This window comes from Cuculus canorus, chromosome 9, assembly GCF_017976375.1.
Source record: "Cuculus canorus isolate bCucCan1 chromosome 9, bCucCan1.pri, whole genome shotgun sequence".
In the NCBI taxonomy this organism is placed as follows: domain Eukaryota; kingdom Metazoa; phylum Chordata; class Aves; order Cuculiformes; family Cuculidae; genus Cuculus; species Cuculus canorus.
Window position 1 is genome coordinate 6,519,965 of NC_071409.1, and position 61,533 is coordinate 6,581,497.

Below are 61,533 nucleotides of genomic sequence, written 5' to 3' on the forward strand. Positions count from 1 at the left end.
TAGATACAACACGATTTTTACTGACTGGTTCTGTGATGTGGATCCAGACTAATGCTCCTGAAACCAGTGGAGTTTCCCCACATTTGTGTAAGGAGAGAGAAGGCTTTGGCTTTTGGTCAGACTGTCCATTTTAATTTGGCTCTGAAATATTTTCAAATACATGGGTAGGAACTTGATATGTAATACGATTGTTCAGTTGTGAATAAACCTGAAAATCCTGTTTAGGCCTGTGATTTTCAACTTTTTGTAATGTGCCAGCCTCTAAACATTTTAAAGTTGCCCCTCACGTAACAAATTAAAGCTTCTGATGATCTATTTTCTTACTTACCCTTTGCAGATCTTTTAGTAGCCCACGGATCCCAGCTGAAACCATTGGTTTAGTCAAAATGGCAAATACTGTTTACAGAGAAAAGGCAAAAATAAAACTGACGTGGAAAGAAAATAGGAAGATGCAGTACACATTTCTTCCTGTAATCAGTATTTCAGGGCATAGCTAGGTAATAGGTTCTGTTGTGACTGCAGCTCCTGCAAACGCATCCACGCTGGTGCGAGCTCGCTCGCTCAAACAGTGCTGGCAGCGCAGCTGAGATATCCAAACAACTCACTGCCGCCAGAAAGCCCTCAGGAGCAGAGCAAAGTACGAGCTATGTGGTGAGCCCCAGCTGAGCTTCACGAGCACCCGGAGCTTGCTTCAGCTCATCTACGTCAGATGGAATCAGAGCAGCGACTGCTGAGTGGGCTCCTCTGAACTGCAAGGGGCTGGACCTTACCTGATGGAATAGAGATGCTGACAGGCATGCTGTGTTTGCAGTAGAAGCACAGACAGGCAAATGATATATTGGTGCATATGATGTACACATGTACATATCTTATATATTTATTTTTCTTAGAAAACATTGCTGCTGTTTATGTCCATTAATTTACATATATTTAGTCTTACTACAGTATCATTTGTAACAATACTTTCACTTCTGTAGCACCTCCTCTTCAAGGATCTCCAATTGCTTAAAAACTTTAATAAATAAAGCCTCACATCTTGCCTGTGAGGTAGGTCAATGCTATTATAAACTTTACAGATACGTTAACTGAAGAACAGAGAGGTTAAGGCCAAAATTTTCAAGCGTTTGTACCTGAAGTCAACCATCTAAATTCTCATTTAGATGCTTAAATAAAAGTCTCATGATTTTCTTTGGTGCAGAACATCCACAACTACTGCTGAAGTCAACAGGGGCTAATGGTCAGGCCTGATTTTAGGAGGCATATACCTTTTACACAGCTAACAAGCACCTCCAAGTTTGAAAAGACTGGTCTAAATACACTAACCACAGCCACAGTTGATGCCAGTAATTTATCACCTCAGGGCCTTTATACTACGATATATGACTTTAAAAGGCTGGTGTGGATCTTCTTAAATAGACGTAAGTGACACAAAACTCACATGCTGTTTCCAGAAACTGTGTCCATTGTAACAGTATAAATACCGTGTGGGTTTGTGGGAGTTTACGGGCATCAGGGGTTTGGTTTTTTCACAGATTTGTGATAATCAAGACAATGCACAGCACATATCACTTGTGTGGTCATACAACACATCACACATCTTCACCTGCTGTCTTTACATTTCTACACAGTAAATTCTTTTGCACTTGTGATAAATAGAAGTGGTCAGGTAAAGGTCTATTGAGAGGATACTTGTCAGAATTTCATGCAGACAGCTTGCAAAACACACATACTGAAAGATCACTTTTAAAATTCTTGAGTTGTTAAGCACGAAAATAATTACCTCATTCCATTACAGTACTGTGTAGAAACATGGAATAAGCAGCATTATCTTATTCCCTATATGATAGATTATAACAACTAATCAAGTTAAAAAAATTCAGGCACCAAATGAATTATCCTGCAACACAGAACTGTATCTATATAGAGTGCTCGTCTTAATATACTACAAAACCAGCTGTACGGTAATGTTCTTCCATTTCATATTATAACCATCTCTTCACATTTCAAACACATTTTTGACGTTCCAGCCTCACAGAAGAAAACATTTTGTACTGGCCTTCGCAGAAACACAGAAGAGAAAACCAACATCTTATTACAGGTACATTGACCAAAGGTAAATGTTCAATACATGAACCATGCTGCCCCACTTCACTTTTACAGCGACGTTGAAAGTCTGCATTTTAACGTGAGCTTCTCTCACTGTGTAAAAATTGAAATCGACGGCCAATGAAATATTATGCTCTACCACAGGAGTCTCGCAGCTCTGTTTAAGAACTCCATTAAATAAATCATCTTCCATAAATTAAAGTATGCAACGTAGTTTTTCAGTCTCCCACATTACATGAGAACTTCAAATAGTTAAATAATAAAGCTTATTTTAAGCAACCAACAGAGGGCCCGATGGCCTTCTAATAAAATTATAACAAAACCGTACTCGATGCATCCGTAGGGAAACTTTGGCTCAGTCTCTTTAGGTCAAGGCATTCCTGTTACAGCTCCTTCTACGCGAGCTGGACAAGAGGGAAACAAACGCATGTCCCGCCGCGCTCCAGTCCTGCTCCTACCCACAGCGCATCCCTCCAGTTCTCTTCCAGCTGGGGGCAACCGCACGCCAGTTTCCTTTGACGGAGCCCGCAGACAGCGGGGCGGGGGCTCCCGGGGGGGAGGCCGTGCAGGACAGCCGTGCCCGGGCACCCGCGGGGCATGTCCCGTTACACCTGAGCGGGGCAGACCGGGGACGGGGCCGCCCCCCCCCCCCTCCAAGCCCCAGTCCCGCGTCTCTTCACGGCCCCGGTCCCCCTCCACGGCTCCCCCCCCCCCATCACGGCCCCATCGTCCCCTCACAGCCGCACTCCCCCCCGCCTTCACGGCCTCGCTCCCCCCCTCACGTCCCCGTTCGCCTCCCACAGCGGCCTCGCCCCCCTCTCAAGCCCCTCTCTTTCCCCCCTCCTCACGCCTCGGCCCCCCCCAAACGCCGCTCTTCCCCTTCCCCTGTTCTCTCCACGACCCTCTTCCCCCCTCGCGGCCCCGCTCGCCTCTCACAGCGGCCTCGCTCTCCCGTCACGGTGTCCGCCCCGCTCCCCCCCCCGCCCCGGCTCCGCTCTCAGCCCGGCCCGGCCGCACTGGCTGTTCCCGCTCCTCACAGTGCCCCCTCTCCCCCCCGCACTGGCTGTTCCCTCCGCTGTTCCCTCCGCCGTTCCCTCCCCCCGCTAGTTGCGGCTGGCGCGCCCGGGCCCCCGCGCGCTGGCGCTGCCGTTGGCCGCCGCGGGCCGGTACTTGATCCAGCAGACGAGCCACGTGACCACGACGGAGAAGAGCGCGAGGACGCTGGCGGCCGAGAGGCAGATGGGCCCCACGGGCGAGGGCGCGCCGGGCCCCCCCCCGCCAGCGCTCCCGCCGTACTGGTTGACGAAGATGAGGCCGGTGAAAAGCAGCACCACCATGGAGAGGAAGGACACCACGACGCACACGCAGCCCGCGCTTAGCGCCGCCCGCTTGCAGCTCTGGCAGCTCTCGCAGCGGCCGCTCCCGGGGGCGGCGGGGCTGGCGGGGGGCGGAGGAGGCGGCTCGCGGGGATGCCGGGGCGGCGGCAGTGGCGGCAGCCGGTCCTGAGGCACCGGGTCTCGGGCCCGCAGCTGCGGAGGGCAGGCGGCCGCCAGCTTGGTGTTGACGGGCAGGCGGTGCACGCGGTGGTCGGGGAGCGGCGTGCGGTGCCGGCACAGCGGGCAGGCGAGGGAGCCGGGCTCCGAGGAGGAGGGCTGCAGCGCTGCCCGCAGGTGCAGCTGGCTCAGGCACTCCTGGCAGAAGGTGTGCAGGCACTCGAGCAGCTTGGGCGCCCGCCGCTCCAGGTCGAAGTAGTTGTAGCAGATCTTGCACTCGTAGTCCTCGCAGCTGGGAACCGCCGCATCCTCCCGCCGCACGCCCTGCGCCGGCTCGGCCATAACATCGCGCCGGAGGGGAGGCCCGCGGCGGGGAGCCGGCAGCCCGGGGATGGAGGAGGGAGCGGAGGGAGGGGAGGGCCGGCTGGGTGCGCCGCCAGCGCTGGCGGCTGCCGGGGGCTGCGGCGGCTGCCGCGGGCGGGGGGCGGGATCGGCGCCGCCCGCCCCCGGGAGCGGCCGCCGGGGCGCGGCGGGGAGCGGCGGCGGGCTCTGATCCTCATCCTGCTCCCTGCCCCCCGGCTTCTACCCCTGGACCTGCTCCCAGCCCCCCGCTCCTGCCGCCCCGGCTTCTGCCCCTGGATATGCTTCCAGCCTCCCTGCTCCCCTGGACCTGCTCCCCTGCCCCCCGGCTTCTGCCCTTGCCGCTATCCCTCCTGCCCCCCGCTCCTGCCCTGGACTTCTTCCCAGCCCCCCTGTTCCTGCCCCCCCGGCTTCTGCCCCTGGACATGCCTCCAGCCTCCCTGCTCCCCTGGATCTGCTCCCAGTCCCTCCTGCTCCTGGACCTGTACCCAGTGCCCCCTGCTCCTGCCCCTGGACCTGCTCTGCTCCTGCTTCCAGCCCCACTCCCAGTCCTCTCCCGATGGACTGGGATGGGGCTGGCGGGGCCGGGTGCTCTTCAGCAGCCCCTTCCTGGCAGTGGGGCTGGGAATTCTGCAGGGATGGGAAATGCCGGTGCCTTTGTAGTCTGAGCTGCATTTCTTTTTAACCGTGGTATTGATTTTTGCAGTTTTGCAGGTTCCCCAGTGTGACAGCGTTGGGAGCAGCAGCTACAATTAACGGAGCGGACACTGGTAATGCGCGGTCAGTGTGGGATGATGGGTGCGGTGGCAGCAGGTTCACCTCTGTTTGACACATCCCAGCTCCCAGCCCAGTGCCTGTTCTGCTTCTCTTTGGCAAGGACCTTTCGTGCACCGTGATTTCCTTTCATAAGAATAAAAGCTATTTTGCTCTGGAAGCCGGAGGTGGAAGGTGCAACTGATGGTTTTGTATAGAATCATAGAATGGGTTGAGTTGGAAGGGACCTTAAAGCCCATCCAGTTCCAACCCCCCTGCCATGGGCAGGGACTGCCCCGACTGGACCAGGTTATGCTAAGCCTTATCCAACCTGGCCTTGAACACCTCCAGGGATGGGGCAGCCACAGCTTCCCTGGGCAGCCTGTGCCAGTGCCTCCCCACCCTCACAAAGAAACATTTCTTCATAATGTTTAATCTGAATCTTCCCTCTTTCAGCTTAAAACTGTCTCCCCTCATTCTATCCCTGCACTCCCTGATAATGAGCTCCTGCCCATCCTGCAGGCCCTCTCTCCTCTGCCGTCACATGTGGCATCAGGCCTGCTTCACTGCAGATGCCACAGGAAGCTCCCTCTTCTTCACGATTAGACCCTTATTCTATGTGTTTGTGGTAGGGCTTCCCTTGTTCTTGAGCCTTGAATGTTCTTTAAGACCTGAGCAAAACGGGAGAACTTGTTTCCAAAGACTGACTTATTGGAAAGATGCAAAGGCCCATAGTGGTAACTTGTAGTGACAGACCTGAAGATTGTCTGTGAGCCCTTGAACAATAAAACTGGCAACAGAGGGAACTTCCTTTAAGCTTAGCATAACCCAAAATAATGAAATAAAGTCAAGCAGAGAAAGAGTAACATTATCTGTATAGGGAGCCAGATCCTTTTGTCATTTTTTTCCTAGGAGGTGATTTAAAGTTTATTAAAAGTCTAGGCTCAGCTTCTGTAAAGAAGAAAGAAAACAACTTCTGCTGTCACTGTCCACAGCGCACAGCTACTTTGGCATGTGGAGTTAAAAATCACTCCTTTTTAAAAGCTGACACTGGTTTGCACCCTCAGAAGTAATCTGGAGGACTTTTATCAGCATTACTATTCTCCTGGTTCTGCCTATCGTCTCTGATCAATTTGGACTATTTTCATCTAACCATCATATCTTCCATTTTTTACACTAAATCTCATCTTATTTACTCAAGTCTTCTTAAATTCTTCAAATACCAGAATATGTTTCTGGTGTTTGTTTTGTCTTTCCCCCCTCCCCCTTCCCCCCACTTTTTTTTTTTACTTGCTATTGTTTCCCAGTTTAGCATTGTCTTCCCATTTAATTAATTTATCATTAAAAGAGGTATGTCAAATTATACCAGGCACTGCCCTTTCACTTAATATTGTTGCCACTTTAATAACCCTATGACTTCCAATTAATTTTCAAAACACCTGGAAGATCTTAGATCCAAGCAAATCTGAATTAATTTTTCAAGTAACATTTCTCAAGGCGCTGTATGAAATGCTTTAATGAAGTCCAGATACATCAGCTGTGTTTCTGCTTTAAACTGCTTTGCTCCATCTTTTGTGTTCTGAGTTTTCTTATCTGCTGTGGATCTGCCTTGAGGTCAACTGAAAATCCACCTAATCAGCGTATGAAAGTCAGCATTGGGAAAGCGTCTTGTAATTCCAGCATGAAAGCTACACCAAACAGACAACAAAGCTGAGTGTAACAGAAAAATGATAATAAAAAATAAAAGCGCAAACTTAGGAAGAAATTTATATTTTTTGATAAAACTAGGAGTAAGAAAAAATAGTGTATAGTCACAGAAACGTTTTTCTTATAGTTTGCCCTGTGAACACAATGCTGTATGCCAGATCCCACACAAGCAAGGTGATCTTGTGCTGTGAAGTCCCTAGAGAACGTTATTTAGCAGAACACGTTAACTGCATGGAGAACTGCAGCAGAGGTGGATGTCCCTGTCTCCACGCCTGCTGAGGTGATGCTTTTTGCTATCATAGAATCATAGAATATTTTGGGTCGGAAGAGACCTTAAAGATCATCCAACCCCCTTGCCCATGACAACTTCCACTTGATCAGGTTGCTCCAAGCTCCAGCCAACCTGGCCTTGAACACTTGATGGAGCATCCACAACTTCTCTGGGCGACCTGTGCCAGTGCCTCACCTCTGGAAGGGTGTAACTCCTCTTTGCCTCCTTGTGTATAGAATGGCACTCGCAGGTTCTGTCCTTACCCTTTTGCCAGCACAGGAAATCATGTGATGACACAGCAAGTCAGTTCATGGAGATGATCCAGCTGAACGCCATTTACTACTTTTTTCACAATTTTTTTTGCTGGCACAACTCAGTGAAGCGGTCCCTTCCTGCGTGCGTGAGGTCTGCAGCCAGCACAAGGGAAAATGCTGGTGGCTGTGTGGTCAGGAGAGGAAATGAGGCTGAGACCACAGTGCCAATGATTTATGTACAATTATCTTACTATGGAACAAAGCTACTAATGATTTCAGCCCTTTTGTCTTAATCCAGCACGTGTCACCTATAGAATGGGATATTATAGCCCAGAGCAAGGCTTGAAAGCCTGCTGTGACAACCTGAAGAGTTAGGTGTCTTCTTGCATCCCCTGGCAGCCTTGTCCACGTAGGATGGGGTTCAGCTGTAGCTCTTTGAGGGTGCAGAGATTCGCCGGGCAGGGTGTCTGTGCAAGACAAACTTCTGTCCCCTGCTACGTGGCGCTAATCCTGGCTCCTCAGCCCCTGGGGCTGGCAGAGTGGCTTCTTGGCTGCATTCCTTTGGGCAATTCTGCACTAGTGGAAGAACTGGACCGTGAGCACTGGAAAACATCTTCATGTTGAACTTAAAAGGCTTCCTAGGCTGGGATTGAAGAGAAGAGAAATTTCTTCAGATTTTCAAATAGTAACTGCATTTCTGAAAATCCAGATGTATTCTCTCTTTGAGTAATTTTAACTGCAATGGGCATTTTTCCTTTGTATTCTAAGTTAGTAGGCACTGTGCTTTATTGGGAAAGATGTATTAGTTACTGTAAAAAACCCTGAAATGCAACCGAACTGATTCTGAGGGCTGACTTTTGGCCAAACCACAGCCTGAGACTTTGGATGTTACTCAGCAGAAGTTGTCTTCAAAATTCTGAGCAAAAGTGGCAAACAACCCTTACAAAATACACATTTTTCCACTTAAAATCATCATCCTGGTTGGAGGTAAGAATTGATTTTTAGCGTTTTAAATATTGGTCCTGATTTACCCAGTGCAGCGTGCCAGGTTTGCGCTAGTGCAAGACCAGCAGCTGTTACAGCTGTAACAATGTAAAATCATGGAATCATTAAAGTTGGAAAAGACCTCTAAAATCATCAAGTCTAGCCATCAACACAACACCACTGTGCCTGCTAGACCATGTCCTGAAGTGCCACATCTGCAGTTTTTGAACGACTCCAGGGATGGAGACTCCACCACTGCCCTGGGCAGCCTCTTCCAATGCTTCACCAGTCTTTCAGTAAAGATTTTTTTTCCTGGTATCCAATCTAAGCCTCCCCTGGCACAACTTGAGGTTATTTCCTCTCATCTTGTCCCTTCTTACTTGAGAGAAGAGACCAGCACCCACCTTGCTTGATGACCACCCAGAACTCGGCCATGAGCCAAGCCCCAAAGTCTCAAAGATGAATCCTCCTCCTTTTCACGAGGGACATGCTGGCATCACCCCTAAAGTAATAATGTCTTGTTTAGCTGGTTTAATTATTCAGAATCTCTGTGTTGCCATACAATAGATATGTTTAATGAACTTAAGACATCTTACTTTTAATTTACAGGCAGGAAGAAAGGTCTCTCTGATGGACGTGCAGGATTCGTTTCAATGATTAAGTAACTTGTTCAGGACTGATGCAAAGGTCATCGAAGTCCAAAGATGATCAGAGGGCTGGAGCACCTCTGCTGTGAGGACAGGCTGAGAGGGTTAGAGTTGGGGTGGTTCGGCCTGGAGAAGAGAAGGCTCTGAGGAGATCTTAGAGCAGCTTCCAGTGCTGAAAGGGGCTCCATGAAAGCTGGGGAGGGACTTGCTACAAGGATGTGGAGCAAAGGATGAGGGGGAACAGCTTTAAATTGGAAGGGGCAAGATTTAGATTAGACATTAGAAAGAAATTCTTCACAATGAGAGTGGTGTGGCCCTGGCCCAGGTTGCCCAAAGAATCTGTGACTGCTGATCTGTGACCTCCATCCCTGGAGGTGTTCAAGGCCAGGTTGGATGGGCCTTGAGCAGCCTGGTCTGGTGGGAGGTGTCCCTGCCCGTGAAAGGGGGGTTGGAACTGGGTGGGCTTTGAGGTCCAGTCCAACCCAAACCATTCTATGATTCTATGATTAAGTAACTAAGCCTAGAACTCATTTGGTAAATATTTAGAAAAAGAGAACTCTCTTCCTTTTCATCATTCACTCAACTTCATTTACATTAATTTTCTCCTCCAACCCCATTTCGACTCACTTTTGAAGGGTGGCAAAAGCTGTGAGTTATTTTTATGCCCTAATATTGTTTTGTAGGATGCTGCAACATCATCTTCTACTTGCTTCACTTTAACTTTTTATTTCATAGAATGTATTTCTGAATAATTTATAATTAAAGTGCTTTTTTACCTTTTCTGCCTTGCAACTGCTGTAAAAGCTATTGCGTGCACAGTCTATTGCATTCAGTACAGAAAGGAATGTTAATTTTCAATAATATTTGCTGAAACAAAGGTGTTTGACACCCCTTTCCTCTCAAATACTCTTTATCGCATTGTAGATGCTAGATATGGTCCTATTCCATTGCCTTACGCAGTGAGGAATGTGTGAAAGACGGTGCTTTCACTGACCAGAGGTGAATACCAGTGGATACCTCTGCTGGTGAGGAATACCTCTGCTGGTGAGGTCTCTGCTTTCTCTTTCTTTTAGCTTAAGCTTTAAGCTTCTCTTCCTTACCCAGTGTTGACCCACAGTCCCTAGCATAGACACAGCCCTTCTTGGCGTCAGGCTGATACCAAATAGGGTTTATTTGTAATAAAAGGGGGAGGGATGCAGGCTTTCAGCTGGGCATGACTACATCATTTCTGATGGGAATAATTTCTGATGATTCACATCCATTTATTTTCCATAATCCTGTGTTTTCAGCGCATCCCAACCAGGTGGCTGCATTACGAGCTTTGGTTATAAAAAGATGAGGAACCTTTTACAATGGTGAGGGTATGTCCCTTACTGCAATATCCTTTTCAAGCAGCTAATATTTAACGGCAATGAACGGCGTTGCCACAGATTCGCTACCCATCTCAGAGTGTTATTTAAGCCGATGGTAGACGTGGGCCAACTCTGCGGTTGAGGCAGAGGTGACTCCAGTGTGACCCATGCAGACCTACGTTTAACTGGCTAATGGGAGTACCAAGATCCATCGTTTGGGGTCCAGAGCCTTGCACCCCTCGGCTCCCTCAGCCTGTGAGGTACAGCCCGCATCAATCTCATGTACGGCGCTTTATTAGCAGCTCCCTGAAGTGTGTTTCTCTGTTAGGGCAGATCTGCACTCAGTGTTTGCAAGGATTTCATTAATCTCATAGAAAACAGTATTTAAATTGGTACAGGTTGGTTGCAGCTTTAGGAACACATGTATTTTTATAATATTTACCTTCTACTAAGCAAACTGCGCTGCTTCAAACCCTTTGCTGATGATATAACAGATAAAAGAACCCAATAATCGCACAGATTTAACTGTTGCTTTTTCAAAAAAGGACCAAGAGAAGAGAGAAAACCTCCACAAAGTCCTTTGTTGTGGCCGGCGCTGTGGTTTTGCACGTCACGGTGATAGGAAAAATGGAACTTAATGTTGGATTCTGACTGAAGTGGCAATGTGGGGCTGGCAGAGCCTGTTTGGGCTTGCTTGGTGCAGGACGGTGCCTCGGCAGCCTCGGCAGAGCATTTCGGGATGTGGGACTGCTGCGCCTCAGACGGCACCTTGGGGCTTAACATTAGCTCGGTGTTATGGCTATGCTGGACACACTAAAGCAGCCCTGTGGGAAAATACAGCTAGTATTAATAAGTACTAATAATGGTGATTAGAGTAATTAGTGAATACCAGTAGGGCTTTTTGCTTTTGGGCAGTTAACTTTCTGCTACCCAAATCATCCTTTCATTGTATTGAGAAAGTAATCTTCCTATATGGAATCACTTTAAAAGATTATTTAGTGATTTGGGAGCTCTGTTTAAAATACAGAGTACACATTTCAGTTACTGCTTTTATTACAGCATTATCATGGGTAACATTGAGCTAAAATAGGGCTGGTTATCTCTGAGGTAAAATCCCAATCCAGTGAAATTGGTAAGATTTTTTTTCATCAGCCTCAAAGTGGGCATTTTTTTATCCTTGGTAATCATAGAGTCATAGAATGGTTTGGGTTGGAAGGGACATTAAAAATCATCCAGTTCCAACCTGGGGACACCTCCCACTGGACCAGGCTGCTCAAAGCTCCATCCAGCCTGGCCTCGAACACCTCCAGGGATGGGGCAGCCACAGCTCCCCTGGGTAACCTGGGCCAGTGCCTCCCCACCCTCACGGTGAGGAATTTCTTCCTAATGTCTAGTCTAAGTATTTCCCCTTCCAATTTAAAGCCATTCCCCCTCACCCTATCACTGCGGGTCCTTGTAAAAAGTCCCTCCCCAGCTTTCTTGTAGGCCCCCTAATAATAATAATAATAATAATAATAATAATAATAATAATGACAAGGATGCAATTTTTTAAGATAGCTTTGAAACAACTGTTGTTGCTCAGACCACACTATTATGTATATGTGCTTAAATCAGTTTTATTCAGAATGAGAAACAGATGAAAGATTGGGGGATTTTTGCATTCGTACTATTGTGCATATACAAATATTAAAATTATGTATTGATTTTTGTTTTGAAGTGAGCACACAAGAGTTTCTTGTGTTTTTAGATGAATTTTAACATCTTCTCACAAGAAATAAATTAAAAAACCACTTGGTGTGGACCTAAAACCTATCACGTACTAAGCACGGTGTGCTGCCTCTTCTCTAGGAAGGCAAAGTAGGAAGGGAAATATTCAGGGAAGAACAAGAAGGACAAGGGATTAGGAAGAGCTTCCTTACGAAGGAAATCAAATGGACTAGGACTTCACAACCTCTGGAATAGGCAGCTTAGAGGGGATACAATGGCAGTCTGATTTACTCTGCCGAACAAGCCAAGCGACTCAGACACAGCAAACGCATCTCCCGCATTACAAGGGGGTGGAGACTGCCAAAAAGGATGCTGCCAACTTCTAAACTTGCCCCACCAAGGGTGACTGTAACTCTAGAAGGAAAGGGATATCTGATTTGTTACTTGGCACACTTCTGCTGTATAGACTGCGCTGCTGGCCCACTCATTTTCATAATATTGGAAGGGAAGATGAGAAGCTTGTTTCTAATGGGTTGATTAGATATTAAATATTTTGGAACAAAAACAACTGACAACTGGGATGTCTTTCTCATGGGGGTGAGAACTTACGATATTACATTTAGAGAGAAAATTCTCCAATCAGCTAAAAATGCAGTTCTAGCTGAGTCAAGAGAGAGATTCCTTCATCCTAATTTGAAATCTAAATTACTTTAATTGAAGAGTACATGGTTCCTGAGTTTTGTGAGTAATAATATTGGAAAATGGATTCAATTGCCATTTTTTTTGTTCATAATTATTTTCCCCACAAAAAAATATGGACTAAATTTGTACTCCCACTAGTGAATGCCAATTTGGAAGAATTCCACTGGATTCATTACTGTTGCCCTACTTGCACCTTCCTTAGCAAATACAGAATCAGGCCCTGCATACATAGTTTCTCCACTTTTAGACTGGAGGCAATACAACAGGGAGCCAGGCTGAGGTCCCATTCCAGATCAACTCTTTCATATGCAGATTATTAAATCAGTGAAAAACAGGCTTGGTTTGGCAGTTACTGTAAAAGGGACCTTTGGATGATTTTATCAACAACAGAAGGAGCAATTCATTCTTCATGCTAGAAGTCATCATGTATCTCATCTTGGTGGATGTGATCTGTGCTGACTGGGCTTTGTACAGAGAGAAAAATACCATATTTGGGATAAATTTTCTTAAGGATATTTCAGGTCTCTGGAAACATATCTGCCCTCAAAAACCTTTTCCCATAATCACAGAGAAATATTTTTACCCAATGTGTTTGGATTGGTATCTTTGTTTGGTTTATTTCTACAGTGTTGTCTGTTTGACTGTCAGAGGCTTCATATAAGATTTCAGAACCTCATCCAAAGTTTCTGTCTTAGTTCTGCTAGAAGCTTGGATATTGAGTTATAGCTGTGATTCACATCTGTAGATGCTACTGCAAGAAAGCAACCAAGGAATGCAACCTCTCTTGACTCTTGCACTTCTAGAGACCTCATAACCACTAAGGAAGGGAGTTAAAGCATGATTTTCTCATTAGCCATTGCCAGGAAAGCTGCCAACCAGATGAGTGATTCATGGTGGATAGTCAACAATCATAGTTAAGACATCTGTAGGTGCTGCTGTTGTCTTTCACAGGAATGTATCTTCCCTAAATGAGCACAAATAAAGATAACAGGGTGGGCATGGATGTCTTATCTAAAATGATCAATGGATGCCTCAAGTCTTGTTGACTAGTATGGTGTCTGTGCAAGGGCTACAGGTCAGGCTGTAGCACTGGAAATGTTGCTGCAACATCATAGAATGAATCACAGAATCATAGAATGCTTTGGTTTAGAAGGGACTTCAAAGCCCATCCAGTTCCAGCCTCCCCCCATGGGCAGGGACACTGGATGAGGTTGCTCAAAGTCCCATCCAACCTGGCCTTGCCCACGACTTCTCTGGGCAACCTGTGCAGCTGCCTCATCACCCTTGCGGGAAAATATTCCTTCCAAATAGTTCATCTCACTCTCCTCTCTTTCAGCTTTCCCCCTCATCCTATCCCTGCACCCCCTGTTCAAGAGCCCCTCCCCAGCTTTCCTGTAGCCCCTTTCAGTACTGTGATGTGGATGTGATCTGTGAGGAAGGCATCCTCACAGTCAGAGGGTGCAGCAGCTCCTGTAAGGTGTGATCAGTTGCCTCTTGGATGATATCCGATATGCAAGAATTTGATGCAGAGGAAATATTTTTCTAAAATATTTAAAAATAGGAATTATTAAAATAGCCATACAGACAGCTGAGTTTGCATTAAAGGAAGATGATGGAGTATGGCCATGTTTCTCGCCTGAAAAAAGTGCTGAAAATGCCTGCCATTTGGTGATATTTAAATACATTTCAACAGCAAAATGTTTGCTCTGAGAGTGAGGCATAGTAGAAAATCACTCCTACTATGAGTTATTACGGGTGAAGGATCAATCATGATCTCATGCTGAAGAGGAAGCTGCTCAGGCAAGCCACCTCCTCAGCCTGCCTGTGTCTGACTTCAGTGAGGTCTGCATGAAGAGGTCTGTAAGTGCAGGGTAGCCCTATATTTCTGTCTTCCGTATGGGTCCCTTTTCCTTCCTTCCTTCCTTCCTTCCTTCCTTCCTTCCTTCCTTCCTTCCTTCCTTCCTTCCTGCCGTCCGTCCTTCCGTCCTTCCTTCCTTCCTTCCTTCCCTCCTTCCTTCCTTCCCTCCTTCCTCCCTTCCTCCCTTCCTTCCTCATGCTGTAACAAATGGGAATCTCAACTTCTCTTAGCCATGAGTAAGAATGGAATTACCCTTGCTTCATCGGTATCTGAGTATTAATTGCTGGAATCAGGGCAAATCCTCAGAATATAAAAGGAGATTTTTTTCTTACTGCCCTCTACAGCCAATCTCATGGCTTCCAGTGTTTGAAGTGGATGACTTATATTATCTCTAATGAATCAAGGCAAATGCTATCAGATCTCCTAATGACTGTTTCTATCTATTATACCATAAAACAGGTACATATGAATGCTTCTTGGTTTACTGCCAGTCAATCAATGTTTAAACGCTGACATATGGGTGTGGGATTTTTTGCTGTCTTTAAAATAGGATCAATGACATTAAGGTTTGTCGTGTAAATAGTAGAAATAAAGCAAAAAACCCAAGGGCTGTTTATGGGTTTAGGATGACATCTGTAATGTGGGTGGCAGTAGAATGAAAAGCAGAGAATTTATGAGCTCTTCAGAGTTGAATGAATTGACTGAGCATATATTTTTTTAGTGTTTTAAAAAGTGTTAGTTACCCGAAGTTCATGCACAGAATTGTAGAATTGTTAGGGTTAGAAAAAACGTCTAAGATCATTAGGTCCAACCATCAAGACACCAACGTGCCTACTAAACCATGTCCTGAAGCACCACGTCTACACATTTTTTGAACACCTCCAGGGGTGGTGGTGCATACAAACCAAATAAATCTATGATCTAAAGATAAACTAGATCTATGATCTAAACATAAACTAGATCTATGATCAGGCTGCAGTAGCCTCAGTCCATTTCATTGCTCATTTTCCACTAGCACCCTTATTCTTCCTCTGGACTGTGAATTCCTGAACAGAATTTTTGTTGCATCGCATAAATCACCTAATCCTACCCCCCCCAAATTAACCCTTTAGCAGCTCCCTACAAAAGCCACTGGTGCCCTTCTCAGGGTGCTTTGCATTGAGTATCTGCCAGGATGACTCCATTTCTGCTGGCCAAGATAATCTGCATTGGCAACGCCCAGCTCCATACTGCAAATAAACAGAAATTAGAGGAAAGAAAGAAAGGCTGTCAGTCTGTTGCCTTCCTAACAGGTGTTTGATGGCAGTGACTCATGCCACAGCAATAAACAGTTAGAGAACATAATGCTGCAGTGTCAAAAATGATGGCAGGAAATTTCATGCATGTAAGGTGTCACTAAGAAGAAACAATCAAGGGGCAGGAGGCAGAGGTACCTGGCTTTCCAATCCATCCTCAGCTCTGAACAGGATGAATAACCATGGGAAAACGTGTGATGCAGGGAGGGGTTTTGGAATTGTTGTCTGCCAGGGCAAGATAAACTGCTGCTCCCCACCACTAGTGTGTATCAGTGACTTTTCCTCCAGCAAAGGTATGTGATTAGAATCAGCACAGGAGGCTGAGGGGAGACCTTATTGCTCTCTACAATTACCTGAAAGGAGGTTGTGGAGAGGAGGGAGCTGGGCTCTTCTCCCACGTGACAGGGGACAGGACAAGGGGGAATGGCCTGAAGCTCCACCAGGGGAGGTTCAGGCTGGATGTCAGGAAAAAATTCTTCACGGAAAGAGATATCGGGCACTGGAACAGGCTGCCCAGGGAGGGGGTCGAGTCACCTTCCCTGGAGGTGTTTAAGGAATGGGTTGATGAAGTGCTTAGGGACATGGTTTAAGGGAGTGTTAGGAATGGTTGGACTTGATGATCCAGTGGGTCCTTTCCAACCTGGTGATTCTATGATTCGATGAGCTCCTTTCCTGTATATTTTGCCCAGTGCTGTATGAGCTGGATGTGAGGATGCCTGTTAGCAGCTGACTGGTGAAAGACAACCCACTGTGTTCATGCTTCCTTCTCCGCTTATGGGCTCAGAGCAAGCCGGACTTTTCCTAAAGTAATAGCCTGCTAGAAAGACAAGGGAGTCATAAAAAGCAGGGGACTGCACCGCATGGGATAATAATTACTCAAGAGCTGTCATGTTGTAGTTTTTCACATGTGGGAAGAGGGTTTATTCAAGAGAGCATGCCAAAGGATATAGAATAAAACAAGCAAAGAGAAAGCATGTGTGTTCAGCAAAACCCTCCCAGCAGTGACTATGTCTCTGTAGTAGAGGTGTGCTATTGGGCTGACTGCTGGGCTCCCCTCAGCCCAAGCGCTTACTGCTGTGAGCAGACAGCCCTGACAGCAGCACGGAGCCACTGTAAACACTGCTACGAACTCTTTCAGCGATTTCCTAGAATCATAGAATTGTTTGGTTGGAAAAGATCTTTGAGGTCATCAAGCCCAACTGTACTTGTCCATTACTAAACCAGATCTCTGAGCACCTCATCTACCCATCTTTTAAATCCCTCCAGGGATGAGGACTCCACCACTTTCCTGGGCAGCCTCTGCCAGTGCCTAAGAACCGTGTCAGTGAAGATATTTTTCCCTGATATCCAATGTGAACCTCTGCTGGCACGACTTGAGGCCATTTCCTCTCATCCTATCAGTTGTTACTTGGGAGAAGAGACCAACACCCACCTCGCTACAACCTCCTTTCAGAGAGCAGCAGAGAGCCATGAGGTCTCCCCTCAGGCTCCTTTTCCCCAGGCTAAACAGCCCCAGCTCACTCGGCTGCTCCTCATAAGACTTGTTCTCCAGCCACTTCACCAGCTCTGTTCCCCTTCTCTGGACACGCTCCAGTGCCCCAATGCCCTTCTTGCACTGAGGAGCCCCAAAATCAACACAGCATTCAAGGTGCAGCCTCACCAGCACCGAGTAGAGGGGAAGGATGACTTCCCTGCTCCTGCTGGCCACAGTTTCTGATCCAAGCCAGGATGCTGTTGGCCTTCTCAGCCACCTGCGCATCAAGGCAAAACTCAGCTCAGAGAAAGAGAAGTTTTCACCATTCTAGGCGTAGACTGCTGCTGAGACAATCAGACATTCCTTCCAGAGGGCTAAAATATGGTATTGCAGATAAAACCAGACAGGCCAACTCTAAGGAGAACCAAACTTTTAAAAATTCCTAGGGTAAGTTTGATATTTAAACAGAGCATTATTAATTTCTCTTCTGCTTAATTTCCCAAAATGCTGAAACAAGCAAGGTAGGGTATAGCCTACAAATAACTCGAAATATTGAGAACACCTCTAGGAATTTCACAGTAGATGTGCGTGCAATTGAAGTGTCCAAATGATATGGAGCAGAATAATTATTTAAATGACATGCTAATCATTGCTGGAAATTAGCAATACCATTTCAAGCAATGCAAATCATAAGCAATTACACAGCATTATCTGGTTACTTACACTGCAAACAGAAAAGTTAATTATTCTTACCCAAGACAGCAGCCGCCACTTCAGCACATTCTCTTTCCTGCAGTTTTTTGAGATGCTTTCATCTTTTCAAGTTCTAAAATTCACTTTCCTTTTGTACTTACATTCTCTAAAAGTGGAAATATGACCGTATATATAAAATGAGTTTTTTTATAATAAAATTATGTGAGAATTATAAAAACATAGGTCTACAATTCCATGTTTTCCTCTGCTTAGAGTTATGGGAGATGATGAGCAGTTAGTATGTTCAACAACTGATATATTTAGTACGTGGTGTTTGCCGGAGCTTTATGTTTTTAAAACCATGTGTGCAAAGACAATCAGCTATGTGTTCGGCGTGTTGAAGGCTGCTAAGTAGTTACAGTGACGTGTTCCAGTCTTACTATACTGGAGAAGATATATGCATAGAAAACATTTTCTTATAGTCAGAAAAGGCATACAAAGCACAGAATCAGAATCATTACGGTTGGAAAAGACCTCTAAGGTCATCAAGTCCAACCAACAACACAACCCCACCGTGCCTGCTAAACCATGTCCTGAAGCACCACATCTACACGCTTTCTGACCACCTCCAGGGACAGTGACTCCACCACATGCCTGGGCAGCCTCTCGCAGTGCTTCACCACTCTTTCAGTAAAGAAATTCTTCCTAATACCCAATCTGAACCTCCTCTGGTGCAACTTGAGGCCATTTCCTCTTGCCCTATCACTTGTTACTTTGGAGAAGAGACCAGCACCCACCTGACTACAACCTCCTTTTCAGGGAGTTGTAGAGATTCATGAGGTCTCCCCTCAGCCTCCTTTTCTCCAGGCTAAACAACCCCAGTTTCCCTCAGCTGCTCCTCAGAAGACCTGTGCTCTAAACCCTTCACCAGCTTTATTTATTCCTCTGCCCTCTGCGATGTCCTTCTCGTAATGAGGAGCCCAAACTCAACGCAGTATTCAAGGTGAAGCCTTATCAGTGCCGAAACCCGTTACAGCTGTGTGAACTCCAGTTATGCCAAATCAACTTTGTTTTATGTTTTTATGTCTCAAACAGAGATGGAATCTGGGAGAGATTAAGTGACAATTGTACCTATCCATGGCTTCACGCTGGAGGCACAAGACCATTCCTCCTGCTGCAGAGAAAAGCCTGATGAAACTTTGTGATTCTTTCTTCATTGACCTGTGTTGCAAAGGATTTTTTTTTTCTAAGAAAAGATGTTCAGAATATTTTTTTTTCAGTTTGATATGCACTAAATCAAAAGATTCAAGCGCTGTGAAAAGCGTAGTCTCTCATACATCAGTTTCTAAGGGCACCTTTGCAGAACTCTGCCATCTCTTCACCTTTAAGATCCTCAGTTCTTCCGTTTGGTTCTCTGTTAGGTGAGCAGGTGGTTGATCTGACACTCAGTACAAAAGTCCAAAATAACGTGTTTGGGAACGTGTCAACTATTAATAAATAAAATGAAAACACAAGAATCTCATAAAAGATCACTCATGACTTTTGCTACTAGAAATACACACATTTTAATAGTTTCTTTTGCAATATAAGCAGCGAAAGCCTCAAATTATCAAGAAAAAAGGTGAAAAAGATAAAAGTGAGATTTGGGCTCCAGGTATGTTGAGAAAATTACTGAGGATGATTAAAACATCTGCAAAAGAATACTCATCGAAAACAAAATACAATTGAAAATGAAATACTATGTGCCATGATGCTCATGAGTTGGTGGGATTTCTTTCCTCACTACGTGGCCAAAGGACTTCTGCATCTAGCCGTGAGCATCTTCAAACGGCGAAGGAGAGGGATTCTGCAGTGAAACTCTAAGCTGAGCTCCACACCCCCAGCACAGCCGACACCCCAGGGCCGTTTATAGCTCTGCCTTGTTAAATCTTCATCACCCCTCCAGGTAATTAAGACGTCAATGAATCCTTTTCCACCGATACCAGAGATGTATCCCAACGCCGCCGTGCCTGCTCTGCAGCAGTTTCAGTGGAGGCTTCGGTCTGTCCATGTTTGAGCCGTTTCAGTGGGGGTTTTGTGTGGAAAACTGTTATTCTGACGGTTGTGTCTGTGTAATAGTCAATCACAGACTGGTTCGGTTGGACGGGACGCACGGCACGGCCGGCAGGGGGCGCCCCCGGGGGGGACCGCACTGTGCGGGGCGGGGCAATGCGGGACAGCCGAAGGGGCTCACCTGTGCAGGGAGGAGCAGCGCGGGGCGGGGAGAGGGCTCACCTGTGCGGGACAGGGGGGCATGTGGGACATGGGGGCAAACGCACCTGTGCGGGAAGGTGCAATGCGGGACAGGGCATTGCAGGACAGGGTGCAGGATCACCTGTGCGGGGCAATGCGGGATAGGGAGCGGGATCACCCGTGCAGGGCTGAGCAATGCGGGATGGACCTGTGCGGAGCAATGCAGGACAGGGTGCGGGATCACCCGTGCAGGGCTGAGCAATGCGGGATGGACCTGTGCGGAGCAGGGCGAGGTGACAGAGGAAAACGGTCTCACCCGTGCGGGGCAATGCGGAACAGGGGGCGGGATCACCCGTGCGGGGCTGGGCAATGCGGGATGGACCTGTGCGGGGCAGGGCGAGGTGAGAGAGCAGAACGGGCTCACCTGTGCGGGGCAATGTAGGACAGGGGGCGATGCGGGACGGCCCTGCGCAGGGCGGGGCTATACAGAACGGGGGGCGGTCTCACCTGTGCGGGGGCGGTGCGGGCGCACCTGCTCTGGGGGCGGGGCCAGGCGCACCTGTCGGGGCGGGGCTCACCTGCCCGCGGGGCGCTGTGCGGGGCAGCGCTGCGCGGAGCACGGAGGCAGCCGGCAGCATGGCCCGCCTGCTGCGCACCCTGCGCAGCTCGCAGCCCGTGGCGCGCTTCCAGCGCTGCTGCGGGCTCTTCCCCGCCGGCGAGGAGGGCGGCGGGGGCAGCGGGGACCCCGCCGAGGGGGGTCGGGACCGCGGCTCCTGCAACGGGGCGGGGGCGCTGCGCCGCCCGGCAGCCCCCGCCCGCAACGGGCAGCGCCGCGGAGAGCAGGTGAGGGCGGCCGTGACTCAGCAGAGAGACCGCAGCCCGGTGGGAGGGGGCAGGGATGGAGGGGCATCCGCATCCCCAGCGGGGAGAGGGATGGAGGGGTACCCGCGTCCCGAGCGGAGACAGCAGGGAGGAGGGATGGAGGGGTACCCGCGTCCCGAGCGGAGACAGCAGGGAGGAGGGATGGAGGGGTACCCGCATCCTGAGCGGGAGGAGGGATGGAGAGGCGCCTGCATCCCCAGCAGGGAGACCAGGGAGGAGGGATGGGGGAGTATCCGCATCCTGAGCGGGAAGAGGGATGGAGGGGCACCCGCATCCCGAGTGGAGAGAGCAGAGAGGAGGGATGGAGGAGTACCCGCATCCCGAGTGGGGAGACCAAGGAGGAGGGATGGAGGGGCACCTGCATCCTGAACGGAGAGACGAGGGAGGAGGGATTGGGGAGTATCCGCATCCTAAGCGGGAAGAGGGATGGAGGGGCACCCGCATCCCGAGCAGGAGGAGGGATGGAAAGGCACCCGCATCATGAACAGGGAGAGAAGGAGGAAGGGATCGAAAGGCACCCTCATCCTGAGCAGCAGAAGGGATGGAGGAGCGCCTGCATCCCGGGCGGGGAAAGCAGGGAGAAGGGATGGTGGGGCCACCCGTATGCCAGGAGGGAAAGGAGGAATGGAGGGGCACCCACATCCTGAATGGGAAGAGGGATGGAAGGGCACCCGCATCCCGGGTAGGAGGAGGGATGGCGAAGTGCCCGCACCTTGAACGGGAGGAGGAATGGAGGGGCACCTGCATCCCGGGTGGGAGGAGGGGGAGGAAGGATGGAGCAGCAGCTGCATCTCGGGCCGGGGAGCAGGATGAGAGATGGATGGTTTGGGCTGCAGCCCAGCATCCTCCCTGCCTGCCAGGGAGGCATTCTGGGGCTCCCCGCTTTCCCCCATTGCTGGTGCCCAGCAAGGAGAGAGAGGGTGCAAGCGGGGCTTTGCCCGCAACAGCTCTGCGACAGCACTGCTCCCCCGGGATGCACCTTTTCCCCTGGGCAGCGACTGGGAGCACTGTCCTGTTCACTGGGGAGCCCTCTCTAACCCGGGGTGCAGCCGTTCTGGAACTTCGCTCATCCCCAGCCTCTCACTGCTGTCATTTGGGGTGAGTTTGGGGGCTCTCCCCGTGGCTGCTCCGCTGCCGGCACCTGGGCTGGCATTGCTGCTCCATGGGGTCCGACGGAGATGGGCTGTGCTCTCTGCAATTCCCTCTGGCCAAGCAGGTTATGGCATTTTATGGCACAGTGTGTAATTCAGATGTGAATCCGAAGGGAACAGGGAAGGGCATGGTGCAACCGATGTGTGCAGGTTGGGTGACCTGCTTTTTCTCTTGCTGTAATGACTTGAATTCATTAGCAGGTCCCTTTGTGGTGCCTCTGGAAAGGAGGTGTGATAATGGTCTTCCAAACTGTGCCAGCTGGGAATGCCACAACTCTACCACCCCTTTCCTCTCATACTCTTTTACCCTTCCTTGGTCTACATTCAGTGCTTGGAGTTCCACTTCAAGCATCTAAAATTCCTCCTCAGCTGCTGCTTGATTGTTTCTCATTTAGACTATGAGGAAAGATGGGCTTGTCCTTCAGTCTGTTCGCTTCCGAACACACGACAGTAAACTATTTTAAGAAAATTACGCAGATAATTCACAAAAAGATTTGTGTTCGCTACTTGCTTTTGAAGAGCGATGTGGGTATCGTAAGAGTGTTGATATTAAAATCCCATCCAAGTTAATGCTCTGTGCATGGAGCTGTTTAATTCTGGAGCAATTCCTTTGAGCTTCACAAAATAAGACGTGACTACCCCTATGTGAAAGGTGACTATGTTCCAGGTAAAACTCCATGAGACCTGGAGATAAAAGCAGAAGAGTTTTGTTTCCACACAATTAGGGCACTAACCACTGAAACATGTAACAGTTGGGTTCAAACTGTATCAGTGGGTTAAAACCAATGGCATGAGGTTCAATAAGGCCAAGTGCCAGGTCCTGCACTTGGCCTACAACATCTCCATGCAGTGCTCCGGGCTGGGGGAAGAGTGGCTGCAAAGCTGCCTGGCAGAGAAGGTCGTGAGGGTGTGGGTCAAGAGCAGCTGAACATGAGCCAGCGGTGGCCAAGATGGCCAACAGCATCTTGGCTTGTATCGGAAATGGTGTGGCCAACAGGAGCAGCAAAGGGTTTGTTCTCCTATACTCAGTGCTGTTGGGGCAACACCTTGAATCCTGTGTTCAGTTTTTGGCTCCTCACTACAAGACAGACATTGAAGCACTGGAGTGCATCCAGAGAAAGGGAAGGAAGTTGGTGAAGGGGCTGGAGAACAAGTCTTGCGAGAGATGACTGAGGGAACTGGAGTCCTTTATCCTAGAGAAAAGGCGGGTGAGGGGAGACCTTATCACTGTCTACAACTGCATGAAAGGAAGTTGTAGCAAGGTGAGTGTTGGTCTCTTCTCCCAAGTAACAAGGGACGGGATGGGAGGAAATGGCCTCAAGTTGCACCAGGGGAGGTTCAGATTAGATATCAGGAAATATTTTTAAAGAAAGAGTGGTGCCTAGTGATGTAGTTTAGTAGTGGGCCAATATAGTTGGACTCAATCTCAAAGGCCTTTCCAACCAAACGATTCTACGATCCTATGAAACTCAAAGAAAATGGAGATGAGTCATGACTTGAACAATGTTTAATGAAATGCTAGAGTTGTAGAGACAAACTCTCTCTCCTTATGAATACTCATTTATTCAAAGAGGGTCTTCTGAAACCTTCTGGCAGGTGCAGGAAGTGAATTGGGATCATCCTTAGGCCAAAACTCACCGTGCTGTTGCTAAATGAATTAAGATTGCCCTGATGTATCTGTAAAGATGTGGATTATGAGCTTAGGGGTTTTAGGAGTCTAATACACACAGCCGAGCCCTTGGCCATAGACTCTCTATGGACAGCGGTATTCTCTTGCTCTTAGCTGCAAGTGTTTACAGAATGGTGCTTAAGCACTGCCCCTGCATCTCACTCTTGGTGACCTTGGATGGCTCTGTAATCAACTTGAGCATCCCTTCCTGAAGCTTGAGATTTTCAGTCTGTGTTATCATAGCAGGAGGTTTCTATGAGGTAGTAACTTTCACATTACTTTGTCTTTACTGCCAAAAGACAGTAGTCTTAAAGGTTTTCAGGTTCTCGGAAGTGAGTTCTTGGACAATCGGTATCTTATACCTGTGAAAACAGAGTATGTAATTGCATGCTTGAGTGAAGAAGACTCGAGCAGTTGGCCAGATGCTAGGGCTGCACCTGCTCCATCCCCCCAGGACATTCCTCCTTTCTTCTAAGCCAGTTCTCAGGCGCTTGCATCTGGCATGGACCAGATTGTGTGCCGGGGTGACCCAGCTAGAGTGGCTGGGGGGAAAGGGAGCTGAGAGCGAGCAGCTGGTGGTGGTTTGGGAGGGGATGGACACACCTGGTGGGGATGGATGCCTTGCTGCATGGAGCGCGGGGTCATCCCTCAGGAGGGTAAGGAGACAGGACAGGTCTTCATCTTGGAGAAGGAGGTGTTTAATTACATGCATGCATTTACTGCCAGCAGTGCTGCTCTTGGTGCGTCAGTGTCCTCTTTTATGTACCACCTGCAGGTTTTGTGTGGTTTTTCTCTTTTTTTTTAAACAAAAACTTGGTGAAGCCTCATTACAATGGTCAGCAGCGCAATGAGCGGCTGGATTTCTGCATCTTTGTAATTCAGGCCTGCCTGCCTCACAGGAGCTGCTCGGAGATGATGAGACAAGGAGTGAAATGCTTGGATGTCACATCAAGAGCAGCATGAGTTTCTGAAGAATTGAATCAGTTGTGTAGCCAATGTTCTTGATGTTCCCTTGGTTACCAGATCAGTTAGAAACACTTTTTAATACCTCAAATGGAAACTCGGGTAACTGAGGGGGATACAGGATGGTGCTTGTCCAACGCACCAGCTGGATTCATGCCCTGGCTTGGACTTTGTATTGACCCCAGGGGCTTTTAGAGGGAACTGTCGGGTTTTATCACTATGGAAGACAAGACACTACCTTCATGTAATTATCCTATCTCTGGCTAATACTTCTTTGTTTTCTGTGCTCCTTTCTAATATTAGTTTGTTTTACAGGGAGCTTATTCTGAAATTGCTTGGAAGATACTTGTTCTCGATTTTTCTGTATGAACTCTTCATTCTGCACACTTAAAAATACTGACTAATTTTCTGAGGACTTGTCCAGTGTTTAGTGAGTGGCCAAACAAATGTTATGTATATTTAAAAATTAGATCTCTGTTTATCTGCAACCTCCTGAAGGGTTTATGCTCCTGAAACTGGTAGCCTGAATTAAAGGGAATGAAGGGGGGAAAAAAAAATCTCTTACTCAAAGTTCTCTACAGAACTTTTTAAAATTATCTTCCTTTTCCTGGATGCTTTATCATCTTTTGAGATCTATCTTCCTGACTTTGAAAGAGTACAGTCTGTAGTGACTCCATAGTTATAGCTTAACTGTCAGAACTGCTCTCAACTGGTGCAATGCTTACAAACTGCCCGATCACGTTTAGTGATTGTACAGTTCTTGCTCGTGCCTTAGGTGAGGAGGCTGATAACCAGGATAACATCAAGGTGATAGGAACAGAAACTGAAAAGGTAGGTAAAAAATGCACATCCATCTCTGATGTATCACTATCCCCCAAAATGTAGTTAATTGGCAAGGCACAGATGACAGCACTGCTTTTACTGTGATGGAATGTCTGGTAATTTGAAGGGGACTTGCTCTAGAGCTTGAGTCAAGATTTCTCTTCTGTGATGCTCCCTTGCAATAGAGTTTTTGCACCAGCCTCAGAGTCTTGCTTTTCTTTTTTTTAAATCGTATTACGGGCTCACTCAGTTTCACAGTTTCCCTTTCTACATGGCAGTAAGTTGACAGCGGCCGAGGGAGGCTCAGCAGGTGAGGCAAACCCTTGTGAGAAAAGCCCGCAAGCACCATTCGGAAAGCTGGCAGCAAGTCCAGTGCCTTGCTTTGTCTTCCTAGAGAGTATAGCTGAACTTTTGGAGGTTCCTTAGTTTGGAGCTGCAGCTGGAGAAACATGAGATCCAGTTTCTTATTTCGATGGGCTGAGCGTGAGGCTCACATTCCTCAGCATCACTCCTGCTGCTCTGGTACTTCATGTTCAGCTCTCCCCTATCTGGTGTGGTGGCTGAGGGACCTTGCCTCGCTTGCAAGTGTCCACCTTATCTTTTTAAGTTTCCCATGGAAAGTAGCTGATAAGCAACTTACTAGTCTGTATGAATGAGATGGTTTCATTCATGGTTTTGTCTGACCCTGTGAGTGATGGTCCTCTGGGAGATGGCAGTGCAGTTGCATCCAAGATTCAGTAGCATGTGATGACCTGTGTAGATCTGTTCGAGCTGGGTTTGCTGCTCCTCAGCAAGAGTGTTCCCTCTGAGGAACAGGCATCAAATAAAACTAGACACATGCCGTTTGTAACCAGTGTCTTGTCATCTTCTAGATCTTGCAGTAGAACCACCTGATGCTAATAAAGGTTTGTGACAAACATGTCCTTTGTGGCTGTGCAGCTCCTGCTGCTGAGGGAGCTGCTGCTGACAGGGTGGATGGGGATGAAGGGGGCTTTCAAGGGGCTGTGCTGGGAGCCCAACTCATTGTGCCAAGGATTAGGTGCTTTGTGACTCAGCGCTTCCCGGTTTTCAGCCTGAGTCATCTTTTTGGAGGGCACTAGACCTTGTAATGAGGAGCTGTTGAGATCCTAGGATTAATTCCAGCACTTGGAGGTGAGCCATTTACTGCTTTATAATTCTGATGAATGTCTTAGGCCATTAGTTCAGATATCAACCAGAAGAATAAAAGCTCATTTGCAGTCGTTTTTCTCCTTTGAGTTCTCTGGAGAACAGGGGTAGGTTTGATGGGCAAGGAGCCAGAGAAAATCTCTTCTCCCTGGAAGATTCCTTTGGACAGCCAGTTCTTTTACTTGACCTCATTTATACATTCTCCATAGAGTATTTTTGGGTCACCTGGGCAATGGAAGGTGACCATTGACTGCCATGGAAAGTAAATCAGAGATCCGAAATGTACAGACAGTGTTGTCTAAACCATGAGATTTCTATTTAAGAGGTCTATTCAAGATCCTGCTTCTTGGGGCTTCATATCAGATAAGTGTAGTTAGCACCTGTCACTTATTTTTCAAGGTATATTGCTGTTGATCTAGATTTAGAGGTACATAAATGCTTTAACACAGGGTCACGTTGCCAATTTATTTCTATTTTATTTGTTACTATTTATTACTAGATGTAGAAAAAACCCTGTATGCTTAATCCTTCCTTTTGAAGACTGTTGGCTCCTTCAAGCTACTGCTAGTAGAGTTCTTTATTATATTATATATATTATATTATATATATCTATATAAAATGTTCCAGTATGCATAAAGCTGTGTGATCATTCTGTAGCAGCAGACTTGGTTGTTGTTACCCCTTTGCAGCTAGCTCGACTTAATTATAGCTGCTTACTTATGCTAACTTGTTTAATTAGGTGTATTGCCTTTGGTGTTCTCTATTGATATTTCTATGAGCAAAGGGAGAGCGTTGAGATACTGTATTTTCCAGGAGAAGCGTGTCAGACCTCAGCCATGCCATAAAGTTGGAATGTTTGGATGGGAAGGGGCTCAGAGGCATTAGCAGCAAGGAACCTGTTCCCAGACAAAGATGAGGCCCCTGGACTAGAACGTAGGGCACCAAGAAGAGGACAGAATGCAAGAGGCTGTGAGAGGGGTCCGGGGAGAAGAAGCACTACGCATAGCAGGGGGCTGCGATGCCAGTGTCCCCCCTGCCTGTGAGATGCCAGAGAAGAGTGAATTGGCTGGTGTGTGGAGGCTGCTGGGGTGCCAAGGGGTCTCCGGCCACAGTCACTTGTTCAGCAGCTTAAGAGATCCAGGCTGTCTACTTTGTGTGCTTGTTGGCAGCATTCAGTCACCCATTGGTCTCCTTGTGGGTTTCGCCATCGGAAACCGAGCTGACATCGGCATGACCTCCACTAATTGCAAGTAATAATGAGGCAGCAAGTGAACTGAGAACACCTTATCTCCCACTCTGGTCCCCAGGGGCTGGCTGCTGAGGTGCCCTCCAGCGTGCCTCTCAGCGGTCACAGCTGCAATTTGAACGCTGTGTCCCTTCCTGTTTACCGCGGTCTGTGCCTTCGAGGAGCACATCTCTCTGGCACTGGTGTGTTTGCAGCGATAGTTAACCTGAAGCCTTATCCAACGCTACCTTAGAAAACTGCTGTTTGACTTGAACCCTGGAACTAGCTTTTGTAAGACCCCACCCGGAGTACCATGTCTGGTTCTGGAATCCCCAACATAAGAAGGATATGGAACTGTTGGAACAGGTCCAGGGGAGGGCTATAAAGATGATCAGAGGGCTGGAGCACCTCTGCTATGAGGACAGGCTGAGACAGCGAGGGTTGTTCAGCTTAGAGAAGAGAAGGCTCTGGGAAGACCTTATAATGACCGCCCAGTAGTGAAAGGGGCTCCAGGAAAGCTGGGGAAAGACTTTTTACAAGGACATGGAGTGATAGGACGATGGGGGAATGGCTTTAAATTGGAAAGGGGAAGATTTAGATTAGACATTAGGAAGGAATTCTTCATGATGAGAGTGGTGAAACACTGGCCCAGGTTGCCCAGTGAAGCTGTGGCTGCCCCATCCCTGGAGATTCCAGGCCAGGTTGGATGGGGCTTGGAGCAGCCTGATCCAGTGGGAGGTGTCCCTGCCAGCGGCAGGGGGCTTGGAACCAGATGGACTTTAAGGTCCCTTCCAACCCAAACCATTCTGTGATTCCATTCTATGATTCTGCCTGCTGAGGAGTCGCTTCTCCCTGTCCTGATGCCTGATTATAACAGATTAAAACCAAAAAAATTGTCTGAAAATGATATGATGTTACTCTGCCCATTAATCTTCCAGAAGCCCTGCTGCTCCGTGCCCTTCAAAACTGATCTCTCCTGTGGAACCAATCTTTTTGCAAAAGCAAGCTGCCTGGATTTGTGATGCTGCTGGGTAGAAATAGGTGACAAACTATGAAGTCAAATTTCCAGGCTACAATTAATTTCTAAAATGAAGTCTTAAGATGAGAACAAGCTTTTTGCTCTGTAAAGAAATTTAACATTGTATTTCTGGTTCTCCATGGTCATTTGGCCATTCCCACATGCTTTTGTTGGGTTCAATTAAGCTTCTGGTGGGGACCTCCTCAGACGTAGAGTGCTGGGGGAAAAGTGAGCTGAGGGGCTTCCCACTCCTTCTCCAGACCTCTGGAGAGCAGCCTGGGTATCTAGCAGCCACGCAGGTTCTGCTGACACTCTGACTTAGAGGTCAAAAATAGGTGGTGGTGCTTGCAGGGAGCTGGCATGTGGACAAGGTGGCAGTCTAATGCTGTGCAATTTGGAAACTGTCATCTTGTGACACATCCTTCTATCCAAAAACACTTTTAGTAACATTCAGCCTTTGGAGATATGAAATACAGCTGAGTTTCAGAGGAATTTGTTTGATGTCCATTCTGAAGTGCCCAGTTATTCCAAACTGTCTGTCATTTACATTCTCTGGTTCTTCACTCACATTCCCTGCCCCCTCATCCACAGACGTTGCAGCGACCTAATCCTTAAAACGCTTTCAGGTGTCGGCTCTGTGGTGCATTTCAGAAAATTACAATCTAATTCTCTCAAATTAAAATGCAATTAAACAAACCTGTTCTTCCACACTGTAAAACAGGAAGGATGGAAGCCTTTTACTTCTGCCTTTCCCCCTCTTGCCTCTCTCTTGCCCTGTTGTTCCTTTATTGCACAAATTAGCCAGTTCTTCAGGAACATAGGAGGATGCTGAAGCACATGGGAAGCTCTCACTCCGTTTTGGTCAGGGGCACCTGAAACAGCCGTGTCCAACTTGCCCAACTGCTGGCTCACAAAGCAAAGCTGGGAGGATGAAGGACGTGAGTCACTGTAATCATCAAGATGTAGATGCTTCTGCTGGTGTTATCAAGCTTTCTTGGCAGGAACCTACTGTTGACGCTCATCGGTGATTAGAAACAAAAGCGTAAGAACTGGATGTTTGAGGAGTTATTCAGGCCACTGGAATGGCCATGAGAGGGACAACTTTCCATGAAGAGCACGGAAGGAAATAAAGGCAAAGGCATTATCTTCTGTGTTGGGAATGTGTGTGTAGGTGTTTACTCACCAGTCAGAAGGCTGCGGTGGAAAGTAGACCTATTTGGATTTCTCTGAATGATATCAGAAGAAAAGGGCTGAAACGTCACTCTGATACCATGAAACCACGATGCAGAGAAGATCAGATCATCTTGCCGTTTTATTGCTATCTAGCACAAGCTTCAAAGCAAGTAAGCTGGTAGTAATCATGGAAGTTAATCCTCCAGGCATCTGCTAAGAAAGGGAATATATGAAGTTGAATGGCCTGAGAGTTCGAGTGCCAAAAAGAACGCCTGCTGATGCAAAGTGATGAGTACAAAGGCTCTCCAGAATAGGTTTTATAGCCATGTGAAGTAACTATCTGGAAGTGTATGTGTGAGAGCCACATTGCCTGTGAGGTGCATTTAGGAGGAGCTGCAGGTAGGCTGGAGGCTGAGAACAGAAATCAAATAGTCTTGTCAAGTTGAAGGTTTAGTTGAAAATTTACTTCTGTTCAATAGGTGCAGATACCTATTGAAAAAGTAAGCGTAATAAATACTTAATTGCAGAATGGAAAATGATAAGCTTGGTAGTGCTTTCATGAAGGAAAAAATGATTAGAGGAGATCACAGGCTGAGCATGACTCAATGGTGTCTTGCTGTTCTGAGAACAGTCTGCAAAATGAATGCAACTGAGCAGGACGATTGCTTCAGCATTACCGTGTCGTGTCTGAGCGTTGGGCACTGTAACTCAAGACAGGTATGTTAAGTGCTGTGTCTGGAAAATGCCATATACCTTCTGTAGGAAATACCAGGTGATTAAGCAGTAGAAGAGCGGACAGTTATGTCCTTTTTGAAGGCATGCAAGAAGCTGCTTCTGTGTCAGTCTTCAGAGATAGGAAACAATTTGTTCCTTGTCTGCAGTAGATAAAATAGTCATAGGTGTAAATATCAATGGGAAAGTTTCAGACTAGGTGGCAGGGAAAAAAAGCACTTGGAAATCGCCTGGAGCAAGCAGTTGGAGCCTCCACCTTCAGCATTGGTAAGGACGAATTGGACAAATGTCCGTCAGACTGACGGGAGTGTAAACCATCCATGGACAAGCTGGTGGACAAGCTGGACTAGGCTTCAGTTAGGCTTTCAGGAAACCCTCCACTGTCCTTCCAGCTGACTGCAGGCAGAGTCCCTCACAAGCAATCTCGATCTCATCACCTGCCATTCCCCTGGGTCTCCGAAAGAGTTTATTTTTTTCTTTTTAATTAGAAATTTTTCTTATGTTCCAAAATCTGATCATCCATATCCAATTATTTCTTGTAATTTGATAGGTTATTTTAACTGGGTACTCACCTGGAGTCCTGTGTTCAGTTCTGGAGTCCTCGGCACAAGAAGGACATGAATCTGTTGGAGCGAGTGAGACGAGGCCACAAAGATGATCAGAGGTTTGGAGCACCTTCCTATATGAGGACAGGCTGAGAGAGTTCAGCCTGGAGAAGAGAAGGCTCCGGGGAAACCTTACAGCAGATTTTTAGTACTTAAAGGGGGCTGCAAGAAAGCTATGGGGGGGTTCTTTGTCAGGGAATGAAGGGATAGGATGAGGAGGAATTGTTTTAAGCTGGAAGAAGAGAGATTTAGATGTGCTATTAGAAAGAAATGTTTTCCTTTGAGGGTGGTGAAACACTGGCACAGGTCACACAGGGAAGCTGTGGCTGCCCCATCCCTGGAGGTGTTCAAGGCCAGGTTGGATGGGGCTGTGAGCAGCCCGATCCAGTGGGAGGTGTCCCTGCTGTGGCAGAAGGGTTGGAACCGGATGGTGTTTACAGTCCCTTCCAACCTAATCCATTCTATGAATAAAGATAGAAGGTGACATAAAACCGACTGCTTATACAGAATAATGCACTTGAAAAGATTCTTTTCCTACTGGTTATGCTCCACACAGTTCTGCCCTGTTGGACTGAATTGTCCTGTTCATATTGTCTCTGTGTACACCAGCATCTAGATGAGAATTTTGGTTTTCTTTTTCTTGTGCTTGCTCTTTGGTAGCTTCTCTAAATTTTGTGCCTGTTTTTCAGCATTAAAAATCTATGAGCGAGAAGTATGGGAATGCATTAACTAGGGTCTTTGGGAAGGAAATTCATGGTGTTCAGCAAGGCAATTCTGTTGGAAGGGAAGCAAGGGACTTCAAGAACTTTAATTAAACATGCGTGTCTTCTGAAAAATCCGAAGTAATTGAGAGCTGAGAAAAAAAGGTTGATTAATGGTGTCTCTAGGTCAGACTCCAAGCCTTAGAAGTCTCATGCTACAAAGTTTGTCTCTAGAGGCAGGATAAGGAAGGTTGGTGCCTATTTAGCTCTCTGACAAGAGATATATCCTACGAGAATAGGAAGAAGTAGCTTTACACAACTTTTTATTTTTTTTTTTTTAATCTTTGTGGGGTATACTTCTGCCTAAAGATATATTTTAAATCCGTCACATTAGTGGCTCAGCTCCTCTTCTTTTACTTCAGCTATAAAGACTAAATATTCACCTGCATGTACCTCCTAAAGTGTTGGGTTCCTGCTGTGCTGTGTCACCGTGTGTTGGTGTCTCCCAAGAGTCACCGTGGTGGTGGTTTCATCTGCTGTGCTGATGTGGTCATTACTGCTCCACAGGGAGGCTTTGTGGATGCTCCCATGCTCCGAGGGAGGCTGAGTGGATGCTCCCATGCTCCACGGGAGGCTGAGTGGATGCTCCCATGCTCCGAGGGAGGCTGAGTGGATGCTCTAGCAGCGTAGGGGCTGTGCTTGGACCTCCTAGCATGCCAGGAGCAGCACCTGGTATGGGTGACCCACCCGTGTCCAGTGTGCAGAGAATATGAAATTAGGGAAAGACCTACAATATCCATTTTCTGCACCAATACTTCATGTGAGCGGTTAATTTATGGGAACCCACACGTTCCTGTCAGTCTCTTGCAATTTGTTCAGTTAAGTTTTTTCAACGTAGGCATTTTATAGTTGGTGAGTAGGGTCCTCTGTGTGAAATCACCTGTCCTCTGCGTCTGCAAATGTCACTGTTTATCACATCTCGCTTCTGAAATGTTCTTAAAGTTCTGACTTTCTCTACAGCCTTAATTACTGCCCGTTAAAACCTCTCTGACACAAACCCAATAGTACTGGGATGGATGGAGGGCCTGACTCACTGAAAGGTTGTGGAAGGCATCAGGTCACGTCAGTACATTAAATATAAACAAGTCTAAAGACTGGAGTTCCTTAAAATTAGAGAAGGAATAAACTTCTGAAATTGTTAGAAGATGCTAAATATTAATGCAAATAATTGTAATAGCTTTATCCTGCATTGAGGTTAGAATGAGAATAAAAAGGGGAGGCACTTTACAAAGTACAGTAGTCTGATTCCTGCGGAAATAATGGATATAAATAGTAGATGTGAGCTAACTGCTAGGCTCCAGCATCGGCACTGCTGGGGTACAGAGGTGCATGGCGTGGGATTTCTGTACTTACAGTGCTTTAGGATCACAATGAGTGAAAACATTGCTTTGTTTTTTTCTGCTACTGTACCCTACCTGAAATCAAGAGGAGAGATTCCATGGTACCTTACACACATACCATGTGGCTGTTACCATCATGCGTTACAGGTGGGGTCGGTTTGTCCCCTGCCTCACATGCTGGGCTGCCACAACTGCTGATGGGCGTTTAAAAAAACCAACCGAACAACCCCCCCCCAACCACTGGGGAGTGATTTCTGATAGAAAACCAAAGATTTTTAAAATCCCATGGAAGGACTTGGCCCTGTTTCCACCTGGAAATATTCTCCAGATTTCTTTTAGAACCTGAATATTTTCTTTTTCCTCACAAAACAGATTACTGGAATTAGAGCGTTTTACCCGCTAGGTTCTGAGTATAAGAGTTATCTTAGGGCTATGGCTGATCATTTTTAATGTAAAACACACAGGCACATAATTCCTAATGCATTGGAGATTGATGCTTAATTGAGGAATTAGTGCTGCCAGAAGAGCGCTTTCTTTGAAGCTGTGTAAGTGTGACCAAATACAGCTTGGGGATCTCAGACAGAAGCATCAGAGTTGCTAATTGCGCTGGGGGTGTTTTCTAAGTGATGTATGAGACTCGAGAAGCTCAGCCTGATAGCTCTGTCATTTGGCCAGCTATAGCACACTGCTAAATTATCTTAGAGGGATGCCGGTAACTGCTCTGTGACCTCTATTACAAATACAGGGGGCCACTCCTGTGACCCCAGTGTTTTAAGAGTGTTAACTCATCTTTTTTGTTTATTAGTGCAAAAGTCGAAGTAAGTAGTTGGGTTTTTCTCTGTAATTGGTGAATGGATACAACTTCTTCCCACCTGGCTTTTGTTTCCTTCAAGCACTTTGCCTCATCTTCATTTTGAAAGCAGATTGAGGGATGAGAACTTCTTAATGGCTTTTACAATGAGTCACACTTGTGTGTGGAGACTCCTTAGATAATTCTTATGTTTTCTTACTAGCACACGGGGATGAGAATTTCTTTCTGGTAGATTAGTTACACAGAGTTTTAGGAGTTTCTGTCAAAGTAATTAAGTGTGTCTATGCTGAAACCTTCATGATCCCTTCTCAACTCTCACCTTTAGGAAAATCTTTCATCTCATAGAATCATGGAGGCTGGAAAAGACCTCTAAACTCATCCAGTCCAGCCATCAACACAACACCAACATATCTACTAAACCATGTCCTGAAGTGCCACATCTACACGCTTTTTGAATCGTCCCAGGGAAGGAAAGTCTACCACTTCCCTGGGCAATCTCTCGCAATGCTTCACCACTCTTTCAGTAAAGAAATTTTTCCTTATCTCCAATCTAAACCTCCCCTGCTGCAACTTGAGGGCATTTCCTCTCGTCCTATCACTTGCTACTTGGTAGAAGAGACCAGCACCCACCTTGCTGCAACCTCCTTTTAGGCAGTTGTAGAGAGCGATCAGGTTTCCCCTCAGCCTCCTCTTCTCCAGGATAAACAACCCCACTCCCTTCGGCCACCGCTTGTAAGAGGTGTTCACCAGGTACGTTGCCCTTCTCTGGACCTCCTTTATTTGTATTGATTTTTTTCTCTTTTGGGAGATGGAGAGAGACAATGTTGGCTCTCTTGTACCTGCCCCCAAATAAAAAATCCTCTTTGTATGTATCTCCTTTTGTCTGAAGTGTACAGGTGTTTATCTACAATGTGATTCACTTGCAAGTCGCTCCTGCTAACAGGTTGGAAGGCTTCTTAGTGGTGTGTCAGTCCCAAATGTCAGCAACAATGAACCTCACCACAAGGGACCAAAGTGATGGCCTTAATATACACTGTTGTGTGGCTTCCCAGCTCAGGTGGGCTGAGTGCAGCCTTGTAGGAGGGAGGAAATGAGTGTCGTAGATGAGCTACGTCTAATGAAGTCATCTAACTGCCAAATCCAGAGAAAAGTAAAATCTCTAGCTTAATAAAATTAATAAATAAAATCCTAATCAGTGTCACATGCTACTGTTAGCAATATATCTGCTGATAACGATTAAAGAGACAACCTGGCTATTATTACTTAAAGATATCGGAGCAAAACTGGTGGTGATGGGAGCAGATCTTTTCTCTGCCCACTTGCAGCCTTGTTGTCCCCTGGATCTGCTCACATGGCTGTGAGAGCTGAGGCAACTCACCCATGAGGGCTGTAGCTTACACCCATGGCATCGCAGCGTGGAGTGATCTGATGAGCATCCTGCCATGGGGGAGCGTGGGGCTGGAAGAGCCCAGGGAAGTGCAGGGGATGCAATTGTCAGCGGTACCCCACCACAAATTTCAGGGACCATCAAGGTAAACTTTGCCTGCTATAATGACACAAATTTTAAATGAAAGGATTTGGTAATTGCAGTTCAGTTTTTTCATCTCAAAATACATTTCCAGTGATAGTGACTTTCTTTATCCACAGATGTAGAAACTCCAAAATTAATCCATTGATACCCTTTATGAAATGTACTTGACTCCCCGGGGGAACGACTGATCCAACCTCTTGAAAATCTTTGTCACTGTGACCGCTACCCTTAATTCAGTTGAAGACGTTTCTGATCTGTGGGAAATGTGGTTGAGCTATCACTTGAGTCTTCATTTTAGTATAAAAATTGAACTTCATTTCTTGACACTTGTTCCAAGAAATTATTTGGTTTAAAGGCCAAGAACTGTAACAGTTAAAATATCATAAATATTTGAAATAATTTACTAATTCACTAAATCTTTGCAAAATGCTCTCATTTCCAGGGTTGCACGCAGAAGTACGTTGTGAAGAACTATTTCTACTACTACTTGTTCAAGTTTTCAGCTGCTTTGGGTGAAGAGATTTTTTATATCACTTTCCTTCCATTTACCTACTGGAACATAGATCACTCTGTGTCTAGAAGGATGATAATTGTTTGGTCGGTAAGTGCTTCTATGACTTATTTAAATGTGTGATTGTTAATTCTGTAACTGTAGCAAGTGGATATTTAAGACAACAACTAACTCTTCAAACAAAAAACATCCTTTCTAATAAACAAAGCCAACATTATTTATGTGCGTAATGCTGGAAGCACAAGCATTGCAGTGCTGAAAGAGTAGGTGAGAGGCGTTTGCTGACGCAATGTATTTATCTCTGTTACATCTTGGACTGACTTATTTTTTCAGCCCAATGACTGATGGAGCTGCTTTTGATAAGATTCGCACAGAGCAGCTGGGAAAACACTTCCTTCCTGATGTGTCATGTTATTTTAAGGATTATTTTTCATCACTTTAGGAAATACTTCTCTTAACCCCAATTTCTTCTGTGTAATCTCGTCATATAGTTCTGGCTTGATTGAAACTAATAGAAGCGTAATAGGAAGGGGATGCACAGGCTGCGGAGGAATAGAGAGGGCGCTTCTGCAGTTACTTGAGGGGGAAAGTATCAGATTCTCTATTGAAGGCTAAGGCTTAAAAGCATCGATTTTTGTTACTACAAGAGCATTCTCAAATTAACAGGTTTCAGCATTGCTTCAGCCTTCATAACTGTGGGTTGTATTCCATTCTGTATTTCTATTCTGGCACTGAATACCAATAGATTACCAGGCACTTAATCTGGGAATGGTGCCCTTTTGTCACTGCCATTGCTTATCTTGGTATTGATCAGATCTTTGCTGCCCAAATAAGACCATTTTAGAACAAAGAAAGGAGTCAGGAAGCATCTCTGGCAGATCCCAGAGGTTTAGCTGTCGATCTACATCGATTTAAGAAATTGAAGCCTGGTAAAAACTTGTATGTCACATCTAACTTTGTTTCTTCGCAGTGAAGCTTCTTGCCTTAGTCAATTCTTGTTAATAATATTCCATCTTCTGCCCAAATAATATAATCAGAAATAATAAAACCAATTTGAATTGTGTTATATGCTTTAAATGCACCCAGTCTTGGACAGGACGCATCACTTGTTCTGTGCCAGTAACCCTACTCGATATATTTTATATGGAGAACATGAAAAGTAACTTGCAGATGAAATTCAGAAGTAGGTGGACACTGTATAATTAGAGTTGGGTTTCGGCCAGGAGTACACCTACTGCTTCTGGAAACGTGCCACGGAAGATGATAATCAGTAGTCACTGCCTTCTGGGTTTGCATATTGCTCAAAAAAATGACTTTCAGAGCTCCTCACCTGCTTTTCTGCAGACTTGCCTTGCCTTTACCTTGCAAGGAGTCCATGTGAGTATTGGTCAGTTATAGGCTGGTTTAATTGGAGCATTCAAGCGTGTGGTATCATGATTATTGATATAATTTTTCCAGTAGCTGAGGATTTGCATTTTATATGGAAAATGGGAAAAGGAAAAGCTGTCTTAAATATAGACTTGTGACAATCTGTAGTTTTAAAAATGTTAATTATATGTAATAATGAAATGGCTAAAAATGTCTATGCAGGCTATGGGTTAATATCATGGCAAGCTCAGCTGAATGGCTTATTTGCTGGCAAGCAGGCTGTGAACGGGAATAGGTTTTGATGGTGCCGTAAGAGTATTGTTCTGTCTTGGACATCTTGGTCATGTGTGCAAGAGCAGAATCAGCTTAGCTGTGGGAAATGCCACGGCGTTCAATGCGACAAAGCTGTGCTTTTAACTTACTCTTTCTGCACGGCTGATGACGTGGGGCTGAAAACACACATGTTAGGAAAAAGAGTAAAAATCCAGGTGGTCCAAGAGTTTCTGATGACGGCTGCCAGTGGAAGGCTGGGAAGAGCACAAAGGGGCAAGTGCAGCGTGCAGGCACGGTCTGGAGAAGGTTGTTACCCAGCTGGGAAATGAGTTTGGTACGAAAGGGCGAGCCCTAAAGAGAACGTAACAATCCACTTTTAACACTGCTTGGGATGAGGAGAGGTTGTTAGTGAAGCTCTTTATCAGGGAAAGAGGTGGTGGACCCACAGTGAACTTTTTGTGAGCCTGATGAAAAGCACATGGGTATGTTGAGAACGTGCGCTGGTAAAACACGGTTGGCCAGGATGGTGGTCACCAGGGGGTTAGACCAGCCTGTGGGGGTGGTGGGCTTAGCCTGGGGGGGTGGAGAAACAGAAGTGGTACTGAGTTTTACTTTGTTTTCTGCTACTTGGGACTTAGACCTGGGAGTTTCTGCTGGAAATGACAGAGTTGGGGTCCCAGGATGAATTCATTTCTTCCCTTAAAAATTACAGCAGTATCAGTGCTGTTTACAAGACCTTCCTACCATCTTATCTGGAATAGTTTATGCACAGCCAGTCACCCACATTTAAATTAAATAATTGGAACTGGAGTGGAGCCAGGGATGATGAGGGAACAGGCTATTTTCTGAGCAGAGACTGAAAACTTAGGCGAGTTCCTTACTTAATGAAGCTGGAGAAAGAATGAGGCTGGCTGTAAACACCAGGGGAAGGTAGGAGCTGCTTAGAATAAAAGTACAGCCACAAGAAGAAATGTGCATAAGACAGTCATAAATAAGATAACTTGAAGTCAAAGGTTGTGAAATATCTCTAGAAGGGTGAAAGGTAGTAAGTAAAACTATGAAGCATGAAGTGAGTTTATTTCAGCAGCAGCAGAGGGGCTGACTTGATGCCCTGGGAATTCTTCTGCAGCCGCGAGTCCCCAAAATGGGGACTTGTGCTTTTCTGTTTAGATGGATGGCTCTGCAAAACACTGGCTGGGGCCACAACCAGGTGCTTTGGAAGCTTAAAGCAACACATTTTGCTTCCACGATGCCTTCCACCTGAGAATTCACAGTGTATATGTAGGCTTTACCTTTCCCTTTATGAGTAGATGAGGGAAATATCTGCTGGAAGCCTCTGAGCAAGACAGAAGGGTCAGTGCTGAAGGTGCCCTGATGTCTTTGCTTCCCTTTTCCAGCTCTTTGACATAAACATTCTTGAATCTGCGCGGATGAGGCTTTGATGCCTGTGGTTCTTGCAACTTCCAGCAGGAACTGCAGAGACAAAAAATAACTTCACATGGACCAGCTCCCAAATGTATATTAAATTTACTGCACGAGTCTGCTTGAGAAAGCTCTGTTTTCTTTTTTTTTTTGTCTTTTTTCTTTAGCCTCTACACCCTTTCAGGCTTGTAAGCTTTATTTTGGTGTGGAATTTAAGGTAGAGGCCTGGAAAAAAAATAGTCACAGTTCATGTTTGCTGTTCAGTGTGCTTGGAAATTTTCTTTTCTGGTTATTTTTTTCAGGATGCAGCGATGTAAAATGTACCCACACCTCTTCTGAGCCTATAAAACTTTTATTTGTACAATATAAATAAGAGCTGGCTAACGTGGACTTTGTCAGGGCAGGAGTTGGTGTGCAGGAGTGATAAGCTGCTGACTCAGGTGAAGGCGGCGCATCCAAAGGAAGGCAGAGGCTGGCTGGCGTCCTGGATGCAGGCATCTTCAGGTTGGAGAAGATCCTGGATCTGAATCCATGGCAATTTAGTATCCCATTTTGCTTTCCAGAGGAATGCTTTTCAAAAGGCTGTTGGCATTTGCTTACTAGGGAGTGGTGAGCTCTGAACTCTGGCTGTCAGGGTAACCAAGACTTTAATAACCAGCAGAAATTTACCTGCAAGCACCATGTCACTCACCTTACAGCGTGGAGGTTGAATCCCTGGATGCTAATTTGGAAATGCACTTTGCAGCAGACCCTGGGTTCTTGTGTGTGTGTGTTTGTTTTTGAGCTTTTTCAACATTTACCCAAAATATTGTTGTGCTTTTGCAAAATTTCATCAATACAAACTTGAAAAAGCTGATAAACGCGGTCACTGGAAAGTCAAACTTTTTAAAGTGCCATCTATTATACTGCATAAAACCATGTGAGACTATATTCAGGCAAGTAAGTAACTATAAAACAGCAGAATACAAAAATAAATAGTCCATAAAAGAAAAATCTCTGTGCAGGAGGATAAAGCGTTGATTTAGAAGGATTTGCGTACGTGCTGATAGTGTAATCTGCCCTTGCAAAACAGTGCCAGTGAGGCTTTGTAACTGAGAACAGCTAGGAATAATTTAAGATGAAGTGTCAGTACAGAACATTTTTTTCATTTCATTTAAACAAGGTGTAGCAGTTTCACAGTTTAAGGTGTTAGATGATGAATCAGATCAATGTGACAATAGTTTTTGCAGCTACCAGAGGGCCCAAATTTCTCTTACTTTGACCCATCACAAGATAGACAGCCTCTTGGCTCAAGACTTGTTTTAAAGACAGAGTGAATCATGGAATAGAATCATTGAGGTTGGAAAAGACCTCTAAGATCAAGTCCAACCGTCAGACCAACACTCATGTCTACTAAACCGTGTCCCAAAGTGCCACGTCTACGTGCTTTTTGAACACCTTCAGGGATGATGATTCCACCATTGCCTTGGGCAGCCTGTTGTCCTAGGACAGCTTGAGTGTCCTAGAAAATTGATTGGTGATACTTCTGGAGGCGAAAGGCTCTCTTGATCATCTTGCTCTGGTTTTGTTTTTCTGAATTTGACTCGAGAGAGCCCAAATTGTCCTATATGTATTTTTAAGAATCTGTCTGTACCGTCTCTTCCCTTCTCCTTTCCCTTGCTGCCTCTTGCCATGAAACACGCTGCACAGCCACGGGCTGCTGAGCTGACACTGCTTGTGGTGGGCTAGAAACCTGTCTCATGAGTGTGCTGCTCACATCATGGCTGGCACAGCTCAAATGTTTGAGCATCCCATCAGCTAAGTGCAACCTTGAACCCTACCAGATCCTTGGCTAGACATTATGTGAAGTTCCTGCACCTCTAGCATGAGATTGATGTGTTTTTTTGTAACTAGTAGATCCTCAAGCTGGAGATGATAGAGATCCTCAAGCTGCCCTAGGCAGCTGCCCTCTCCTATAAGGTGCGTATGCCTCAAGAAGGTGCCCAGCGGTTGTGTTTGGCATCGCTGTGTGCAGGAAGCAGCTGGGAGGCAATGGGGAGCAGAATGCAATCAGAGGGTGGCTTTGGGCTCCCCAGGCTGGGGGTGCCTGGGGCTCCTCTGCTCTGCGGGGCTTCCTCCACCTTGGCTGCTGCCGCGGTGAAAAGCCAACAGTGCTGCTCAGTGACTTTCATGTTTGTTTGTTTGTTTTTCCTGAAGCTAGACCTTAGTTCTTGGCATTGACCTGGGAGTAGGAGGAGTATCTCCATGAGATCATGCTCTTCCTTGCCCTGCCCTTCTTTCGCTGTGAACCAAGTGATGCTCCCCGGGGCACAGCTGCAGCTCTTCTCTGTCGCAGTGTTTATCTATTCACTTAAGCCTTAGTCAGGGGGATGCTGAGAACAGCAGCTGTGTAGACTGGAGTCTTGGTTTAATTTCTGTGTGGTGAATCAAAGTCACGCCTGCCTTGACAACCAGGAATTTTTTTTTTCCCTTCTGGTTGACTAATCTCCTGCAAATGCCAGTTTATTAATAGTACATCTTTGTTTTTTCCCCTTTTCCTGGTGTTCCCAGTGTGCTTTGTCACTTCTATCAGCACACAGTGGTTGTGACAAAAACATCATTTTCAAACTGTAAATTTCCTTTCTGGGGAGAGGACAAATGCTATCACAGGCTAAGGTTTCTGAAGCCAGGCTATAGAATTTCTGTTTCGGAGCCAAAACTGCAGATTCATAGTCAGTGTGCCACACCGTGAGTCTCAGAGAAGAAGTCACCAATGCTATTTGACCCTATGTCTTCTCTAGAATTTCATCTTGTCCTTTTAAGGGATCGATAGCACAGATAGGAAAGCTACAAAATCAGAAGTTGGAAATAAATATGTTCTGATTTGCCTTTGTTAGCTGAAATATTACAGAGTACAAAAAGAATTGCTCTTCCTGACCTTCCCATGCCTGTGGGATGGTCAGGTGCGTCTGTCCCTGTGTGGAGCCTGTGGCAGAGGATGGTGGCTGTGCTGCACACAGCACGGTGTGACGCTGGGCAGGTTCCTAAAATCTGCCACATTCCAGGGCTGGGCAGCTACCATGGAAATGTTCCAAAGGGGAAATGGTGCCTTGAGCTACCCATCCCATGTTTGCATACAGAGCTGGCTCAGCTGTGCTCATCAATGTGTTTTCACACCTTTTTGTACTGCGGTGGTAAATCTGTGTGCAGGTCTCTTGCTTCCTGCAACAGCTTTGCTGCCCACAGAGACTGCGAGGGTGGTGAGGGAGAACCATTGGAAACGCCAGGCAGCACCTGCAGGTGAGCAAAACCACTTCTTTGATTACTGAAGCACTACCAGCGTTAGGAGAATGTCAAGGAGTCAGGTCACTTGATGGGACTTGGATGCCCACAGAGAGGGGAGCCGCTCCACACCCCAGAAGGAACACCTGCATTGGATCTCTGTGGATGCCAGTGCCTTGAGTTTGATTCATCATTGTTCAGTAAAGCGAGATCTGTTAAAATGCAGAAATCATAGAATCACAGAATGGCTTGAGTCTGAAGGGACCTTAAAGCCCATCCAGTTCCAACCCCCTGCCAAGGGCAGGGACATCTCCCACTGGATCAGGCTGCTCAAAGCTCCATCCAACCTGGCCTTGAACACCTCCAGGGATGGGGCAGCCACAGCTTCTCTGGGCAGCCTGTGACAGTGGCTCCCCACCCTTGTGGTACTTAACTTCTTCCTAATGTCTAATCTAAATCTCCCCTCTTTCAGCTCTTCCTGTTCCTGCGCTCCCTGATAAAGAGCCCCATGCTAAAGAGCATAGGGGGTGACAGGCGAACCAGAAAAACACCTTTGCTGGGTGGCTTTTAACAATGGTGCACTCATAGTCTTTCATCCTCTTGCGGATGACTGCCAATGGGCGACGTTTTACCCCACTCACAACTGCTGCTTCTGTCAAATAATCCAGGGCATTGTGTGTAAAACCACGTGCACAGCACCCAGATAAGCCGACGGCAAAGGCTGGTGCTTCAGAGAGCAGTGATTAATCTGAATGTATTTTGGATGCCTCTTCATGCTTTGTGCAGGTTGTGCCTCCTCTCATTGCTCTGTGTGTCTCCGCAACATGTGTTTTTAAAAAAGTAGAAAGAAGGGTCAGAATTTAATCTGGAATGCTGGGAAGGAGGGTGTTGTGAGGATGCCTGATATTTTTGCTTACCTGTACCACCTCCAGCATTCAGCCTGTTTTTCAGCATCAGAGAAGTCCTAGCATAGCCATCCTTTCAAAGATGACTCATTTCCCCTTCTGTAATACTCTTATGTACCAGTGCCAATAATAATCCCACAAGTGGAAGTCGTTATTATAGAGGACTGCTGATAAACAGGCTCATCCTACCTGGCCTCTCAGATGGTATCGCGTATGGTAGCCACAATGTTTTATGCTCTGTTTGAGAGAGTAATTTTGCTTTCAGTCCTGGAATTTAATTAACTTCCAGTGCAGTGCCTGCATCCGTTTGGAAAATGGTGGCATTAACCAAGTCACCCCACGCAATGGCTTCTTTAAGAGCGTTGTTCCCTGAGCCTTTGTTTACTGTGAACAATCCAGGGAAGGTATTTGCTGGATGCCTGATGCCCCATGTATTGAGGTGAAGAAAGAGCAGCCAGGCGTGCCATGGGTGGTGCTGATAATAACGCCGTGAAGTGATTCATGGGATAAGGGATAAAGGATGCAGAGGCCCCAGCAGTCACTTTTACAGGCTTTGGTGCTGACTGGAAGCCCAGCACTCCCCTCGGCACGTGCTTTGCTGTAGAGAGGGGAATGAAGGAACGTGATGATTTGGCTTTTTCCTGGTCCTGATTTGTGAAACCTGAAGTCTTTAATCTTTTAATGTGAAACAATCATTTAAACGGCTGGTGGATGTGGCAATGTGGCTGGTGACAACTGTGGCAGCAGATGACTGTGTTGCTGTTTTTTCACATGGCTAATACCAGCATGGGAAGGATGTTATTTTAAACCCTCCCCTTCACTAGGAAGTGTGAGAAGCAGAGCAGCCACCCGTCTCGCACAGCAACTGAGCTTTCACGGCAGACATCAGTTACCCTGATTTTTGTATTTAAAAAAACGTTGCTTTGTTTTGTAGAACTTGCTTTGCGTGTGTCTGGCTGCACTATCCTAAGGAAGGACAGGGGCAAGAGGAGGCAAAAGCATCCCCCAGGGACAGCTTGGGTGATTTTTGTTCACGTCCTCCTCACAGCAGATGCTGGGACCCCATAGCCTTTGGGAAGGGCGAGCTAAGGAGCAGAGGATGCCAGCGTGGAGGGTGCTCTGGGTGTTGCTGGATGGGCTACGCCTCTCAGGGACTCCGGCCAGCTTTGCCTCTTGTCTTTGACTTCCCATCGCTGCTGCTTGCAGTGCTCTGAGAACGCAACGTTTCCCCCCAAATCACTGCATTGCAGTCCTCGGTAGCTAATTAATGCAGACCTCTGGTGTCCTAAACAGGGCGCAAAGCCCTTTGTTGTTGGGGAGTTGGGCAGGAGAACTGGTACTTTATGTTGCTCGTCCAGTTTTCTCTCCGCTGCCTTCCTGAGGATGCCAAGGTTATTATTTAACAGCTACACTGAGGGTGCATCCCAGCAGGGTTCCTGCAGCACCTTGTGCTGTGGGTGGAGAGGGAGGTGCTGGGAGTGGGAGAACTGGTGCTGCCCCGGGAGAGCTGCTGCATGGAACAGGGTGGGACGCAGCTGAGTAAGGTAGTGAGATGCAGGTGGTGGCAGAAAAAAAGTCTCTTATGCCTGTTTGCTTTGCAGGAGAGGGGTTGTAAGGGATAGGGAGGAAACTTAAACTTCTGTAGTGTGTGGTGGGAGCCAGCTGTCCGTCTTACACCATCCTATATTGCTGCATCTCATCATTGAAACCTCCTGTTGATCCCACTTCTGATCAAGTTACAGCATGGTTCAGTAAAACCAGTGCTTCCTTTATGACTGGAAAAACGGAAAAACCCTTTAATAATTCGGAGGATATATCCTGCGCCTCAGGGTGCTGGGTTTTGCAGGAAAAAACGCAGAAATAGAGGTGGTTCTTGGGAGGGCCAAGTGGGGATTCCCTGTGCTGACTGACAGCCGTGTGGCCTTTCCTCTCCCCAGATAGTGATGTACATAGGCCAGGTCTCCAAGGACATCCTGAAGTGGCCTCGGCCCCTCTCACCACCTGTTGTCAAGCTGGAAATGAGGACAGATGCGGAGTACGGGATGCCTTCCACCCACGCCATGGCAGCCACTTCCATCTCCTTCTCCTTTTTCATTGCAACCCTGAACCAGTACAAGGTAGGGGGTACAAAAAGAAAAAAAATGAAAGAAAAGCATAAGGGCTGGAGCACCTCCCATACAAGGGCAGAGTGAGAGAGATAGGGCTGTTCAGCCTGGAGAAGAGAAGGCTTCAGAGAGACTTTAGATCATCTTCCAGTACCGAAAGGGGCTGCGTGAAAGCTGCGGAGGGGCTCTTCATCAGGGATTGCGGGGATAGGATGAGAGGGAATGGTTTTAAGCTAAAAGAGGGGAGATTTAGATTAGATATTAAAAAGAAATACTTTCTTGCGAGAGTGAGGAGGCTCTGGCACAGGTTGCCCAGGGAAGCTGTGGCTGCCCCATCCCTGGAGGTGTTCAAGGCCAGGTTGGATGGGGCTTGGAGCATCCTGGTCCAGTGGGAGGTGTCCCTGCCCATGGCAGGGGAGTTGGAACTGGGCAACCTTAATGTGCCTTCCAACCCAAACCATTCTATGATTCTATGTGTCTGCTTCCAGCAAGCTATGGAAAGCTCTCAATTCCAAAGCTGTTGCCACTTCCAGAGGAGCTCCGTATTGCTATTTCAGACACGTATTTTTCCCTGTTGCTACCCGTGGCTAGCTGGTGAGAGACACAAGAAGAAACTCAGCAGAAATCTCCTTTCTTTAGCACAACCCCTGGCAGAGCTGTGGATGGGCTCTGCTGCCCTGCCATCGTGTGGCATTCATTGTGTTTTTCCATGGGGGTGACGGTAATGCTGCTGCGGAAGATGCGTGGCATCAGTGTTTTGTGCTCACCCTGTGCCCACCAAGCCACTGCTGCACATCAGGATTCCAAGGAGACCAATGGAGCTCTGTGTTGCCTGGTTTTGGTGTGATTCAGGCAAAGCCTCCCCTGGCTTTAACCTGTGTTCAACTAATAACACACAACTTGATTTTAGAGCCTATTTGTCAGAGCAGTGGTGCTGCACTGGAGCTGTAGGCTGCTTGGGGAGATCTCATAATTACTTTCCCCAGAACTTCAGCCTTTTATCTTTCAAAAACGTTTATTTCCCAGAAACTCATTTCTCCATAATGATTATTTTCATTTCCTTTTATGAGTCCAAACATGATTCCCCTACTCGAGCAATAGTAACTTCCTGGCTGCGTTGTATTCAAGTGTGTTTCTCAGCCTTCTAAAATGTGTCTCAAAGATGAACCCCTGTAACCAAGAGGTCTTTCAGTGCAGCCAGGGGGGGTCTCGCTGTTGCTGTGTCCTCCCCACGAAGGCACCTGTGTGCAGGGACAAAAGGCAGCCACCTACTTGATGGATGGTGCTGTGTCCTGGGGCTGTAAATGGCAGAAATGGAGATCTCTGAATTACGCTGAGATCTCCACATTAATTTAACTTCCCAACTCATCCACTCCCAGCCGTGAAGCAGTGGGTTTTGCTCCTGCCCACATTGCAGGGATGAGTGAGGCGGTCAGCAGTGTGCAGAGCTGTGCTGCCAGCCTCTGGCTCCCTGGTAACCATATGGTAACTGGTTGGAGCAGCTTGGCAGCGGGATGGGGATCATAGAATGGTTTGAATTGGAAGGACCTTAAAGGTCATCCATTTCCAACCCCTCTGCCATGGGCGAGGACACCTTCCACTGCATCAGGTTGGAAATGTCTGATCCTACCTGGCCTTGAACACCTCCAGGGATGGGACATCCAGGACCTGTGTGGGCAACCTGTTTGAGCCATTAAATGGGATATTTGTTAGCCCTGGAAGGTCAGATCCCTTGCGTGTGTCAGATCCTCCAAGAAGACTTGATCAGCAGCACTTTCTCCTCCTGCTCAATCAATACCAGTGGGACATGAAGCTCTTCTTGGGCTGTCTCATACTTCTTGGAAACTGCAACGAGACGGTAAAGCTGCTGTAAAATAATTAAATGATTTAATTGCCTCTATTAAGAAGGAAAAAAATCTACCAGTACATTATGCTCCTATCTTCTAAAGCTGCCCCAGTCATCAATTACTGATCTGGACTAGCTCCCAGGCTGCCTGCTGAGGGGGGAACAAAGTGGGCGTAAATCTTCCAAAGGCTTAGAGAAGTGAGGAAAAAAATATCATTTTATGAACTGGGAGTGACATCTGCAGCTGGGTCTGAGCTCTCTATTTTGAGGACTGGGGTATGCTGGGGGAACGAGTCAGAAGTGAGTTGTTATGCTTAAAACTTCCACAGAAGAATTTTTGCACTGACCTCTGGCCACCCTGGTCAGTCATCAGCCTCTCGGCAGTAGGTGGAGAATTCATCGGGTGAATTAACTTCATTTATTTATATTTTGGGTTGGTTTATTTTTTCCAGAAATCTGTTCTTTATGGACTGAAAGGAGCCCACCAGCCCACTCAGTTTCAGGATTGGAATGAGTGGATTAAGGGCTAATATATGAAGCTTAATCTTTACCAAATGTGGGGGTTACTTTTTTCCCTTTTAAATGTTGATTTATTTCAACAGTTCTTTCCATGTTTGTAGGCAAATCAGGGAATTAAGAAAAACAAGCTTCATAAGAAGATGATTAAATCTTAAGTGTTGCAGGGAAGAGCGTTCCTGACTGGTCTAATAGCTGGACTGTGGTTTCACCCCAGACACTGATTTATTGATTGTGATTCTGGGCAGACACTGTGGCTGTCGCTTTCCCCTCGGGTGATCTGAAGCTGAATTTCAACCTCAGACATCACTTTGTACAGTGTCCTCAGGCATCACTTTGTACAGTGTGCTGTGACTTTTTTCCTTAAGGTCTTTAGCACTAACATGGATTTTGCAGGTGGATATTGTGGGGAAAAAGCTCTGCCAAAGGTTTCTCAGGCTTTCCCACACTAAGACTAGACCTTTCATAGAGTAACTAAGGTTGGAAAAGACCCCTGAGCTCATCCAGTCCAACTGTCAGCCCAACCCCACCGTGCCTGCTAAACCATGTCCTGAAGCACCACATCTACACACTTTCTGACCACCTCCAGGGATGGTGACTCCACCACTTCCCTGGGCAGTCTTTCTCAACGCTTCACCACACAAAAAAGAAATTTTTCCTAATATGCAGTCTAAACCTCCCCTGAAGCAACTTGAGGCCATTTCCTCTCATCCTATGACTTGTAACGTGGGAAAAGAGAGCAGCACCCACCTCACTACCGCCTCCTTTCACGGAGTTGTAGGGAGTGATAAGGTCACCCCTCAGCCTCCTCTTTGCTGTAGTGGGCACCATAGATAATGATCCAACCTTCCAGCAGGATTGCAGGTTGGCCAGTGTGAGGTCTTATCTCAGGTCACATTAATCTCTTTGAGAAAGTGCAGCTCAGGAGCCACTTTCCAACACAAATCCTCATGTCGGCCTCGCCGCTTGGATGTTTATTGCAGATATATACTGATGTTGAAGCAAATAACAGTGTCACGTGTGTATTTTTCCTTTTTTTCCCCTTTTCACAGTATCCGTTTGAACTCGGCCTGGTAGCAGCATTCGTGTTTTCAACACTGGTGTGTCTCAGCAGGCTCTACACGGGGATGCACACAGTCCTGGTAAGGATGCCCAGTGCTGGTTATGCCTCCAGCTCTGCTCACCTACAGCGATTCCCAACTCCCACTCTCCAAGCAATGCACGTTCTGCTTTGGCTGTGCCACTGCAGAAACACAGGAGTCGCACCACTGAATTTCAGGCTGTGTGAGGAAACCCTTAGGCTATTGCTATTTGAATCTGCAGGGGAATTATTTATACCATGAGGGAGGCAACGGTGCGCGTGGGTTGAGGAGCCGGGTGAGGTCGGTTTGGCAGCTGAATTGTAGTCCCTTCTTTTGAAATTTTAATTGCTGAGAATGCACTTGGGCAACTGATGCTGCTCCTTGGCTAAGCCTTTTGTGCAATAGTATCATTGCTGTCAGCAAGAAATACCCAGGGCTGGTTTAGCCTGGGAGTGTCAGGGAGGGAATAGCAGGTTGGGGAGTCGCACCCACAGCCAGGGGAGAGCGGAGGGGATGGTAGAACACGACCAGTGATCTGCTCTTGGGGGCACTCAGAGACAGCATCTCCTGGTACCACGCAGGGACATGGCGCTTAAAAAAACATTTTGACAAGCACCTGTTTTTCAGCTGGTAGGAAATTTGTTCTAAGGGGATTTTGATGCACAAGTACTTCATCTGAAAATAATCGAAAAGCATCTGTGGCTTTAGAGGACGGACTTGCTGGACACAGTTGTTTAGAGATGCCAGCCCTGCTTTAAGAACAGATTTCAGCGTGGCTTTGGTTAGGCAGTAACTGGCTCCTTCCTGATGAGAGGAAACGTTATTGATCTGTTACAGAGAGCAGTCAAAGGGGTGATCCAGCTGCCCAACTATGGATAAAAACTCCTGACTATTTCCCTGCAGGTATTTGATACGCATTGTTTGTTGGCTGCATATGCATAAGTAATTGCAATTTTTTTCCCGAGTGTTAATTATGTTTGTTGTAATAAGGAAGGTTAATGGATGTAAGAAAGGGAGCCCTTATGAGATTAAGGTTATCTAAAAAATACAGGTTGACCTTCCCTTCTAGGCTTAGTGGATCAAAACAATATCTTAAATGGAAGCTGGAAACACCCTTTCTTGGCTACTGACCTTCAGTCAATCAGTAAAAATTCTTCGCATACTTTCCTTGCTGGTCCATCATAATGAAAGACTTCTGAGTTTAGATGGACTTTAGGGAGAAAAAGAAAAAGATCTTTGTGCCTTTGACATGATAAAAAAAATCTTTAAAATAAAAAAAGCTCCTTAGTTGAATTGTGAGCAATGCTGCCTTTCAGAAAGGCAAACGTACTTCTTCAGGGTCTTTATCCCATGCATGCTCTGGTGGGGATGAAGCTGGGGAAATGCCTCGTGATCTCAGCTGCTCAAATCCAACCCTGTTCTGTGCAGCGCTGCCTATTCCACCTGCAGTGACAGGTTCTTTCCGGGAAGAAGGGTTGTTCAGAACCATTTTCCACACTTTGAGAGATGGCTCCAACCTGAGTTGCCCAAGATGCTGCGGGGCCAAGACACGGCAGCTGCTCAGCGAAGCCACCAGCCAAAACAGCCTCTGTCTAGCAGATTTTTACAGAGATATTGATAGAAAATGAATACCGATGGGATATAATTCTGTTAAGAAATCACAATATTTTAGTTAAACAAATGAATATGTAAAATATCCCCACTGAATCAGTGTAACTGTGAATTTTTCCCAGTTGAGGAACCAGAAAAGGAGTAGCAAGGCGGTTGCACCATGCTTTGCTGCAGCCATAGCTGAAGCTCCAGCACAGGGTCTTGTCTTCTGAAGCCTCAGCTTTACAAATCAGTCTGTATTTCAGCATTGCCGGTGTTGCTTTTGGATGAGGAGCGGCCTTGAAAAGCACAGCCATGTCAGATGTTACCAATAAAGACCTTCTGCAGAGGAGTAAACTGGTATGAGAGCTATCTGTACGGTTATATTAGATCTTAGGAAGAAACATTTTCCTGTGAGGGTGGTGAGACACTGGCAGAGGTTGCCCAGGGAAGCTGTGGCTGCCCCATCCCTGGAGGTGTTCAAGGCCGGGTTGGATGGGCCTTGGGCAGCCTGAGCCAGTGGGAGGTGTCCCTGCCCATGGCAGGGGGATGGAACTGGATGGGCTTTGAGGTCCCTTCCTATCCAAACCATTCTATGATTCTGTAAACAAAGTAAATTCTCTTTTATTTCCCTGATATGCACTGATTCAGTGTTGTTTTTATTGCTGATTACAGCACCCTCGGGAGAGGGCACACAGTAGCCCCCACCCTGCTCCTTTGCTGTGCTGTATCTCAGTTTGTATAACACCACCGTTAGTCCCAAAATTCTTATGTATTTTAAAGCTGACAACCAACCAATGTATAGGCATCGCTTTACGCACTGTGGCAGTATAGTCCGCACCAGAAGAAACAGCATAACCTGTAGTAGAAAGCAAATAAGAGGTTTCTGTCTAGGAGAGCAGAAGGGAAAGAAGAGCTGCAAATGGAAGCGTGAAGGGAATTCAGGTGGTAAGTGACCATATAAAAGACAGTCTTATTAGGAAAAGTCTTATTTTCACTTTGATTGGCAGTATTGGTTTGGGTGCTGCTGTGTTCAGGTTGGTGATTTGTTATTCTGGGGGAATTTTGTGAGTGTTTGTATCTCCAACTGTGACTTCAATGGGAGGAGCATAGAAGGGTCTTGCTGTCAGAAAGCTTTTGCAAAACCAGATCACGTTCTCGGACCTTATGAACAAAAAACAACCCAGCCCAGGATGAGAACGGCAGCAGTGGTGCCAATATCCCAATATCCATGGCCCACACCATTGATATGCTCCCCTGGTGATGGGCAGGAAGCATTTTGAAGCACCCCAGTCCTGCATCCCAGGCATCACACGCAACTGGATGTTTACCCCAGATGTTTTTCTTTATGTACCTGTAGCACGAGAAAACAACTTGAAAGACTCAGTGCTGGAAACCCAATCCTGGCCTGTTCTGTAGGCAGGAAAGCAAAATGACAGTGTTCTAGCTAAAATCGATAGGAGCGAGGTGTCCCTTGTGTGGAACCTGGACAGACTCTCAGTGACGTGGGGGAGGCAGGCGAATGCTGGGTGGCAGCGGGGAGCTTTTTGGGAAGGATGAAGCCTGTGGAGGACTTGTTAGTGTGGAGGGAGGTGGAGCATCCCAGCAGGGAAATGGAAGGCTTTAGGTTTTGCCCATAGTGCTGTACCTTAAGCAAAATTTGTGTTTGCCCTCATTTAAATTCCTTTCTAATTGTGGGTTTGGCAGGAAGCTAATCTGTTGACACAGGCAGGTGGCAAGAATGTGCTTCCTGGGAGTGCTAACAGGAGCTCCACCACCAGGAAAGACTAGGGTCCCACTGCTGAGTGCACAGTAGAGAGAGAAGCGTTCTTTCTCACAGAAATCAGAGCCATCCCTCCTTTTCCCATCATCTTCTTAGTTTAACAGGTGAGAAGGGAAAACCACTAATTCTGCGCCACTAAATGTCTTTGTGAAGTGTTGATTTTGAACTTACTTTCTCTGGGTGTTCATAAAATTAAACCTCTGCCTGTGAGTACCAGAACCAAAGGGAGTCACTACTGATGGCTGCAAGATGATCAGAGGGTTGGAGCACCTCTTACATGAGGACAGGTTGAGACAGTTGAGGTTGTTCAGCCTGGAGAAGAGAAGGCTCTGAGGAGAGCTTAGAGTGGCTTCCAGTGCTAAAAGGGGCTACAGGAGGGCTGGGGAGGGACTCTTGATCAGGGAGTGCAGGGATAGGATGAGGGGGAATGTTTTAAGCTGGAAGAGGGGAGATTTAAATGAGCTACTGGGAGGAAATATTTTTCTGTGAGGGTGGTGAGACACTGGCGCAGGTTGCCCTGAGAAGTCATCAATGTCCCATCCCTGAAGGTGTTCAAGGCCAAGTTGGGTGGGGTTTTGAGCATAATAATCACAGAATCATAGAGGTTGGAAAAGACCTCTGAGATCATCCAGTCCAACTGTAGCCCAACACCACTGTGTCTGCTAAACCATGTCCTGAAGTGCCATATGTACATGTTTTTTGAACACCTTCGGGGTGGAGACTCCACCACTTCCCTGGCAGCCTCTTCCAATGCTTTACCAACTCTTTCAGTAACAAAATTTTTCCTAATATCCAGTCTAAACCTTCCTTGGCACAACTTGAGACCATTTCCTCTTGTTCTATTGCTTGTTACCTGGGAGAAGAGACCAGCACACACCTCACTACAACCTCTTTTCAGGGAGTTGTAGAGAGTGATGAGGTCTCCCCTCAGCCTCCTCTTCTCCAGACAAAACAACCCCAGTTCCCTCAGCCACTTCTCATAAAAATTGTTCTCCAGCCCCTTCAGCAGCTTCGTTGCCCTCCTCTGGACACACTCCAGCCCCTAAATATTGTTCTTGTAGTTAACGACCCAAAACTGAACCCAGGATTTGAGAGGTGGCCTCATCTCGGAAAGCTTTAATCAGGTCTGTAAAGAGAGGCTGCCCTTGCCCTGGCTGGGAACTGCTGGATGAAACAGAGCAAAGCCTTTGTTAGAGAAGTGTTAATGTTTGGTTAAATACCTTTAATGGTAATAGAAAAGCAACAGAAAGCTTTTGAGTTTCACTCATTGATCACATCTGGAGGGAGTATTGAGATGTCAGGACTTCTTCTAACATGAGATGGACGAGTAGTGGAGTGGGAAATGGAGGTACAGAGTGGTGATGGGATTCTGAGCATCAGAACCCAACCCCCTTGTTCTCTTGTTCCAATGCAATTAATCAGTGCTGGGCTAAAACATGCCTTTGTGTGTAAAGTTAACAGAAACTTGGTGTAAAAAGATGGATTATTGTGAAATATTGACACCTAATGGTATTTTATGTATCGGACATCTGTGAACAACTTTGTGTATTTCTATGGCTATCCTCATGTCACAGATGAGGGAATAAATGGGAATTTGTATTAGGAATATACAAAATGGTCCTAGGAGTTGCTTAAAACCAAGTGTGCTGTGAATTCAGTGCCTGGAAGTTGTAAACAGCTGAAGTTCAGCCATAGTGGGGTAATTTAGCAGGAAGTCATTAAATATTTCTGTTGTGAAAAAGTCCCCTCATTCCAGCCTAACAATAAGTGAAATTCTCATAAATAATTCATATTAGACTATGACCAAGTATGGTAGTGATGAAATGTCATAACTCAGTGAAAAAGATATAATCTTGGAAAGAGGACATGAATTTCAGAGATTAACTTCAGCTTTGGCAGTGGGTTTTTTGAGCGATGTTGTAACAGCAGCACCAGGAACATTGTTATGTTGCCTTTTATCTGTCTACTCTCATACAGACAGCTTTTGTTAGAGGTTACCTTGTCTACTTTCCCGGTCTTGTGGCTGACAACAATCAAGTTATTTGCCTCTGTTAATAAATTAGGTTTTAACTATGCGCTTGCCTCGGGCGCTTTACTGCAAGTCGGATTTCAGCAGCTTGGGCAACAGATTTCTTCTTGCTGTTTTCCTGCCCAGCGGTGCCTACCTCTCACTGTGGTTGGCAGAAACCACGGCACATGTACCATATCCCACAGCTCTGCGCTTTTCTCCCCTAGAGCCTGTGTTCCTGGACGGGGTGCTTAGCTCTGACAAAAGAAAAGCATCTTCCCATTTACCCAAAGCAAGTAAGCAATAATCCTACTGATATGATGAAATTACTTGGAGGATTATGGAAGGGGAAGGCTTTGTGTGGAGGCAGTTTACCACGGCATCATCCCTGAGAAGAGTGGTGTGTGTGCCTTGTCCATTGAGGTCATGGGTAGAGAGCACCCTTCGAACATGAAAGCAGGTGAGGGGAAGAATCTCACTTGTTCAGGGGGAGAATATGGACCAATAGACATATTCACACGGATAAGGCTAAGGTTGGGTTTGTGGGTTGTCACGTTTTGTTTAGCACAGGATTTGGGCTGTCACAGCGCACGAGTGGTGCCATCACACTGTCAACTCAGCGCGTTCCTCTGCTGCTGCGTATCCAGAAATGCAGATACCGGTCTTTTGTCATCGCCCAAGAATACCTGTTTCACCTTCCAGGTCTCACAAAGCTTTTAAATGTGATCTCTTTGCAGGACGTGATCGGCGGAGCGCTAATTTCAGCTGTGCTGCTTGTGCTCTTGTATCCCGCGTGGGACGTGATAGATCACTTGCTGTTAACTAGTCCCTTCTGTCCACTGCTTTCCATAGTTGTGCCTCTTGTCTTATGTTACAACTACCCCAAACTAGACAATTACAGCCCGACCAGGGGAGACACCACGACTATCTTAGGAGCAGGAGCTGGAGCAACTCTGGGATTTTGGTTAAATAACCAGTTTGCTGCACCAGCCTACACCAATGAAAACTTCCAGTTTGGATTTCACCTGATCACTACTAAAATAGCAGTGGTCATGCTAGCCAGGTTCTTCATAGGGATCGTTGTTATTCTACTGACGCGCCAGCTCATGAAAAGTGTGGCCCTTGGCATGCTGGGTTATCGGTACAAGTTTCCCATGGGTGACTTGGAAGCCCGGACACGACTGGAAGTCGAAGTTCCATATAAATTTATAACGTATTCCTCAGTTGGCTTCAGTGCTACTGTGATTGTGCCGCTGCTGCACGAGCTGTTAGGATTGATGTGAGCGCAGCACCTTCCTTGCAAAGTAAGGTATGACACCACCATTTCCAAGATGAAATGAAGCAATCAAGGCTTGACCAAAAAGTGCTTTGTGCCTTTCTGCACTTGCCTAAAACACTCAAATCGGAAGACTCATGGGAATCGCTGTACACAAATAACTTTGGATTAGAAATCTCTGACCCCTCTGTGTCCCATAACTAGAGACCCGTGGCCCAGATGACTAAAGTTGACAAGCACAGAGTACAAAGCTAAAATCTCTGCTGGAGTGGCCGCAGCGGCTGGTTTGCTGTGAGGTCAGGAGTGCAGGGGAGCATGGCTGTGCCTGTGGGATGCTGGCCCTGTGGCTCTGTGGGCTCCAAAACTGCCCGCTGGGCAGCGAGTTTGCTCCTGCTGAAGCAGGAGAGCAAACCAAGGAGGGGCTCATGTTTGGGGCACAGAGGAGGTGGAGCAAGCACCTGGTGGGGTGGGGGAAGAGGCAACCAGCCAAGATTGAAGTGCTGTCCTCAGGGCATGCAGAGCTCGCTCTGCGCCCCACTGTCCCCTGTGGACTTGGGGCAAAGGAAGAGTGGCTGAAGATGGGAAGGTGATGTAGAGATGGAAGCTCTTCAAGTGCTGGCACCTTCTCACTGTCAGGCTTCCGTGGGAGCATCCTGCTGGCCAAGACTGCAGCATCGGCAGAGATCAGAGGCATCCACACTTGGATACATCTGAGCATCTTCCTAAAGAAATCTGCTGATTATTGTACTTGTTGCTTGTCATAGTCCCCTGGCAGCACTGCCAGACCTGGCTAGTTCTGTGTGTATGGTTTTACACCCTCAAAAAAACCAACCAACTAAAAAAAGTAAAAGAGAAGAAAAAAAAAACCAACACAAAATATTTTAAGTGATTTGTAACAAGTTTATTTTGGATATTAATAGGAAAGCCTCTGAAAGATCCTTTGCCTGCCTTCCCTGGAGGTGTTTAAGGAACGGGTGGATGAAGTGCTTAGGGACGTGGTTTAGGGAGTGTTAGGAATGGTTGGACTTGATGATCCAGTGGGTCCTTTCCAACCTGGTGATTCTGTGATTCTGTAACCAAGCAGAGCTGTTACCAGAATGTTGAGGCTTGTGTTTGAAGTGTTGAACTCCAATTTAACTTCCCTGCCTAAGGGATGGGACAAAGTCCTTCCTGTTGTGCGGGGGTGACAAGCAATGTCCTTAAACCGCGTTGTGGAAGGGACTGAGCGGTGACTCCAGTGACTACATGTGGTGATGATAAGATGCCATCATTTTCTGCTGCTGTACCGCAGTGTGGTTGGTCTTAGATGCATCTTGCAATACCACATGTACACTTGTAGAATAGCAGTTGAGGACTTGTTCATAGGAGGGTGATCGCTACAACTCAGGCTGCTTATTGTAAAAAAATACATATCTGTGTGTTGGACCAATGAGCTGTTGAGCAGGACAGCGGTGAATGAGGTCCACCTGGCTGGAAAAACGCTGTGGCCACAGAGCTTCTGTTCCTTTCCTGCAGAATGTACATACAAGCCAGCTTTTAAACCATGTGCACGTGTCTTCCTGGCTGCAACACAACACAACCTGAGGAATGTAATGGAGATGCTTTGCCATCAGTTGACCGCTTGGATAAGTATGAGTTCCAGAAACATAGCAGGAGTTTTGTCAGAGGAGCGGGAGGCGTGCACGTGAAAGAGCCGTGGGGGTTTAGAACCAGGTCACTGGTCTCTAGAAGAAATGAAAGCAGAAATTGTGATGTGGGTTAACTGCTTTAAATCAGGCTGTGTGGACACATCTCTTTACACGTGCACACAAGCAGCTTTAACAAGTTTCTCAGCAGGACACACGGCCTTTGGTAAGCCCAGGACTCATCAAACCCAAGGGGTCTTATCCTCAGCCTCCCTTGCGCCCACACAGCACAGCAGCACTGTCATCAGGCCTTAAAATACCTTATTTTAAGGGTGCTTTGTGATGCACAGCTGCAGCCCTGTGGAGGTGCCACATGACAGTGGACCAGAGCTGCAAAGAAAACCTTGACAGCAAGCTGAGTTTAACCCGTGAAGTGAAATCAACTGGTCCCAAGAAAGGCGTGGTTTGACAGAGACATTCATGCAGTTTTATGTGTAAGATTTCTGTTCGGAATCACAGCTATTTCATGCTATGAAAATTTTATAAGTTATATATAAATGCTTGAATTTATAAAGTAGACGCACAAATATTTTTATCTTTTATAGTATTCACCTGCATGTGATTCATGCAATACATGCGAACTGTACTTGGTTCCAATTTTAAAATATACATATTTTGCAAAATTTGGTGTTTCTCTGTTCTTTTTGCGTCCTTTGTTGCTACTTGTCAATGACTGATGTAAGGGGGATGAGTCACAGTTTACAAAGCTTTCCAAAACGCAACCACCCACCTCTCTTCCAACCGCTCTTCTGGTCCCTCCTCTTCTTCCCAGTCACGCTGCGAAGCTTTGGCTTCTTCAGGCTCAGCAGCAGCATCCTGCTTCGTATAAAACATAAAAAGACAACTGATCACTCACAACTGTTTCTTACCTCCTTTGCAAATGGAAATGTGTTAGTTCTCAGTGATGGAGGATACCTGGGCACCTGGAATCTCCTTCACCTGCAAGATCTACCTCTAATAGACTAAACAGTTAATTGGAAGCCAAATTCGATTTTCAATTAATATATGCAATTACAGCATGACAGCCCATGAACTGCAGAATTTTTCATGTTCATTGAGGAGCCTAACAAGGTTTTGTTGTCAAAGGTGTGTATTTGAAGCTGGGTAGGTGTGCGTCCTCCCCTCAGCATCACATCCTGCCTGGAAGTGATGGACCCCCAATTGCCCACAGCTGATCGGGGTGAGCCCCAATGGCTGCAGCAGCTCTAGGCTGTTGGGAGCAGGCACGGCTTTCAGCTGGGCTCTGTGGTGATGCTGTGCTCACAGGGCATCATGGGGCCATGGCAGTTTCTGCGGAGACAGGGTTGAAGAGGCAAGTCATCTGGCAAGGTAAGACGTGCCACTGGTCCTGTATTTCACTAAGCTGAGTTACCCGGTCCTTGCTGCAGTCCAGTGTGTGTCTTTCCTTCTTTGGGTACTCTCCCCACCTCCATCCCTGCAGTTCAGGTGCCTCTGCATCTCCAGTGTGATGGCAGAAAATGAGGTTTTGCAGCCGGTTTGCTGGTCGTGTTCTGTACTCAGCAACACAAAGGCATGAGCTGAATCCTCGTTTGTTTTTTTCAGAGTAAAACACTGCTCTTAATGTGAAGGGGGGTAAGAGAGATCTTCCAGATACAGAGCATCAGCATGGGATCCTGGGCTGTTGCCTTCTCTTCAGTGCTGTCCTGGTCCAGCCCTGCCGCTCTCCGTCCCACAACCTTCTCCAGCTGGAGGGTGTTGCCAAGACAAATCTTCTAAATTTCCTCCATTAAGAGGGATTTAGCAGCCATCTCGCCCTTAGCTTAGTCCACTCTGTTCTGCCTTGACGCTGCCTCCTGCTGATGCACTCGCTCTGCAAACGGCTTCCTGGGTGCGTAGAGCTGGCAGAGGCTTCTCCCTGTCATGGGGCACCTCTGTGTGTTGGTTCCCCCAGCACAGAACCGGGTATTCTGGCAGCAGCCAAATGTTATTGCACGCCTTGGCGGGGATTGAAAACCAAACCAGCCTGGTTTAATTTTCCAACAGTAACTTTGCCGTGACCCCAGTCTCCCAATCCATCCAAGTCGCTATGTGAAACTGCAAGCGAGCTGGCATCTCGCTTTTCTGGATGCAGGCGATTTATTTTAGGGGACGTAAGAAAATAGTCTCACTTTCAGTTTAAACTCTTATTAGAAGAGCCTATTGCTAGTGGAAGTTAGGAACCGTTGGTTCTTCTCTGAAGAAGGTGGAAGCGTAGCTCAGCAGCAAAGTAGGATCTTGCACACTTGCTAAAACACGTGTAAAGCCAGGTTGGATGGGCTTTGAGCAGCCTGATCAGTGGGAGGTGTCCCTGCTCATGGCATGGGGTTGGAACTGGATGGGCTTTAAGGTCCCTTTCAACCCAAACCATTCTATGACTCTATGACCCTTGTTTGCTGCTACCCAGCCCCTGCTCCCATGGGAGCGCATCGCTTCCCTTGCTGCCTGCCTTCAGCCGTGCTCGCTGCTCAGCCGGCACCAATGTCCATCCCGCCATCCCCACTGCCACCCTGCTCGCCCTCCCCTGCGCTGGGCTCGGTTTCAAGGGCACCAGGCGGTCAGAGGTGTCGCGTGTGCTTCTGCTCCGCCTATTCCATACGCACCTGCCAACTTGAGAATGATTTAAATTGCAAGCAAGCATGCCGCCAACCCAGAGATGGAAACAGTCCCAAGCGTTACCTTTACATAAATACTTTCACCCAAGAGCAGCAGTGACCCGCAAGCACAGAGCCCTGCGGCTGGGAGCTGGAGCCAGGCTGTCTCGCGGGTTCTGTTGCTTGGGACAGCATCTTTGCAGGATCAGAGCACAGCAAGGACAAACCCTGAAGCTGCCACTTGTGTCCAGCTGCAATGAACCCAGCAGTCGCCCAGATGGCACATTAAAACAGGCTTTGACCTCTATGTTACCAGTTCTCCAGCCTTTTGTGCTTGTGTTCCAATCCCAAGGGATGGCCCAGTACCCGCAGCCAGCAGGAGCAAGCCAAAGGAATTCATAACTGGAGGCTACTAGCAAAAAATCCAACTTCCAAGTGGTTCTTAAAGAACTACTCAAAGTCCAAAAGATCTTAAAAAATCACCCAAAAGTCACCGCCATCAGCAGATATTTCCTTTGCCAGAGACACCGAAGGGTAAAAGCAGTAGTGCTCACCATAGCTCTCCAGCACAAAGCTGTGTGTTGGATCCCTTGATTCCTGAATACAGCTATAAGTGAGCTGTAAATATCAGATAATTGGTTTGGGGCTACAAAAAACACCTTGCCATAAATACGCTAGCCTTGTATGGTGTCCCTCTTGTCAGGACACAGAGCTAATCCTGAGCACAGCACTGCAGCAAAGCTTGTATTTCAGAGCTGCAGCAGCCTCTGCCAGGTTGCTGGCACTGCCTCTGGCTGTGAGAGGGGTCAGCGGCTCTGCAGAGCCTTTGTAGTCTTTCTCTTGAGTCTCTTAGAATCGTAGAAAGTTTTGGGTTGGAAAGAACCTTAAAGATCATCCACTCCCTGCCATGAGACACCTCCCACTAGACCTGGGAGGCTGGTCAAGGTTCCATCCAACCTGGCCTCGAGCACCTCAAAGGAGAGGGCATCCACAGCTTCCCTGGGCAACCTGGGCCAGCGCCTTACCGGAAAACATTTCTTTCTAATACCTAACCTAAATCTTTCCCCTTCCAATTTAAAGCCATGCCCTCTTGTCCTGTCACTCCATACCCTTGTAAAAAGCCCCTCCCCAGCTTTCCTGTAGCCTTCTTCAGGCACCTGAAGCTGCTCTAAGGTCTCCTTGGAACCTTCTCTTCTCCAGGCTGAACAATCCCAACTCTCTCAGCCCGTCCTCGTAGCAGAGGTGCTCCAACCCTCGGATCACTTTTGTGGCCTCCTTTGAATCTGTTCCAACAGTTCCGTCTCCTTATGGTGGGCTCTCACTAGAGTGGAGTAGAGGGGCAGAATCCCCTCCCTCGCCCTGCTGGCCACGCTTCTCTTGATGCAGCCCAGGATATTGTTGGCTTTCAGGGCTGTGAGTGTGTGTTGCCAGCTCACGTCTTATAGCAAGTAATGCTACTTTCCTGGGACAGAGCTGCTTGTGGAGTGCTTAACAACCAACGCATGGGCAAATAGTATGAAAAAAGAAGTGATCCCTGAAAGCCTCACAACACACACCACTGCAGCGCGAGCCC

General features: G+C 46.9%; 2 protein-coding genes across 3 annotated transcripts; one reads left to right on the plus strand and one right to left on the minus strand.

Moving 5' to 3' along the window:
- Positions 1 to 3,189: 3,189 nt before the first annotated feature.
- On the minus strand, positions 3,190 to 4,062 carry LOC128853061 (RING finger protein 225). Its single transcript, XM_054074653.1, has one exon. It carries the CDS (start codon positions 3,939 to 3,941, stop codon positions 3,210 to 3,212), a length of 732 nt encoding a protein of 243 aa, XP_053930628.1. The 5' UTR covers positions 3,942 to 4,062; the 3' UTR covers positions 3,190 to 3,209.
- Positions 4,063 to 20,465: 16,403 nt separating this feature from the next.
- SGPP2 (sphingosine-1-phosphate phosphatase 2) lies at positions 20,466 to 57,977 on the plus strand. 2 transcript variants are annotated; one of them, XM_054074879.1, is made up of 6 exons: positions 20,466 to 20,731; positions 36,181 to 36,339; positions 45,416 to 45,595; positions 48,998 to 49,087; positions 54,636 to 54,704; positions 55,146 to 57,977. In XM_054074879.1, the coding sequence occupies exons 1-6, from the start codon at positions 20,525 to 20,527 to the stop codon at positions 55,689 to 55,691; spliced, it is 1,251 nt and encodes a 416-aa protein (XP_053930854.1). In that variant the 5' UTR covers positions 20,466 to 20,524; the 3' UTR covers positions 55,692 to 57,977. The 2 variants fall into 2 exon arrangements, with proteins under 2 accessions (XP_053930854.1, XP_053930855.1); XM_054074880.1 differs by lacking the exon at positions 54,636 to 54,704 and having other exon boundaries at positions 55,146 to 57,976.
- Positions 57,978 to 61,533: the final 3,556 nt, after the last annotated feature.

Excerpts from the sequence above, each read along its gene's own strand:
- LOC128853061 (XM_054074653.1), bottom strand. The coding sequence starts at position 3,941 with ATGGCCGAGCCGGCGCAGGGCGTGCGGCGGGAGGATGCGGCGGTTCCC.
- SGPP2 (XM_054074879.1), top strand. The coding sequence starts at position 20,525 with ATGGCCCGCCTGCTGCGCACCCTGCGCAGCTCGCAGCCCGTGGCGCGC. Across the intron at positions 20,732-36,180 it reads GGCAGCGCCGCGGAGAGCAG|GGTTGCACGCAGAAGTACGT; the intron begins GTGAGGGCGGCC and ends TCTCATTTCCAG. Across the intron at positions 49,088-54,635 it reads CGGGGATGCACACAGTCCTG|AGCCTGTGTTCCTGGACGGG; the intron begins GTAAGGATGCCC and ends TTTCTCCCCTAG.